We start from the raw sequence: 72,089 nt of genomic DNA, 5'->3' as shown, positions 1-72,089 counted from the left end.
TGCTAAGTTGGGCAAAGAAGCCATCATATCAAGAGAGAAAGAGAACTGCCTGCAGGCATTGTTTGAGAAGAGACAGAGACATTGGCCTGTCATCTGATCTGTTGATTTGGTTTTGTTAGCCCCTACAGTCTCGGAGTTCAGAACGAACCAATGGATTAGAGATTTGCCAGCTTCCAGAAATTCATGAGCCATTTCCTTGAATGGCAACAACAAGCTGCCTATGTGACCTGACTTGAGAGCTCCCCCCCACTCTATGAGCCAACAGCCTGCTGCCTGACATTCCTATTTGTATTCCTCAGCCGCTACAACTTATTATCTGACCAGATTCAACTTCACTTTGTGAGGCAGTGGACTGTGGTCTGCGCTGATGATATGGTTCATCAGTCTTTGCAAACACATTAATGAGGAGACCCCTACAGATTGATACCTGACCACTATATAGATTTGGGACTCACCAGCTTCCACATCCTGAAGAGTTATTTACTTGATGGCTATTTAGTTTTGTGAGAGACTGCAGGGAAAATCATAGAACAGCTTAAACCTCTACCTCCTAGGGACTGGTCTACTGCTGCTCCTGCAAAATGAACTGTACTATTCATGGGTCAAGAGCTGTGCCAATGCAGATACTGATCAGGGCAGAAAAGACACAGCAACGGAGCCATTGGTGACAGGTCCAGAACAGATTTTCAGCCAACATAGTGGGGCAGGCAGGCAAGATGAAGAGGATATCCTCAAGGAGCTGAGAGGAGCCTATACAGATGGAAGTAAGAAATGAGCTTAACTTTAGGGGTTAAAATGTCTGAGAGGGACAGAGAGAACAGGCCTGCCCTGAAGAAGATCAAATTTGCCTACATGGTTCTGTAATATGAATCCCAATGTGTAGCCTATTGATTCTGATGCCAAATTATATTCTGGTACTGAATAAAACTTATATCTGTGACTCTGGGCTGCAATTAGTCCATGACCAATGCAAAAAATGAATAAGCTGAGTAGAAGAGGGCTGTGGCAAAGATACTGGTGTCAGAACTGGAAAACCATTGGAGGGTACAGGTATGTTTAAGTTCTCCCGTATAGGAATCAGAGCTGGTGCTGATGGTTGATCCTCTCTCCTGCAGGTACAGTTAGAGGAGGTGAGAAGGTGTCAACCAATTTTAAACCACTATCACTACAAGGCCCATTTTAGATGAATTAATGAGAATGCTGCTGTTTAGGAAAATATGTAAATATCACCTTCAGAGAGAAGCGTTAAAGACACTTAATCAGACAAAAATCTGACGGAATAGTGAATTCTCCTAAAGATGTGGTTTTATTTCTCCTTAAAAACTACGTATAGCATATCATTTGAAAGATTCTCATGAGCTGGCCATAGAATGATGCATTATGAGTTGGAAGATGATGTCATCCAAAGAATCCTCATTGATGTATTAATCCTATGATCAATATATTCCCAATCTTCTCCAGCCAAATGTTGAAGTCAGAGTCAAAGTTTATCTCTAATTTCAAATTTCGACTTTTCCACTGAACTGAATCAGTATTATACAGGCTTCTACAATCCCAGTAGGAAATACAGAAAAGGATAAAACACATCAGAATCACCTGGGCCTTGGTCATTTTCTTTGGTCCTTAGGACACTGCCGGCAACTGGGATGCTCTATGTTTGTCCCATCTGGATCAGCTTCAATTATGTTCACAAATTACAATCTCTCATGAGGATCTCCTGAAAATAATAATATCCAAATCAGGCACTTCTTCCTCCTTTCTCTATGCTCCTGGTGATGCACAATCTGCAGGCTGATGAGAGAATACAATGTGAGTAACACATAACCTATAGGTCCAGATGCTGTTACTTTTTTGTCCCTCTTCTTACACCAAGTCCCCAATAATGTTAATGATGCCCTTATTGAGTGATGGAAAGCATGCTTATAACATGAGCCACGGGTCCTCAAACTTTGAAAATAGTTCACTGTCCCTCAGACCGCTGGAAGGCCGGACTATAGTTTTAAAAAAAACTATGAACAAATTCCTATGCACACTGGGCGAGTCAGCTGCTAAGCAGGATAGGCAGCGGCAGCAAAAACACCTGGCGGGCCGAATGAGCAATAAATGTAAAACTCATAATTTTCAGATATGTTAATATAAGATGACTTTATAATAAATAGCGATTGGGCAATCAAATATAAATATCAAAAAAGGAGAAACCAAAAAGTTGGATCCCTACGTCACAGCATACAGAACTACCAGTTCCTTACTGTGTGACTCTCCAGGAGAATAACAAATCAATGAACTTTGAAGATAACTATTTTAAGTAAAGCATCTGGAAAAATTTTAAATTGCTATTATAAATTAAAGATTATTTTATAAAAGAACTATAAATTGTATAACCACTTTAGAAACACTTTAAAATTCACCATCAAGTAGAGTTAGATGTATAATCTTCAGATAGGACCCAGGAGAACTGCTGTACAGAGCTTCCGAGACTCTAAAGCCAGGACAGGAAGCTAATGGGTGTGTATCTCTGACCTTGAGGATAGCAGTCCAACTGTTAACACATGTCAAATCCAAGGCTCCAAAATAAAACACATGACATGTTAGACTGAAATTTATGTATTTATTTTGAAATAAAGAAGTATACTTCCCCCAATAGTAAGTACACTTTGAATCCCAATATAGATCAACATTTTTAATGTAGCATTATTTGTAGTTCCTAATGCAGTGAGATCAGCGGTTCTGAACCTGTGGGTACAGACCACTTTGGGGGTCGAAAGACCATTTCACAGGGGTCTCCTGATTCATAACAGTGGCAAAATTATTGTTATGAAGTTGCAACAAAAGTAGTTTTATGGCTGGAGGGTCGCCACAACATGAAGAACTCTATTAAAGGGTTGGGGCATTTGGAAGGTTGAGAATTGCTGAGTTAGACAGTTGGCCTATACAAGTATACAGTCTGTCTAGCTATGTCCCCTTAACTTCTTCCAAATCATTTATGTGGGTTTGTCTCCTGCCAAGGCTAACGAGGCAAAGAAGCCCTGGTGGCAAAGTGGTGACTGTCGGGCTGCCAACTGCAAGGTCAGTAGTTGGAAAACACCAATTTCTCCTCGAAAGCAGGATGGGCTTCCTTCTCCTATGAGGGGCTATTCGACCCTGTCCTATAGGCTTACTATGAGTCAGTGTTAACTGGATGGCAGTGAGTTTGTTGGGGTTTTTTGCTTCAAGAGGACTGGGCAACATACCCAACTATACATTGGTACCTTTGTACCTTGTGTTTATGTAAATAAACTGTCTGAAACCTAACCTGAGGATTAGTCACATTGGAAATCATGTTAGGACTAATTGAGTCATTTCAGAGACAGAAACTGGGATCTCACTACCATCAGAAAAGAAGAGGCAGGAATAGGGGCCTTTGGATCTTAGAATCTTGCATAGAAATTCTTCAATCCACAAGACAGGGAGCTGGGGCACAAGACAGGAAGTGATGGGGAGAAGCAGCAACAGAGACATGGTGGCAGCAGAACCAAGCGACTGAGATAGAGCAGTGGGATTCCCAGGCCACAGAACAAGAGACCTGAGTGCCTTTGGGCAGGAGGCTAGGAGGTGAAATGGGGGTATATCTGAGTACTTATCTGGGTCACTAGATTTGCCAACCCACATAGAGTTGAGTGTGTTTGGTGTGAGGCTAAGGTGCAGAGTGAGCATTTATCCGCAGAACTAAAAGAACTTTGTAACATTTGCCCATTCAGGACAGAAGCCAGGGGGTTGCAGGGCCTGACCTCATCTGCACGGTGGCTGTCAAAATGCTGTCCCAAAGAACTGTACCTTGAGTCACTGATGATCCTAAATTGCGTGTTAGGGTAGAAAAGTAACCCCTTTGTCAAAGGTAATGTAAAAAGAACATTTATTAAACTTTAAGAGACAACAAAAGACACACACACACACACACACACACACATCAAATGGATAAGGGAGGCCATTAGCAGTTCAAATGCAACTGAGGATTCAGTCGGGACCCTGGATAAACAGGGCACAGAACAAAAGGCAATGTCACAGATCATGACTGGTGGCAGATCAATACATCACATATACAGGTGGGACTGCAGCAGCAGGGATGAGACCACAATTGGGGCATGCACATTATTAGATAGAAAGACTTAAAAGATTGGTCCAGGGCCTTCAAACTGAGGCAATCAAGGCCAGACTCATGACGATGGCCCCTGTGCTGTCCTCAGTAAGGTGAGCTCCATCAAGGGTACATCTAGGCAGGCCCTTGGAGGGGGCTGGCTGGAGAGGAGTGCAGGTAATCTACTTCTAAGGCATTCTCCCCAAGGGGAAGATGATCTGCATTCTTGGTTAATGATCAGAAAGAATTCAATGGAAGCTGAATCAAAGTGGGGATCCAGCAAATGGACAGAGTTGTCACTGTCATCAGCAACGAAAACCTTAAACCCAACTCAGTGCCACCGAGTGGATTCTGATTACAGCGACCCTTTAAAAAATGTGGAATGGATTTCTGAGACTGTGACTCTTTACAAGATTGGAAACTCTGCCTTTCTCCACAGGGTGACTTGTAATTCTGAACCTCTGATCTTGCAGTTAGCAGTCCAATCTGTAACCACTATGCCACCATCCTTTATCAAATTGGAGTGTTCAAAATTTAAATTCTAATACAATTATAAACGATTACATAAACAGTGAATTCTATCATTCAGGGAGATGCCCAAATTGCTCGGACCCTGACCAATTTTGGGCAGCCTGGGTCCTTGTCCTTGTACAGTGGTGTTTTCCTGGGTTCAGACCCCAGGAAGGACGGATCCCTCCAGCTTCCCCTGAAGATCTTCTGCCTAGCACTGCCCTCAGGAACCCCAGGGATGCTCACCCTGGTTGGAGTCAGGTGAATGGATTTGGTTCACAACCCAGTCAGAAGTTGAAATCGCTCCTTGTGATGCTTTAATGTGCAAGGCAGTAGTACCAGATTTCAAGCTCCCTAGACTGGACCGTATTTCTCTGTGGCGAATCTTTGTTCTGAAACTGAAGAGGAGGCAATGCTGAAAAGGGCCTGTACTTCTTGCGCTAAATAGTGACCACCCCCATCACCTGGGATCAAAATCACGCTCGAATCTGAGGGTGTTTGCATTAAACACAGGGCCCACTCTAACTTTACAGAGCAATTTAACTAATTTCTCAAATATCATTATCAACTTTGGATCCACATCCTATATATACAATATTCATTTTCAGAATGAAGTGGAAGTATTTAAGGCCTAAAAATTCTCAAGCTCCATTGAAGGTAAACATCTTCTTTTCACCAGCAATCTAACTGAAGAAAGGAATATTTTATGAAGAACATTCTTTCCCAGTCAATACTGCACCTCAGCCCATAACCCTTGACCTATCTGGCTAAAGTGATCAAGCTGAATCATGCTCATACATGCCACTCCAACCAAGGCTGAGCTTGTCATCAAGGATAACCTGCCCCAATCCCCTTGCATCCTGGGTATTCTTTACAATATCTATTGTGTGTGAAGAAATGCCTATGGTTGGGTAGTGCATTTATTCACAATAGTGTGGTAACTAGAGAAAGGTGTTGTACAGGTGGACAAGAAGAGACAGAGGGATATGAAGAGGACATTCTAGAGGTGCCTTGCCAACACAGACATCTCCTAAACAAGAAAACAAGCCAGGGCCATCCTTATTTGCTACTCACTTAAGCTCTTGTGTTTACGCATGTCCAATTTTAAAGCCTTTGGGAAAACCTGCAGCCTACAGTCAAGGAATGACAAGGGGTAGGTAGAGGGCAGAAGCTTAAAAGTGCAAGATGGATCCAGAAAAGAGATGACTTATCAACAATTTTGTCAGCTTGGCCTAGATTCTGGATTCCGAACTTTCTAGGTAATGCTGACTGAAGGCAAACAACACACACTGTAGGAATGGGCTTATTGGCTTGGGTTCAAGGATGTCCCATCTATAGTCTCAGGTGTGAGTGACTACTTGTCTGTCAAGAGTAGTCATTAAAACATTTATCACTCTACACTGAAGGGTCAGCTAACAGGACCAGAGGATCCAGCCAGAGCAAGTGATCTATACAAGTTCAGTGGGTTCCAGAATGCTCAAAAGGTCTATAATCAAATGAATCAAAATTAAATTCCATAAGAAACTTCAAGGCTAAGTATAAGGCAGATCAAAGTTTAAGATTCTGGCAGCTAGATACCGGAGTATTCACATAGTATGAATAAACACTTTATGTTTTTTGTCTAAGTTCACATTATTGGGTGAAACATAATAATGATTGTGAGATTACACTTACTAACATTTTCTATGAGACCAGTAATAAACTGTTAACAAGGTCAGATAATGATACTTCAAGAAAACTGTAGACCAATATTGATAATGGATCTACATGAAAAAGTTCTTGAAAATATTGGGAATTTAGTCAGAAAACACATTAAAATAATTATATAAAATGATTAATTGGGCTCTATCCTAGAGTTGTTTTAATATAAGAAAATAAGCACTGTAATACATGAATTAATATAAAAAATAATCTAAATAGACACAAAATATACTAAACAAAGTCAAAGGCTTTTAATGCTAAAAAACCTCTACAAATCTAATATAAAACAGATATAGCTTAATATGTTAATATATTAATATACATTCCTAAAAAGAAACAGTCAAAATATCATACTTGAAAAAACATCACCCCACGTCAGAAAAAGGACAAACATAAATATCCATTTTTACCAGTGATATTAAAAATTGACTGATATTCTAACTAGATAATCGGTTTAACATTTTTTAAGGAAGAGGCTTTTTAAAAAATTAAAATTCCTCTAATCATAATTTAATTATCATAGCCATAAAATATGCATGACATGCCATAAATAGCAAATAAATATTAAAATGTTGTAGGTTACATTTCAATACGCTGAAATAACTCTTGGTACTTATTCACTATTAATTGCTAATCAGGAGGGTAAGTGGAAAGTTGGGGGAGAAAGAGGGAACCTATCACAATGATCTATATATAACCCCCTCCCAGGGGAATAGACAACAGAAAAGTGGATGAAGGAAGACCTCGGTCAGTGTAAGATATGAAAAAATATTAATTTATATATTATCAAGGGTTCATGAGGGAGGGAATAAAAATGAGAAGCTGATACAAAGGGCGCAGGTAGAAAGAAATGTTTTGAGAATGATGATGCTAACAAATGTACAAATGAGCTTGAAACAATGGATGGATGGATGTGTGGATTATGATGAGTTGTACAAGCCCCCAATAAAATGAAGTAATAAGGAAAAAGAAAATATAGCATGATCAAAATTACAGCATATATCTTACAGAAAAGTAAGTGTATAATTATTTAGATTAGAACTCTGAAACAGGGAATTTGTTTCCACCCATTCTGTGATGAAAGTCATGGATTTAGAGTCTTGTAGTTTTCTATAGTGCTGAAGGTCCTCCTACACCGATGAATTAATGAACTAAAACAAGGAATTTCTGGGCACATATTATATTAGAGTGACTATATAGTTACATATATAGACACATATATAGGTATATGATACACACACATATATTAAGCTTGACAGCAGAAAGGATTGATGTTCACCCAAAAACTGAAGTTTGGGGACTTGAACACACTGAGCCATGGATGCTCCAGCTAGCATTGGACCCATGAGCTTCAGTTGGACTGGGCTGTTATATTCTCCTGATAATAAGCTCTTTCTTATGCATGTGTAAGTGTCTATAGTTTTATTTTTCTAGACAACCCAGCCTAAGGCAGGTTCCCATCACATTAGTGTCATATGAGGGCAAAAAAGGTGTATCTGACATGCTACTCTTGGAGAAAGGCACAGCACAAGGAGTGTGAAAAGATAATCACCAATTCCCTGATACCAAACCAATCCTATGTTCCTCTAAGTCTGTGGATTTTAGGTGGGTGAAAATCTATTTATAAGAAAAGTATCTGAGGGGCCACCCCTAATCCTAACTACAAGGTCAGCTACCCCTCCCTGCATAAAAATTTACTTCAGAGGACAACAATGAGGCTACAGATCAGGGAGAGGGACATGACTGATCAGAGCATGCGGGAGAAAATGAAGAGGGAGGAAGAGAGAGTGAAACACATCCTGGCCAACCAAGCCTTAAGGACAATATCCCCACTCAGAGCAGCCAATGCAAAGAGAGGACCTATGGCTAGCCCCACTATGAGACATGACATCCCTCACTTACCCATAGTCCTACAGCAGACAACACTGGAAACACTGTGTGAGAATTGCATCCAATCTGACCCCATCACACCGAGGCAAAACACTAAGGGCGTGCAACAGAACAGCAAGGGGAGCAGAGCAAGGAAGTCCCAAGGGAGTACCAAAAATAGATTATGGGGCCAGAGCGTGGCACCCCATCAGACTCCACAGGAAAACACTCCTAAAGGTCAACAAATACACCTTGAACTTTTTACAGGCTTTTCTTTTTAGGTCTTTTTTTTTGTTTTCTTTTGTTGCTTTGTTTTGCTGTCTTTTTGTGTGCCTGTTCATATCATCTCTGCAGGTCTATCTAGATAAGATAGGCTGGTAAATGATCTGGAGAAGGAAACAATGGGACCCATGGTTGCAGGCACAGAGGAGAGGGGGAAAGAGGTGGAGTGAAAGAAGTGGTGTTAACCAATCCAGGGACAAGGGAACAATAAGTGATTCAAAATTGTGGGAAACAGATTTCTCCCAAGTCATCGCTGCAAATATGTTAGACTTAGGACTCTGCTATCGATTAATGGTAAAAGATTGTCAAGTTACCTCCCTGAAGGCAATCAGTTGCCAGACTATTGTCTGGTCCCACAACAAATAGGGCGCACTCACTGCTGTTAAGGACAATGGGTTACTTCTCCCTAAAGGATTCATTGTTTGGTCCCTGCAGGGTGGGTTTATACCCTACTGATAATGGTTTCTATAGTGAGCCAGAGAACAGGTCAAACCTGCTCAGTGACATCCAAAGTTAGGCCACTATCATGAACTTCGGGTACGCACATCTTGTCACATGTATACCCATATTCCCTCCTTTTCCATAGCATATGAACGCCTAGATCACCCCCTGCCATTACTGTATTCCCATAGCACAACCCTTTCCTGTGATGTATGTCTTCACCTGCAATTAGGGAGCTTGCACATCCCCAGAGAATATAAAAGACTTGGTTAGCAATAAATCTCTCTCTCTGCATGTGGACCACCAAGTGAGGCTGAGATAAGCATGCTACCATGAAATGTGTCTCACTCCATTATTTCAATCTCTCTTCTTTCTCTCATGCTATGATTTTACTATAATCTTTACTTATTATCACTGTAAATTGCACCTACCGGACCTGTGATGATGTGTTAGGGGCTGGCCTTTCCCCTCACACAAAATCAGTGGCAAGGAGGGTGTAGGATGCCTGGTAGGGATTGATGAAGGGCAATTTAACCGCGAGGAATTACTGAAACCCAAATGAAGACTGAGCATGATAGTAGGACAAGTGGAAAGTGACAGGAAATAGAGGAAAGAGCTAGGAGGCAATGGCATTTATAGAGGTCTAAATACAGGCATGCACGTATGTAAATATATTTATATGTGATGATGGGGAAATAGATCTATGTGCATATGTTTATACATTAAGTATTAAGGTAGCAGATGGACATTGGGCCTCCACTCAAGTGCTTCCTGAATGCAAGAACACTTTATTCTATTAAACTGTCATTCCGTGATGCTCACCTTCCCAACACGATCGCTGAAAACAAATGGGTGCATAAGCAAATGTGAAGAAAGCTGATGGTGCCCAGCTACCAAAAGATATAGCGTCTGGGGTCTTAAAGGTGTGAAGGTAAACAAGCAGCCATCTAGCTGAGAAGCAACAAAGCCCACATGGAAGAAGCACACCAACATGTGTGATGACGAGGTGTCAAAGGGATCAGGTATCAGGTATCAAAGAACAAAAATCCTATTATTGTGAATGAAGGGGAGTGCAGATTGGGGACCCAAAGCCCATCTGTCAGCAACTGGGCATCCCCTTACAGAAAACGAGCCAGTCAGGGCGCAATGTAGCAACGATGAAAAATAAAACTTTCCTCTAGTTCCTAAATGCTTCCTCCCCCCTACTATCATGATCCTAATTCTACCTTACTAATCCAGCTAGACCAGAGGATGGACACTGGTACAGATAGGAACCTGAAACATAGGGAATCCAGGACAGAAGATCCCTTCACGACCATAGGTGAGAGTGGTGACAGTGGGAGGGTGGAGGGAAGGTAGGGCAGAAAGGGGAAACCGATTACAAGGATCTACATATAATGCCCTCCCTGGAGGATGGACAAAAGAAAGTGGGTGAAGGGAGACACTGGACAGTGTAAGACATGACAAAATAATAATAATTTATAAATTATCAAGGTTTCATGAGGGAGAGGGGAATGGGGAGGGGGGAAATGAGGAATTGATATCAAGGGCTCAAGTAGAAAGTAAATATTTTGAGAATGATGAGGTAACAAATGTGCTTGACACACAATGGATGTATGTATGGATTGTGATAAGAGTTATACAAGCCCCCAATACAATGATTTTAGATAAATAAAACTATCATATTAACCTTGTAAAAAACACAGAGCTCTTACAAGGCACAATGCACACATACTCTGCACCAAAGGTCAACACTCACATAACATGTAAGGAAATTTAGTAGACTCATAGTCACACTTGATATAAGAAGTTAGTATAACACTAAGAGCTTTAGATTCATGGGGAAGCATGACATGCATGCTCCTGAGAGGAAATTCCTACACTTGTTGTTATAACAAAGTATTCCCATTACTCCGCCCACATACTGCAGTAGCATCAGTGAGTATCACACACACACACACACATTTTTCTTTTTTAATGAAAATATTCATACCTACTGAGATCAGGTTTCTAAAAGTTTCCATCCTCACATGTCTCTATAGTTTCCTCTCAGAAAGGTCCAGCAATGTCCATTCTTCCTAAGAGAAATCCACAGCCACAGTGTCCTAAAATATCCCATATACTCGGGTTCAGCAAGGTGCCATGTATTCCACTATGTGAAAGGATGAAGATGATAGTCCTGGGAAATAGCGACTTCATTTCACATGGATTAGACACAGGGGTCTTGTTCTACTAAAGATTTCCAACAGGGTTTAGCTAACCCAACTCACCCACTAGATCAGTGGTTCGCAACCTGTGGGTTGCAACCCCTTTGGAGGTCGAAGGACCCTTTCACAGGGGTTGCCAGATTCACAACAGTAGCAAAATTACATTAATGAAAATAATTTTAGGGTTGGGGGGTGACCGCACATGAGGAACTGCATTAAAGTATAGTTTTACTCTGAAACCAAATACAGTCACCATATGAAATCCAATTGTAGGCAAATAGTATTTATCAAGTATAATCTAATTGAGATACAAGGAGCTCATTGGTAGCCATCCTTTATGCCATGAATGCACAAGGGGCTTTCAAAAAGGTCATGGAAAAATGGAATAAAGATAATGGACTTAAAAAAATGATAATGGACTTTATCCATGAACCTTTTGAAGCCACTGCATATCTGTTCCAAATAGAATATGCTACATAGTACATAGTACAGGATTATGTTAAATAGAATAATGTAATACATCTTTTTTAATTCCTCCAATATTGTACATCTTTTTTTTAACAATTTATTAGGGGCTCATACAACTCGTATCACAGTCCATACATATACGTACATCAAATGTATAAAGCACATCTGTACATTCTTTGCCCTAATCATTTTCTTTTTTTTCTCCTCTTTTCTTTTTTTACATTTTATTAGGGACTCATACAACTCTTATCACAATCCATACATATACATACATCAATTGTATAAAGCACATCCATACATTCCCTGCCTCAATCATTCTCAAAGCATTTGCTCTTCATTTAAGCCCTTTGCATCAGGTCCTCCTTTTTCCCCCTCCCTGCTCCCCCCTCCCTCATGTGCCCTTGGTAATTTATACATCGTTATTTTGTCATATCTTGCCCTATCCAGAGTCTCCCTTCCCCCCCTTCTCTCCTGTCCCTCTCCCAGGGAGGAGGTCACATGTGGACCCCTGTAATCAGTTCCCCCTTTCCAACCCACTCGCCCTCCACTCTCCCAGCATCGCCCCTCACACCCCTGGCCCTGAAGGTATCATCCACCCTGGATACCCTGTGCCTCCAGCCCTCATATGTACCAGTGTACAACCTCCGCCCTATCTAGCCCTGCAAAGTAGAATTCAGCTCATGGTAGTTGGGGGGAGGAAGCATCCAGGATCTGGGGGAAAGCTGTGTTCTTCATCGGTACTACCTCGCACCCTAATTAACCCATCTCCTCTCCTAAACCCCTCTGTGAGGGGATCTCCATTGGCTGACACTTGGGCCTTGGGTCTCCACTCTGCACTTCCCCCTTCATTCAATATGGTATATATATATATATATACACATACATACACACACACACACACACATATATATATATATATATACACATATACACACATATATCTTTTTTTTTTGCATGATGCCTTATTCCTGGTCCCTTTGGCACCTCGTGATCGCACTGGCCTGTGTGCTTCTTCCATGTGGGCTTTTTTGCTTCTGAGCTAGATGGCTGCTTGTTCACCTTCAAGCCTTTAAGACCCCAGACACTATCTCTTTTGATAGCCGGGTACCATCAGCATTCTTCACCACATTTGCTTATGCACCCATTTGTCTCCAGCGATCCTATCATGGAGGTGTGCAGTCAATGATATGATTATTTTGTTCTTTGATGCCTGATAACTGATCCCTTCGGGACCCCTCGATCAGACAGGCTGGTATGTTCTTCCATGTGGACTTTGTTGCTTCTGAGCTAGATGGCCGCTTGTTTATCTTCAAGCCTTTAAGACCCCAGTCACTATCTCTTTTGATAGCCGGGCACCATCAGCTTTCTTCACCACATTTACTTGTTCACCCTATTGTACATCTTTAAAATCTTTAGGATACCTATTCATCTTCCATGAAAACTCATGAAGAATATTAAGTTATTTATATATACCATCTCTCTTAAAGATCTATTAAAGTTGATATTAATTCTATTCTCTAGCTATGATAAAGAGGCCAGTTAGGTTACAGTATATTTGTACAATTCACATAAAAACTTAATAGCTGAAAATTAACACAAAGACTTTATTTTTCTGGGTCCTGCAAATTTTACAAATTCAACTGTGTGTGTTCTCATGTTATAGTTAGAAATTCAACCTCATTTTATAGTTTGAGTTTTCCTTCTCTGAAAGATTTCCAACTTATATAAGTTCTGGCTTTTCTAAATGTGTGTATTTACACACATGTCCCTTGCTTTTTTTTTGATGTCCCTGAGCATTACAGATGGTTAACATGGATAGGTGCTCATGGAGAGATTGGGAGTTTGTGTCTACTCTGGGTCTCCAGGGAAGAAAGCCTGGTGATGCACTTTGAGAAACCAGTCACAGAAACCCCTCTGCAACATCCCTGTGCAATGACACACATGGACTCTCCAGGAGCTGGTGTGGGTTTCAGGGCATCTGCTTGATTTGGTTCATTTCTAGGGGGAAAAATGAATTCTGGCTTCATTTACTACCATCAAAACTGGCAGTTCAACCACACCAGCACATCTGCAAGAGGAAAATGAGGCTGGTTGCTCCTGTACAGATTTTGATCTCAGACACCTATAAAGGAACACTATGAGAGAGAATTGACTTTGGGGCAGTGAGTTTGTTTTGGCGGGTTAGGGACAATGAAAGTTTCTAGGTGGCACAAATAGCTTGCACTAGACTGTTCCACTGAGGCTTGATGGGGTAAAAAGCCCGCATTACTATGGAAGCACAGGAGATCTCCTTCCACAAATATGATGCTCCAGAAACACTATGGAACTGTTCTGCACTCTAACACATGATATAGCCATGAGATGGAACTAAGTCCATGACACCTAACCAAAGGGGAAATTAAACATGATGATCGCATATTCATGTCTATGTATGCACATGGATAGTGTGTTGGAAATATGACTAAATCAGAGTAACAAACATAATTCCCAGTAAGAATCACCATGTCTATAAAGAAAAACATGTCAGCATGGCCTATCTAAAATAGTCCGTGAAGAAGCCCTCTTGCTCCAATGGTTAAAGGACTGGCAGCTCCATGAAATGAAAGCAGTTGTGTTCCATGAGGTGGCCATTGGTAACACATGGACTACAGCCTAGAAACCCTAAGGAGGAGTGTAAGGTGCTATGGCATCACTCACACAAAACCCACTGTAGTGCAGTAAACAAAACAAGCCTCTTATCAGGAACACGTGGATAAAAGGCTAGAACATTCAAGTACTACCATGCAGTGGGGCAGAGAAAATAATGGTAGCTTATTTTAAATAAGATCCTATCTTACTATATACAAGAGTTATATATCTGGATGTTGCCTTGAATTAGAAATAATTGACACAATTTTTAAAATGAGGAGCTATTAGTAGGACACAGTTCTTGCACAGTAAATTCAAACAAAATGAAGAAACAGTTAACATATGAGAAAAAAACACAACATGATAAAAATAATTTACATACATAGAATTTGGTTCCAAGAAACTGTTATATGAAGGTCTGAAGGTTAATCAGGGCCACACTGAAAAGGATCAAATGAAAAGTTTACCGGAGCTGGCCGCACTCCAAAGCCACTCTCCAAAGCCCTCTGCCTGAGGACCATGTCACCTACAACCCTGCTTCCTGGAAAGAAAGCACTCAATGGAGGTTTACTCTATGTGGGACTCTGCAATCCAAGTGAGGACTTAATCTATGAGGGGACATGGAGCTGTCGCTGCTATTGTACCCTTCTGCAAATCAAGAAGAGCTTAACCAAGCTCTAATACATACCTCAGTCATCAGTGGTGTGGCCTGATGACTTCAAGGCTCGCTTCGCCTTTCAGTAAAGGCCACTCTGGGGTCCCCATGTTCTCATGCCCGCTAACTGACAAGGAAGGAAGGGGCCCAGGCAAAAAGCACCCCCAATCGCGCCTTTCTGGAACGAGGGGTGAGGGTGCAGGAGGAGCTCTGAGCAAGAAAAGCGGCCAGAGTATTCCCAGGCCCAAAGCCTGAGGCCTGCAACCAGTTCAGAAAGGATTTAACTGGAAATGTCCCAGGAGGTCTCAGCGACCACGAAACACTGGCGGACAGGGCGTGGCAAGTGTAATGTCCACAGGAAACCGGACACAGCTAGGGACGCCAAGCCTGCGGGGAATTCCATACCCGGGATCAGCACGGAAACACAGAAACGCACTCACCCGCAGAAACTACTGGGATGATCACTGGGATCCTCCTCAGGCAGAAGAAGTGGGTTAAGCAGGAAATTGCATCACCTGGGGAGGGGGTGGTGTCTGTGAGAAGGGGTGGGATCTAGAGATAATAAGGGCGACCTGTAAGGAGGGGCCTGAAGGTGAGGCTCAGGGCCTGGATGGAAATGGATTCATTCTTGGTAGTTTCTTCTTAGTCTGGAAACCCTGCTGAAACCTGTTCACTTTGGGTGGCCCTGCTTGCATTTGAAACACATTTGCATTTGAATCACAACAACTCAGAAGCCCAGACAGAAAGACAAACTGAAAGAAAAGTGGTGGGTGGAAGGCATGCTTCCCAGGGCAAGACTGATAAGGGTTGGCTAGGAGACCCCCTGTACTGTCTTCAGTTTGGTGACCTCCATCAAGGACACACAGGCCTGCAAGCCTCTAAGAAAGACTGCCCCTTCCAGGGCTGCCTGGAAAAAAGTGTAGGTAATGCACACTCCAAAGTCCTCTGCCTGAAGGCCAGGTTACCTACAACTTTGCTTCCTTGGGGAGAGCACTCAATGGAGGTTTACTCTATGTGGGACTCTGCAATCCAAGTGAGGACTTAATTTATGAGGGGATTTGGGGGCTGTCACTGCTATGGTACTCTTTTGCAAAGCAAGGTGCTTACAAGTTAAGCGCTAATACAGACCTCGGTCATCAGTGGAGTGGCCTGATGACTGCAAGGCTGGCCTCTCCTTTCAGTAAAGGACATTCTGGGGTCCCCTGCTCTCGTGCCCGATAACTGACAAGGTGGGCAAGAACCCACCCTCAATCGGGTATTTCTGGCATAAAGGGTGAGGGTGAATGAGGGGTTCTGAGCAGGTAAAGGGGACCGGCATATTCCCAAGCCGAAGGCAGAGAGGCTTGTAACCAGCTCAGAAAGGATTTACCTGGTAATATCCCATGGGGTCGCGATGACCTGGAACGCGGGCAGACAAGATGCAGGGACTGTAATATTCGTGGGGATCGGGCCACAGCTGGGGATGCCGGGCCTGTCGGAGCCACCGAGCCTAGGAACAGCATAGAAACATAGAGACTTACTTACCCTACTAGGACCCTCGAACTGCACATTCTCAGTCAGAGGAAGTGGGTTCGGCAGGAAATGACATCACTTGGGTAGGGGTAGGGTCTTTCCCAAGGGGCAGGGCATGGAGGTAATGAGGGACTCCTGGAAGTTCTGCTAAAAACTCTTCACTTTGGGTGACCCTGCTTGCATTTGAAACACCTTTGCATTTGAATCACAGCAACACAAAAGCCATGAGACAAAGACAAAGTGACAGAAAAGTGGTGGGTGGAGGGCATGCTGTCCAACTACTTAGACTTTTGTTAATTAGCAATTCAGGAAGAAAGTACATATTAAAAACAACAAAATTGAATGGTCTAAGTCTTTCCTTTAAGAACAATTCTAAGTAGACAGAGCTAATAAAGGGAGCATAAACCTGATAAAAATGGGCCTTGTCTTAGTGACAATTGAACACATCATTCAGTGATTGAAAATTAGCAATTCAGAGAGAAAGAACACCTCAGTAACTTAGCTGAGGAAGTTTCTGATCTATTTCTTTGTTTCACCTAAAATAACATGGGCTGCAAGTGGTTTTTCTTAATCTAAATTCATCTAATGTCCCATTAAATACCTTATATACATTGTTCTGTCCTTGATGGTCAATGACCCACAAGAGTTTTACCTTCCCAAACTCTACTGTGGCCAGGCTTGTTTATTATCATTATTGAAACAGTCAGTTAAAAAGCAGAAGTTGGGCTCACAATGAAAAGTGGTCAGGGATCATCAGGCGATCATGGAAAAAATGCCTTAAAAGACTTTTGGCTGAGGAAATTTCTATCAGACACTGAGGTAGAATGAATTTCTCTGCCATGGAAATGTGTTCCTTATCAACTCTGGAAGAAAGCATATTGCAATCTAAAGACCAGCAACACCAGTTTCTTCTCTCTTTCTCTTGTCCCGAGTCTTAGTCTGCTTCTTTACTTACGTCTATTTGTCTAAGCGTTTTACTATGCTGCTCTCAGTTTCCAGCACAATGGATTAATAAAGTCAGTGATTCTTAATAGGTTGGGTACCCATAAAAAAAGCCTTTACTGATTTCTTTTGTCTTTTTTGTTTGAAGTGAACTTTTTTCTATAGTTAAAATCCAGTTCAGTTTGCTTTTTGGTTTTTTATTCTTTTGTTAGCCATTTAAACCAATATTTAGATTGCAAGAATAAGAAATCTTGAGGGATTTAAAAAGATATGTACACTGCATATATTTACACCACCCATCTCTCAAGAAATGGAAATCAACAGCAGTACCATTTTAAACACTCCATGCAAGTGGTTCTCTTTGTTTTCTCTGCCCCATCCTCCTCAATAACCTATGGCTCTCCTGTCCCTGGTCCCACCCTGTCCTTTGCCTCCTCACAGTCATCAAAATCTTATCTTTTCAAGTATAATCCGAGTTCTTTGCATAATAATGCTAGTATTATTAAACATTTATGTTTGTAAGATTGAGGGAGTTTGCTAAGCATAATGTTCTCTAGTTTTTTTCCATGTCTCCTCCTGTTTAACAGTCATTTTGTTTTTAATGATGCATGATATTCTATTATATGGAAGTACCAGGGTTTGTTTGTCTATTCCTTTATAATAAGCGTTTTTGGTTATTTCCTTGTTTTTTATATTTTGGAAAATGCAGCAATAAACAAGTATGCATATGTCTGTTCATATTGTATTCTTTACTTCTTTAGGGTATATAAAAAATGAAGAGACTACTAGATTTTAAAGTATTTGGATTTGCATTTGTTTAAGGAAGTGTCGCACTGATTTCCACCAGAAAGGTATGAGCATTCCAATTTCTACTCTTTGTCTTTAGTATTTATTATTTTGCCGTCTTGAATTTTGATAAATGTGTGAGTGTCAGGTGGTATTTCCTCATTGTTTTAATCTATTTTTCTCTTCTTGCTAGTGAATGTTAACATTTCTTAATATGATTGTTTGACATCTAGATGCCATCTTTAATGAATTGTCTGTTTTTTGTCTTGTACCTATTTTTTCGATTGGGTTATTTGTATTTTTCTTGTTAAATGTTTTAGTTGCGTACAGATTTTGGAGATTTGCCCTTAATTTGATGTATTATTACTGAATGGTTTTCTCAATCTGTGCGTTTTCTCTTAATTCTTTTGATGAATTATTTCAATGTGTATAAATGTTTATTGTTTTTAGTATGTCTCAGTTCTTTACTTTTCTTTTATACTGCTGATATTTCATTATGTTCACAGTGTGTTTATGCCTTGATAGTGACCTTTAGTTTGTCCCTAAACTTTCATTGCTAGCCTTTATGGTTCTGGGGTTTCTATTTAGGTTTCTGATGTATGGTGAGTTCATTTTTATACATGGTGTGTAGTATGGGTCCTCTTATTTTTCTTTTTTGTTGTTGTAGGTAAAGAGCCAACGTAAATTAGATTTCTTAGAGAAAAGACTATCTCTGCCCCCACGTACTCTGCCTTAAAGATTAGGTGTCTATAGGTATTTGATTGTAGGTGTCTTTATTAAAGATTAGGTGTCTATAGGTATTTGATTGTATTTCCGGTGTTCAATTATAATCCACCAGTCTTCATATCAATTGTTTTACCAGTACCAGTCTGTTTTGTTTGCTATGGCTATAAAATACGTTTTAATGTCTGGGTGTAAAGACTTTCTACTTTGTTTCAATTTATTAATAGTGTTTTATCTATATCAAGTTTCTTTCTTTTTTGAATCACTTTTACTGATTTAGAGGTTTATACCTATTCTCTTAGGAGAGTGTGGCAAAAACAATTACATTGCACATTTTTGGGGCCTGCTAAGTAGGATGGTATCTGAAGGGCTGTGTAATAAATGCAGTTGGAGGTCACAATGGACAGTATATTGGCTTATTGGTTAATCTAAGAGTTCAATAGGGGTTGCTTTCATAGCTATGTGTTAATCCAGGTAAGCTAGAGAAAAAAACTCATAGACAGCTGGATGACTCATTTGGAGTGCAAAAGAGATAAATAACCCACTGGAGGCCAGATACACTCACTCCCTGTAAGACATTCCTGTTAAAAAGGCACTTGTATCTATACCGATGCACCCAGAGCTCTGGAACTGGAGGAACCACATGGAGACCCACGCCAGCACTTAGATGCTTCCACCGCCCCTGGGTCCACAAGAATTTCCACCCACTGGCCAGTGGTCTTTCTGCATTTGGCATTATTGCATAGCTCCACAAGTCTAAAGAGGAACTTATTAACCAGTATTGGATGTATGGGCTAATATTGGACTTATAGACTTGACCTAGACTGGGCTTGGATGTTTCTCAATACACAATTGCCCTTTAATATAAAGCTCTTTCTTATACATATTTGAGTGGCCATGAATTTTGTTTCTCTAGTCAACCTGGACTAGCACAGGTGGTTTGGGTTTTTGTGTGTGTGTGTGTGCTAAATCTAGCTCCACAAACATTGTTATCTTTGATGAATCTGAACCCACCTGATGTCTCATTCAGTATCATGTATCCATTGGCTGTCTTCTGTGATCTACATCCCACATTGCGATTTTACCTCCCCGAACTGAACCAGACTCCTTGAATAAAGCCTTGTTATCTTGAAAGTTTGGAACATGACTCTTTGTCATCACCATCGAATAGCCACTGACATTGCAGAAGTGGAGCTCTTAAGGGAACCTGGGAACCTGTCAATCACGAAAAAAAATATTTAAAAGGATATTTTCTGTAGGCAATTCTCATTGTGCCATGAGATTGAAGAACTTTTTATGAGAACTGTGATAATTAGCAAGTTGGAAAGAAAACATACAACGAAAACAACTCTAATATTGTGGCAACGTGTGATACTCAATTGCTGATGACAAAATGGGTACATATGCAAATGTGGTGAAGAAAACTGATGGTGCTCGGCTCTTAAAACATGTTGTGCCTGGGATCATAAAGCCCTGAGGTTAAACACAGGACTGTTTAGGAGGGAAACAACAAAGACCACATGAAATCATAACAGCCTGTGTGATCATGAGGTGTCAACAGGAATCAGAAGTTCAAAAACAACCAATCAAATTGATGTGAAAAAGCATGGATAAAGTTGAGACACCTGTAAGACAATTAGACAGTCCATTACACAAGGGCTATATATAAAGGATGATATGTGCAGGGTGCAGTATAACTCTGATTAAACACATAACTGTCCTCTATTAAAAAATATTTCCTTGCCTCACTATTACACCCTTAGATTTACCTCACTAATCTTACTAGACCTGCATGTGTACATTTGTACAATTGAGACCTTTTGATGCACGAAATCCAAGATAGATAAACCGCTCATAAAACAGTAATGAGAGTAATGATTCCCTGAGCGTATGGAAAGGAGAAGGGGAACTGATAGCAATGATGACTGTACAACCCCAGGCGCAGGGAACTAACAACAGAATTGTAGGTAAATGGGTACACTGGATGGTGTAAAATAGGGGAATAATTATAATATATATTAAGGATTGATGGGGGGTAAGGAGGATAAAGGGGAATTGATGACAAAGAGTTAAGAAAAAAATGCTTTGAAAATGATGATGGTAGCTACAGAGAACAGCACAGGAGGCACAGTGTGCAAATTGCACCTGACCTGATTCCACCATACCGAGGCAAAACACTGGGGGAGTGCACCGGAACAGCAAGGAAGTGGAGTCGCAAGATCCCCAAGGAATGCTGAATGTGGATATTGGGCCAGGGCGTGGTGCCCCAACAGAGTGGACTGGAAAACACTCCTAAAGGCCAACAAACGATCCTTGAACTAACAAGAAAGAAAGAAAGAAAGAAAGAAAGAAAGAAAGAAAGAAAGAAAGAAAGAAAGAAAGAAAGAAAGAAAGAAAGAAAGAAAGAAAGAAAGAAAGAAAGGAAGAAAGAAAGAAAGAAAGAAAGAAAGAAAGAAAGAAAATAATGATGGTAGCAATTGTACAACTAGATTTGATCTAATAGAACGATGAATTGCTATAATATCTGTAAGAGCTCCTAATAAAATAATAAAATCAATTGCAATAATAATAATGATAGTAAAAGTTTCTTCTGTTTCCTTCTTGGTACATGAAGACTACAATGGAAAACATAATTGGGCATAATGGGGAAGGGGGTCCCCATGACTGCCATTCTGACTCATCACATACCCCTCATCCAGTAACTCCACTTGATCTCTGGTACCCTGCCTTGCAGTGTCCTCAATGGAAGTGGTCTCAAATGCTTGGCCAGGGAGTGTGACTCTGAGGAAGGAATGGATCTACAAGCAATGCTGCAGAGGACTGGTAGCTGCCAGCAGAGAACCCTAACCCTTTCTCTCAGCCCCGAAAGCATACTCAGTGGAGGCATAGAGTATCTGGGATAAGGTCTTGGGGAACAACATTGGCATGGGCATGTTTCAAACTGTGGATGTTCAATGCAAAAAAGGCCAGTAATCATTGTCCCGTCCCGTGGGACATTCAACGTGGATCCTGGAGGAGAGAGTGGGAATTGGGGGTACAAGAGGCACGGAGAATGGAGACAATATCCTGATCAAGTCTTGTTCATTGAGTGGAAAGTTATAGCTTATATAGGCCAGGGAAAGGGAAACAAGCCGCATGTGTTTACCAGAGAACAATAAATGGGGGAAGCAAGCCACAGGTGTTTCCCTGAGAACAATAGTGGGGGAAGCAAGATGCAGATGTTTCCTTGAGAACAATAGTGGGGGGAACAAGATGCAGGTGCTTACATATACTCATTAAACACGTTTACCCAAGGTTGCGAGCAGAGTTCATTCCGGGAATAATGACCTCAGAACAGAATCATGCAGACAGATAGAGACTTCTTTATCTGTTTCTGGCAAGATAAGTATGTCAAACACAGCTGCAGTGCTCTGTCACGTAGGCTGGGGTGGAAGAATATCCAGAGCTCAGGCTAATAAATTCCAAGTAATGGCCGGGCCTCATGGCTCCAGACATATCATAGAGTATTTCATTTATTTTTTAGCCAATTTGTGATTCAGCTGAAAGGAGACGTCCAGGAGTAATTTCAGTTCAATGATTAGAAAGTATCTCTGGGCAGTAGCTCCGCCTGTTTATTGCACCTGGTGTTTTGTTGTACACTTTTTTCCATTCCCCCATGAAACATCTACTCTGGAAAATGGGACAGAATATTCTGTGTAGTCTTCAGGTTGTATCTACTTCTTATCCTCTCTGGATAGATGATGAGTCAGTTTGTTTTTAATATATCTCATACACAAAAGTCATTTCCAAATATGTTGTTTTTAAAAATGTTTTAAACAGTTTTATTGGCATATAATTCACAAAATATACAAATCAATAGTTCAGTCATATTTTTAACAGTTTTGTTTCATATTATTCACAGATCATACCATTCAATAGTTTGATCACATCATGAAGAGTTGGAGAAAAAAAGAAGAGTTGTACAATCATCACCACAATTTAAAAAAAATCATTTTATTGGGCCTCATGCAACTCTTATCAAATCCATACATACATCAATTGTGTAAAGCACATTTATATGCGCTTTGCATATGCTACCGCCTGAATCTGTATTCCTGTCTGGTCCTGCTGTGCCCAGCCATGGTCAACCCTACTGTGTTTTTTGACATAGCCGCTGATGGCGAGCCCCTCGGCCATGTCTCTTTCCAGCTGTTTGCAGACAACGTTCCAAAGACAGCAGAAAACTTCCGTGATCGGAGCACTAGGGAGAAAGGTTTTGGTTACAATGGTTCCTGCTTCCACAGAATCATTCCAGGGTTTATGTGTCAGGGTGGTGACCTCACATGCCATTATGGCACTGGTGGCAAGTCCATCTATGGAGAAATATTTGAAGATGAGAACTTCATCCTGACGCACACAGGCCCTGGCATCCTGTCTATGGTGAATGCTGGACCCAATACAAGTGATTCCCAGTTTTTTATCTGCACTGCTAAGACTGAATGGTTGGATGGCAAGCACGTGGTCTTCGGTAAAGTGAAAGAAGGCATGAACATTGTGGAAGCCATGGAGCGTTGTGGTTCCAAGAATGGCAAGACCAGCAAGAAGATCACCATTGCTGACTGTGGACAACTCTAATTAAATGTGATCAGAATTTTCTGTTTTATCTTAAGCACCAGACCATTCCTTGTGTAGCTTGGGAAATCACCCTTCTACTCCCCATGTGCTGGCAGTATCGATTAATCTTGTGCTCTCACTCCAGTTCTTCGAGTTTTCTCTTTCCTTATTCCCCAAGTCCAGCTGGAAAGCAGAGTTACGTTTATGATTATGAAATAAAAGATAAACAATTAAAAAGCACATTTGTACATTGGTTGCCATCATCATTCTCAAAACATTTGGTTTCCACTTAAGCCCTTGGCATCAGCTCCTCATTTTCTCCCTTCCTCCCTGCACACCTTCCCTCATGAACCTTGATAATTTATAAATGATTATTTTGTCCTATCTTGCATTATCCGATGTCTCCCTTCACCATTTATTTCCTTTTTTGATACACACTGAAAACAACAAATTTAATGAACACAAATTAGATATCCTTGAACCCCAAATAATAACAGACTCCAAGGGACAAAGGTGCAGTTTCTACATGAGTAGTTGTTTGGTTTAATTAATGGAGTGTGTTAAAGGTGTGGGGTTCATTAGAAGAAGTAGCTATGTTCACTGGTAGAAGACTGGATCAATTTTTCAGAGTGCAAATGAGTTAAGAGTCTCATTTAGATTCTCAACATCATCCAATGTTGGTCCAAATTTTTTGTGGGGGCTAAAGTGTGACCATTTGAATCAACATCCTGCATTATCAGAGAAAAACCTGGCAGTTTGCCTCCTTAAATATCACAGAGTCACCTTTGAAACAGTTGATCTTGATACTTGATGCTGCCAGGTATCAAGACACACTGGAAAACAGTGGGCTCAAGATATCCAGACAAGGGATTTCTTTTTCAAGGACAGCACCCAATTCTTGTTCAGAAAAGACACATAAGTGTTTCCAAGTGCTCTGAGAGTTCAAACAACATAGTAGTCATTGAGATGGGAAGATTCAAAGTAAGAGAAAATATTGGGACACCTAGAATTTGCACTTCTGAGGGTGAAGTAAATGGGTCACGATAGGGCACCACTTTCCAAGTTGAATATTGGCTGGTGAGACTGTTGTTCCTGGGGCTGAGAGCATGAGAGTCACACTCACATTTGACAAGAACTTCAATTGAGCTGAGCTCAAAGAGAAAGAAGAACCTTGGTATTGGCCCTCTTTCAGGATTTAGGAGAAGCAGCTCCATTATTCTGTGCCCAGTGATCGGTCAAGTTGATTGTTGACATCATTGAAGGTAGGAATTTACAGGCGTCTGAGTGGTACATAGCAAAAACTGAGTAGGTTACAAGGGACATGGAGTGCACAGCAACTTGGCTTGAGAATGTTTTCGAAGGCAAACACTCACTGGTAGGACTCTGCATAACCATGACCATGTCCACGAGATTCCCTGAGATGTCCAGTGACAGCAGGCAGGGGCGAGCATGGTCAGGGAATCAGGATCAAGCGGGGGTTCCAAGGTCGGAAGATGGGGTCACAGCAGCACCCAGAGCTTTGACAGGATGCTGCATCTCAAAACTCCGAGGGACAGGGTCATCTGTTGACGATCCATCAGCAGGCAGGGGCTCAGAGGGAAGGTGCACAAGTGATCGTGCTGTGTGCCTCATGTCCCTGGACTCCCTGGACTGCTGGTGGGATTCAGTCCCAAGGGCTCCTAGTGCGACTCCCAATTGTGGAGGCTGGAGACACTGGACAGATGGAACTGAGGTGGGAAGTGGGGAGACACTGGATCCCGCAGGACTACTGACATTGAAGGTAGGGCCCTCAGGCTGCACAGCAGAGCTGCCTGCCCAGGAGGGATGTGTGAGACCAGGACACACCAGTGCACAGCCCCCAAGCCCACTGTGTTGCAGCCAGAGTCAGAGAGCAAGTCCTGGCCCTGCGTGGATTAAAGGACTGCAGATGCCCCTGAAGAGCTTGGGCTTCCTTCCAGGCCGTCCACTCCGGGCTGGTCAGTGCTGTGGGCTCCACGTGGTCCACGGAGGTGCGGTTCCTGCCCTGTTTCCACAGCTCATGGCGCCCAGGTTGCAGAATGCGCACGAAGGCATCCATGGGAAATGTGACCCCAGCTTCCCCGCAGCTGCACTGAGAAGCAGCTTTACCGTAATTAACCCAGCGCAGGACGGCGAAATGGATGGATTCCGCACAGTTGAAACCGCGATGGAAGCCAGCGTGGGAGCCCTAGGGGAATGTGACCATGAACGCGCCTGCTTCCTGGGTGATCCGACCAAAGGGAATGCATTTTCCCTGAGGAGGCTGGGTGAGATGAGGGCCACCTTGTGCCGCAGGAAGTTCTCTCGCAGACACTAGAACTGCCAGGGAGCTTTTCCAGGCGGGCTCCTTGCTCAGGGGGCACAGCATACCAAGTGTTGTGCTCCTTGAAGTGCAGGTGGGTGATGCTGTACAGGTCCTTGTCTTACGTGTGCCAAGCGGAGGTGGTCTTCCACCGGCCAAAGTACAGGGAGTAGGGATTGACGCCTTTGACAACAACTCCACACTCCTGCTCCAGGAGACCCTGGATCGTCCCCAGGTGTGTGAGGTTCCAATGCCCTGTCTTTTCACCAAACAAGGAGCCGCATACCTTAGCCCCATAAATGGGAGAATGGTACAGGCAGCTCTTCCAATATGTTCGCTCCAAATCCTCAACATCCCAGTGTGTTGGAGTGTGATGTCTGTCAGTGTTGGCCAAGTGGCGATGCTCCTTTACGGTCATTGATTTCTTCATTTTATGGTCTTGCAAAAAGACACCTGCCTGCCCCATAGCTACCTGCTGAACAGGACTGGCTATGAGGTGGCATCCACATTGTCAGTTCTGTCTGGCTGTCCACCCTTCGGTGTGATTATCTTTGCCAGGCCTGCATGGTGGGCACCTTGGTATTCCATATAAACAATATATTTGTTGAAATCCTTTCAATTCTTCCATGAGGGGCCAGAAAATCATGATTTTAAGACTTGTGTTCTGGCTTTGATAATCAGGGGACTTCAGGCTGCAAAATAAAGTCATAAAACCCTGTTCTCATGGCCGTTCTGTGTATCTTGGAATTCTGGGCTTTTGTTTCTTTATCTCTCTGAAAATTTATTCCAGTGTATTGATTTCTCCGTGAGAGCAAATGTACTTCCTCCCGGCATGTTGATTCACTAAGGGAATTCTACTATGGTGGACAGCTATTGTTTCCCCCCAAAGAGACAGGACTTGTCCACATGGAGTGGTTTTTCCCAGACTGCCCCTGCCTCAGTATGCTGCTCTGGAAGGTTACTCAGTTGGAAGGGTATCTGTATTAGTTGATACTTAATTTCAGTTGCAATCATGTGAAATCTCCAATTCCACTAACAAGAAGTGCCTCCAGGGGTTTTTTAAAAAGTAAATCTAAAGAAAATAATTCAGAAACATTCAACATAAGTGAAGGTTTCCAGAAATGCAAGTAAAGAAACAATCTGGTAAAGAAAAATAGCATGAAGATGATAATATCAAAAATAACACTTAATGTAAAATATGAACCAAGAGAACTAGCCAAACAGACTCAATGACATCAGTTCGACCCTATAGGACATGGTGGAGATGTCTTTGTGCTTTTCTCTGGCTGTAACTCTTTTTTAAAATTTTATTTTAGCCCATTATGGTTTGTTCTATACAATATTTTGTTGGAGTTCAACGATTTGCACTCGTAAGCTATATAGCCAAGAGGCAACAGAGTGTAACACAGAGACTTATTCTGAAGTCTTTGTACTGAATGCCATACAAATCTGCTTCGGAGAAACAGATGTAACGAAACAAAACAAACACATAACTTCCAAGGTTCCAGAAACCCAGCAGAAAATAACAATTTAGTGTATTTGTGGGTGTTAACATATGGAAAACAGATATTGTGCAAATCTTAAATTGACACCCAGGGCTTCTTTTGTATAGATATTATAACAATATGCAGTACTTCACCTACAAAACTTTCTTGTTGAAAGGTTCTCTAACACGAGTGGCTTTATTATGCAGAGACAACGTTTTAAGAAACTCACAGTGGAAACAATCCAGTATCGACAAACCCTAGTGATCAAACACAATCCCTTTAATGTAAAGTGAGGACAATTTATAGAGTATGTCCTAGCTGTGGGTATTATGAAACAACCCAATTTTTCAGACCAAAAGGCACTCACAGCAAAGGATGATATAAACTATGAACCAAGCCAGCAGTCAGATTGGTTCTGTGAAATCTGATTACCTACTGTTCAGTTTATGCAGCTCAAGGACAAAGGTAACACTAAGCAGAAAACTCACTTCCTTCCATCTACAAATCATATATGTATATGGACACCCTCATGACTGATCTGGTCAAGCACGTGGAAGGCAGTTCAGAGCTGTCATCTCCCTAGCAGAGCTGCCACATGGATAATCCAGGCTTCTGTTTTTCCTGAGAGCAACCTGCCATACGTGTTTCTGAGGTGTCCATCACTGTACACTTCCAGACCAGGCACTGTTCAGGACTGACACAGAAAGCACCATTCCTTACAAGTATTTTCCTTGGCCAGCTCTCAAATCCCCTTGGGCAAGCAAAGGGGGAAAGAGCTTTTCCATTGCTGTCTTTTTGTGTGGGAGCAAGAGGAAAAGCGGATGGAGTAAGGCTTCTTCACTCCAAAAGCAGGAGGCCACTTCAGTGTGGTGCTGGGCTCAAACCAGCCTATTTCTTGTGCACTGATTTTAACATTTCATTTTCTTAAATGGCAGGTATCCTACCACACCCTCACCAAAATAAAAAATGAATTGTACACTGGTGAAGACAAATAGGTAAACATTTATACAAGAAAATATAGGCTTAAAGAGCATGGTACTATAAATGCTCGCATGGCCAGTCTCACTGAGCGTGCTCAGGGGTGAAAGTTGAGCACTGCGTTTTTTGCTTTTAAAAAAAGCTTTAGAACCTAAACACAACTCTAACACAGAACATTTGAACATTTATGAGTCTACCCCTATGTACTAATACTGTTGTACAAACCAAAGGTGGATGGTTTAATTCAGAGCCAACCATCCGTACATCAAACCATGGTGTAAGACTGACTTAATATTTTCAGCATCAGGAAATCTTGATACAATCCCTTCATCTTCAAAAGGGTTTTGATCAACCTTACAAGGGGAAGGTGGCAGGATGTGAAAGCCCAGCAGTTAAGACAGGTGACATGACACAGGTTTCTCGTTTATCAGCCCAACCTTCCCCTTAACCTTTCTGCATCCTTGTCAGAACAGCAGAGCACAGTGTCAAGAAGATCCACTTACATTCTCATTGTTACCAAAAACCAAAGACACTAATGCCTGGAACAGAATGCTCCTCAAATTGTACCCATTTTCTACATTCCTGGCAGGAGGAATCTCAAAGGAGCTCCTTTGGCCCATTTCAGAAAGTCACACCTTGTCCATATAAACTTTAATATACCAATCATTGTGTTCATTGGGTTGATGTCGGATCCATTTTACGAATTCTCTAAACATGTTGCTGAAAACCAGTAATAATATCCTTGGGATCCTTTCTTCAAACTGGCTACATCTTCCCATCAATCATTTTAGCAGTGTCTCTGTTAAGATAGATCCAAAGCATCTCTCAAGTCCCTTCGTTCTACGAACTCTGCCACCAAATTAGTGAAGAATAAGCCAGACAGGAGATACTTGCTGACAGACGTGGAAATTAGCAACAACGGCAACAGGCAATATGTCACAAGAAGGTTGAATTATCTTGAATGAGTTTAGGAATTTTCTCTGGTGCAGTGGAGATTTCCAATACTTTAGACAAGCTGAAGAGTCACCTTGTTAATTAACAGCTTTGTTTTAAAGTCTTGTAAGAACCCCGCTGTTTAAAGGTCTTTCAGAATGCTTGCCTGAAAAGAAAAACGCTTGGAGGTCCTGAATTCTTCCCTAGAACAATGTGTCCTTAGGAAGGTCAATCCAGCTGCTTGTTTGATCTCTGCTTTCGGAGAACTGAGATCCAGCTATAGGCACTGCTCCCAGAAGAGGATTTGAGGTGTCCGGGTGGTAAGGAACAGACATCTCCTTCACACGTGTGCAGCAATGACATCAGGTCCTCCTTTGGGCATCTCCATTCCATTCCATTCCTCAGCAGGCTGCACAACACTCTAAATAAAGAATGCTACAAAATTGCAACTGACACATGAGGTTGTGTCCTCAATCGCAATTCATTCATTTGCATGGGGAAGACATCTTTGAAATCATTTCTTGAGGTAGTTCATCTGCCTGGATTAGTGAAACATTCTGTTGTGTGACCGTGGCTTTATATACGGATCAATCTGTTCTAATATCTTCTCTAGAAACAAGATAATTCACATCCAGAAAACCTGAAACACAAGTGAGTGTTGGTTTTCTTTCTGGTGGACATTTCCAGAGAAGAGTGTCTTAGGGATTCAGAGACAAGTCTAGTGATACTCCACTTGAACTGCAACTGTCCTTTTTCCTTTAGGTCAATCGCTGGTGCAGTTATAGGGATGGCCCCATCCCCATCCCAACACCCAACTTACTGCTGTTGAATCAATTCAGACTCATAGAAACTGTACAGGATAAAACATCATTGCTCCTTTGGATTTCTGAGACTGTAAAACCTTCCATGAACAGAAAGCTACATCTTTCTCCTGAGGATTAGATGGTGTTCTTGAACTTCAAAACTTGCAATTAATAGTCTATTGTGTAATTCACACCATTGGATCTCCTAGGTATGGGGTGGTGGTGTAGTTTTGGCCTTTTTAAAGACGGTTCTATTTCATTTTTTAAAGTCGATAAGTAATTTCTTTTAAACTTTGTTCAGTAATTTCCTTGTCCTTGAAGAGAGATGCTGGGACCTTGTTCAGAAGTTACTTATAATGATAACTGCATTATAATTATAGATTGCTTAGAGTGTGTTATTTTCACAAAGTTGAGTCTTCCTCTTCATGAACATGGTCCAGTATTCTAATTATTTGCTTTTCTTTTGGTACCTTGGAGTACTGTTTTTCTTAAAGGCTTCTCTCTACAAGACTTGTTTTTCTGCTTAGGTTTATTCTATTTTTTCTTATCTTTTAGGGGGCTATTGTAAGTGGCATTATTTTCTGATTTCCTTTTTAGAACTTTCAATAATTTTATTCTAGTGCTTTTGGATTTTCTGTGATTAGAGTTATCATCAGCAATTACAGAGTTTAACTTCTTTGTTGCCATTTTGGATGCAGTTGGTTTACATTTGTTGATTGATAGCTATTGTTAACAGTTTGTGTTAGTCAGGGTTGGCTATAGAAACAAATTCATAGACACTCAAAGCTGTTTAAGAAAAACCTTTATATAAAAGAGCAATTGTATGGGGGTATAGCTCAGTGGTAGAGCATTTGACTGCAAAAGAGCAATTGTATATTGAGAAAACATCCCAGCCAAGTACAGATCAAATCCATAAGTCCTATATTAACCCATATGTCCAATGCCAATCTATAAATTCCTCTTCAGACTCATGCAGCACATGCAATGGCCCTGATTACAGGAAGATCAATAGGCCAGTAGGTGGAAAGACTTGTCGATCCAGTGGCAATGGAAGCATCTGAATGCTGGCAGTGGTCTCTACAGGCTCTTCCAGCTGCAGCACTCTAGTGTATCTTCATGTGTCTTATAAGCAGGAATGCCTCATAGGAAGTGTGGGTGAAAGGTCAGCCCCCCCCCCAACTAATCATGGGTTTTATAGGTACAATTGTACAGGTGAGGTATATAAAGATTATAATAAAGTCATAGAGAATAAGGAGAGATTGAAATAATGGAGTCAGACACATTTCATGGTAGTATGCTCATCTCAGCCGCAATTGGTGGCCCAAGTGGAGATGGGAGACAGGAGGGCAGGAAGTAGGGGGAGGGGGAGGAGGAAAAGGGGAAAGGAAATATTGGAGTGGCGAGACAGGGAGAGTGAGGGGAGAGAGCTTTTTACTGCTAACCCAGGTTTATATATCTTTTTTTTTGAGGGGGGCATGCAAGGCCCCTAATTATAGGTAAAGGCATGCATTACAGGACAGGGTTGTGCTTTAGGTAATACAGTATTGGGAGGGGGTGGCCTAGGGGTACATACCTAAAGGAAAAGGAGAGATTAAGGGTATACATATGACAGGATGGGCTGATTGTAGATTCAGGATGGCAGCCTAACTTTGGATGTCACAAAGCAGATTTGACCTGTTCTCTGGCTCTCCGTGGAAACCATTATCATTAGGGTGCGAATCCCACCCACAGTGTATCAGAGACCTTCAGGGAGTATATCTCTAGAAGCATCTGACCTCCCACCATGTGCTGGAAAATAGCCTCAGTATGTAGCACATCTTTGGGGGAGACAAAGCTCGGGAAGTTTTTTGTATCCAGAAGGGAGTACGTGTGTATCCCACCTCCAGCAAGCTATTTATTTCCATACTGTTACCAAATGAGGTTATCAAGCTGCGACCTGATTGACAGGCTAAATTCTACCCCTTCACTTTTAACATACTCAAGTGGACAGCAGATTATGCAACCACCACAGAGTTTCAGCACAATATGAAATAAGATTGGTATTTAATGATATCCTTATTTGATTCCAATTTGAAAGGTGAATGCGTGCACTTCCTCTCCATTGAGTGCAATGTCTGTCATTGGCCTCGTAGTTTGCTATTTTAAGTCCTATCAAATCAGTTTGGACCCACACCAACACTAGAGAAAACAGAATGAAGCATAGGTCTTGCTTCATCCTCACAGTTGTGATGCATGAGGCCTTTGGAGCAGTTACTGTGCCAATCGATCATATTAAAGGTCAGCTTTTTAAAATGACCTTATGCTTTATAAAGCATTATGTTCTTATCCAATTCTCATTTTCCTAACAAATATCCAAAGCACTTGGGATGAAGAAATCACCGCCTCACTTCTTTCTATTAAGCATCAGAAGTATACATCACCCAATGTATAATTATTTGTTCTTCTGGTGGTCCATCCTACCATCAAATTATTCCCCAGTACAATAATTCAAGTACATCATTTGATCTCTGATCTTTTTCATTCATTGTCCTTGTTTCACATGCACATGAGACAATGGAAAACCTCAGAGTTTGGCCAGGTACATCTGAAACCTCAAAGAGACATCCTTGCTCTTCACCTTTAAAGAGGTCTGTGCAGCAGGTTTGCTCAATGAAATGCACCACTTGATTGACTCAAGCTTTCATGAATATTGATTGCAGATCCAAGCAAGATATTTTCAATATTATCTCCATTCATCCTGATTTTTTCCATTGGTCCCATAGTGGAGAGTTTAATTTTCTTAACATTGAATTTTAACCTTGCAGGACTGGATAGGGCAGAGGTGTACACTGGTGCATATGGAAGCTGGAGGCACAGGGAATCCAGGGTGGATGATACCTTCAGGACCAGGGGTGTGAAGGGTGATGCTGGGAGAGTAGAGGGTAGAACTGATTACAAGGATCCACATGTGACCTCCTCCCTGGGAGATGGACGGCAGAGAAGGGGGGGAAGGGAGACTCCAGATAGGGCAAGATATGACAAAATAACAATCTATAAATTATCAAGGGCTCATGAGGGAGGGGGGAGAAGAAAGGGAGGGGGAAAAAAGAGGACCTGATGTAAAGGGCTTAAGTGGAGAGCAAATGCTTTGAAAATGATTAGGGCAAAGAATGTACAGATGTGCTTTATACAATTGATGTATGTATATGTATGGATTGTGGTAAGAGTTGTATGAGCCCCTAATAAATTGTACCCCAAAAAAAGAAAGAAAATGATTGGGGCAAAGAATGTACAGATGTGCTTTATACAATTGATGTATGTATATGTATGGATTGTGATAAGAGTTGTATGAGCCCCTAATAAAATATTTTTTTTAAAAAACCCAGTGGGGAGAAAGCTGATGGTGTCTGACTATCAAAGGACATACCATGTGGGGCCTTAAAGGCTTGAAAGTAATCAAGCGACCATCCCACATGAAAGAAACACACATGAAAGAAACACACCAGCCTGTGTGATCAATAGGTGCCAAAGGGATCAGGTATAAGGCATCAAGGCACAAAATATATCATTGTGAATGAGGGGGAGTACAGATTGGGGACCCAAAACCCTTCTTTGGGGACTTGGACATCCCCTTGCAGAAGGGATGCAAGGAGGATAAAAGCCAGTCAGGGTGCAGTGCAACAACAATGAAACATAAAACTCTCCTCTAGTTCTTAAATGCTTCCCCACCCACCCCCACTATCATGATCCCAATTCTACCTTACAAATCTGGCTAGACCAGAGGATGTACACTGGTACAGATAGGAACTGTAACACAGGGAATCCAAGACAGATTGTCTCTTTAGGACCAGTGCTGAGAGTGGGGATACCGGGAGGGTGGATGGAAGGTGGGGTAGAAAGGGGGTACTGATTACAAGGATCTTCATATAACCTTCTCTTTGGGGGATGGATAAGAGAAAAGTGGGTGAAGGCAGATGTTGGACAGTGTAAGATATGACAAAACAATAATTTATAAATTATCAAGGGTTCATGAGGGAGGGAAGTAGAAAGGGTGGTGAAAATGAGCTGATATCAAGGGCTAAAGTAGAAAGCAAATGTTTTGAGAATGATTATGGCAACAAGTGTACAAATGGCCTTGACACGATGGATGTATGGAGTGTGATAAGAGTTGTATGAGATTCCAATAAAGTGATTAAAACACACACACACCAAAAAACAGATCCAGTAAAATAAGATATGTCTACAAAGAAAATTATGAAACAATGCGCCAGAATGTTATTACAGTGAAGGATGACAAGACTATGTCAGCAGAGAACAGTTGCTGGAGTAGAACATTATGCTTGGTAAATAAGAGGGTCAGCGAAAAAGTGGAATACTCTCAATGCAATGGATTGACACAGTAGCTGCAACAATGGGCTCAAACCATAGAAAAATTATGAGGGTAGTGCAGGACTACACAGTGTTTCTTTGTTGTTGTTGCTTTTAAATCATTTTATTAGGGACTCATACAACTCAACACAATCCATACATACATCAATTGTGCAAAGCACATTCGTGCATTCATTGTCCTCATCATTCTCAAAACATTTGCTCTCCAGTTAAGCCCCTGGCATCAGGTCCTCATTTTTACCCCTTCCTCCCTGCTCCCCCTCCCTCATGAACCCTTGATAAATTATAAATTATTATTATTTTTCATATCTTTCCCTGTCCAACGTCTCCCTTCACCCACTTTTCTGTTGTCGGTCCCTGAGGGAAGAGGTCACATGTAGATCCTTGTAATCGGTTTCCCTTTTCCAACCCACCCTCCCGGTATCGCAACTCACATCACTGGTCCTGAAGGGATCATCCACCCTGGATTCCCTGTTATTCTGGTTCCTATCTGTACCAGTGTACATCCTCTGGTCTAGCTAGACTTGCAAGGCAGAATTGGGATCATGATAGTGCTTGGGGGTGGGGGGGGGGGAAGTAAGCATTTAGGAACTAGAGGAAAGTTGTATTTTTCATCGTTGTTGTGCTGCACCCTGTCTCTAGTGGCCTACAAATGGACTTTGGGTCTCCACTGCACACTCCCCACCTCATTCACTCTGGTAAGAGTTTTTGTTCTGATGATGCCTGATACCCAATCCCCTCAACACCTCATGATGGCACATGCTAAAGTGCTTCTTCTATGTGGGTTTTGTTGCTCCTGAGCTAGATGGCCGTTTCTTTATCTTCAAGTCTTTAAGACTCCAGACGCTATATCTTTTGACAGTCGGGCACCATCGACTTTCTTCACCACAGTTGGTTATGCACCCATTTGTCTTCAGTGATCGTATCATGCAGTTGAACACACAATGATAAAATTTTTTGTTTTTTGATGCCTGATAACTGATCCCTTCGGCACCTCGTGATCACACAAGCTGGTGTACTTCTTCTATGTGGGCTTTGTTGCTTTTGAGCTAGGTGGCCGCTTGTTTACCTTCAAGCTTTTAAAACGCCAGATGCTATCTCTTTTGATAGTCAGGCACCATCAGCTTTCTTCACCACATTTGCTTATTCACCCGCTTAGGCTTCATCGCTTGTGTTGGGAAGGTGAGCATCATAGAATGCAAATTTAATAGAAGAAAGTATTCTTGCATTGAGGGAGTGCTTAAGTAGAGGCCCAATGTCCTTCTGCTACCTAATACTAAACCTATAAATATATGCACATAGATCTATTTCCCCATCCTCATATATAAATATATTTGCATATATACATGTCTTTATCTAGACCTCTATAAATGCCCTTTGCTTCCAAGCTCTTTCCTCTATTTCCCTTGACTTTCCTCCTGTGTCACCACCATGCTCAGTCCCCACAAGGGTTTCAGCAATTCCTCTTTGTTACATTACCCTTGATCATGCCCTACCAGGACTCCCACACCCTCTTCACCACCAATTTGTATCACTTTTTTCCTTGTGCCTGGGTTTGTTAACACCACTTCCTTAACCCCCCGCCACTTTCCCCTCTCCCATGTCCCCCCTGGAACTGTCAGTCCCATTGTTTTCTCCTCCAAATTGTTCATACAGCCTATCTTATTTAGACAGACCTGTGGAGATAATAACATGCACAAAAACAAGACAGAACAAAACCAAGCAACAATGTACAACAAAACAACAACAACAAACCAATGACAAAAACAAAACATGACAAGAAAGAAAAGCTTGTAGTTAGTTCAAGAATCATTTGTTGACCTTTCAGAGTGTTTTCCAGTCCAGTCTGTTGGGACACCATGCTCTGACCCCAAAGTCCACCTTCAGCTTTACCTGGGGACCTCGCTGCTCCATTCCCTTGCTGTTCTGTTGCACCACCTTAGTGTTTTGCCTCGGTGTGGCAGGAATAGATCAGGTACAATTCCCACACTGTGCCTCTGGGGTTGTCCCCTGTAGGGCTATGGGTCAGTGAGGGTCGTCATGTCTAATGGTGGGGTTGGCTATTTGAGCCTCTCTGGACTCGCTGCTCTAATTGGGATCATCATCCTCAAGGCCTTGTGGGCCAGGATATGCTCCACTCTCTCCTCCTCCCCCTTCTTCAGCACTTGTGTGCTCTGATCAGATATTTCCCTCTCCCAAAGCTGCAGATTCAATGCCATCTTTTGAAATAAATTCTTCTGGGGTGAGGGGCAGGTGTCCACTTACTATATGAGATTGGAGCCGGCACCCCCAGACCTCTCCACTGGTTCCCTACTCCTCGCCAGCATGTTGCATTCACATCTTGGAGCATTGGGTTGAAGTCTGATCCTTCTTTCCCGACAGTGTTTCCTTGTGTTGTGCATGGGGTTGCTTTAAGTCAGAAACTTATTCAATGGTACCTAAGAACAACAAGAAACCCAAAGAGACCTACACAAGTGGAATAATAGCCCTCATGGATAAGAAAAGTCAATATCATATAAATATAAATGTCACTGAAAACAATTTTAATCACACCAAAAATAATTGCGAAGTAGCAACTTTATGCTATATAGAAATGTTAAAAGTAAATATCAACTTCATACGAACAGGGAAGATATACACGATAAGCAATGAACTGCAAAAACAAGAAGAATGAAGTAAGAGACTTTCCACTACCAACCTCAAAAAACATTAAACAGCCACAGTAGTTAAAACTGCCTGGCACTTTGGAAAAGTTTAGAAAACCCTTCAACACAGGACTTAAAAGATATTGAATGGGAAAGAATCTTATGCTTCAACCAATGGTGATTGCAAATTGGATCTCCATCTGTAGAAGAGTAAAACAAGATCCATGCCTCATCCCATGACAAAAGCTAGCGGAAGATTGATGGGGAAAAAACCACAAAACTAAACATAGTGGGTGGAAGGAAGAATTAAAGAACTAAAGGAATGGTGTATGTTTCATAGGTGCTGCACTGCACGCTGCCTGGTCCGTCCCTCCCTTGTGGCCTTTCTGTGAGATGTCTAAGTGTCTACAGATAGGCTTTGGGTCTACACTCTGACCCCCCTCACTTGCATCGATATGCTTGTTTGTTTTAGGTTTTAAAATGCCTGATACCTGATCCTGTCAACACTTCATGATCACACAGGCTGGTGTATTTCTTTCATGTGGACTTTTTTGCTTCCTAGCTAGATAGCTGCTAGTTTATCTGCAAGCCTCTAAGATCCCAGATGTTTTATCTTTAATAGCTGGGCACCCACTGCTTCATTCATTTGCTTATGCACTCATTTTGTCTTCACCGATTGTGTCCGGAAGGTGAGCATCACTGAATGCCATATTATTAGAACAAAGTGTTCTTTCGTTGAGGGGGGTGATTGAGTAGAGGCCCAATGTTTGTCTGCTACCTCAATACTTAACATATAAGTATATGTATACATAAGTATATGTACATATGTCTATGTCCCTATCATTATATAAAAATATATTTACATCTATATAACTCTATAAATTTATAACTGTATTTATAAATCTATAAAAGTACTTTCCCTCCCAGTTCATTCCTCTAGCTTTTTTATTGTAATTTTCTTGCAAGTTTCTATTCTTAGATGATAAGAAAAAATATTTTTAAATAGATGGATATAATGGCATGCTAATGTTTTTATGCTCTTAATAAATTAACAATGAATACTTGATGGAAAGGTGAATATAACTTTGTTACTCCCATGCATATCAATCACCTTGATAGAGACATCTGGAGAATACTAAAAACTGGTAACATATAAGCAAGTAGTTTTTAGTATTAATAAGGATGGCCAGTATTAACACATGGATATTAATAAACTGGCTTTCCCAAAATACAGGTCTGTACATGGCATTATGAATAAGTTTTGATCAATAAGACTGGGGAAGAGCTCAAGTAATCTGTACCTTTGAAAATCTTTGTAATTAATAAGGTTTCATGGCTAGTAAGGAATTATTGCTTTAGAGCAGTGGTTCTCAACTTCCTAATGCTGTGACCTTTTAATACAGCCCCTCATGCTGTGGTGACACCCAACCATAAAATTATTATCATTTTAAGCATGTTATTGGGGACCTGTACAACCCTTATCAGAATACATACATACACCCACTGTGTCAAGCACATTTGCACATTTGTTGCGATGATCATTCTCAAATATTAGCTTTCTACTTGAGCCCTTGATATCAGCTTCTCATTTTTCCCTCTCCTTCCCCACTTCCCCTCGCTCATGAACCCTTATTTATAAATTATTATTCTTTTGTTATATCTTACACTGTCTGATGTCTCCCTTCACCCACTTTTCTGTTGTCCATCCCCCAGGGAGGAAGTAATATGTAACTCCTCATAATCGGTACCCCCTTTCTACCCCACCTGCCGTCCACCCTCCTGGTATCACCACTTTCAGCACTGGTCCTGAAGAGATCATCTGTCGTGGGTTCCCTGTGTTTCCAGTTCCTATCTGTATCAGTGTATATCCTCTGGTCTAACCATATTTGTAAGGTAGAACTGGGATCATGATAGTGGGGGTGGGAGGGGAGGGAGCACTTAAGAACTAGAGGAAAGTTGTATGTTTCATCGTTGCTGCACTGCACCCTGACTGGCTGCTCTCCTCCCTGAGACCCTTCTATAAGGAGGTGTCCAGTTGCCTAGATGGGCATTGGGTTTCCACTCTGCACTCACCCTCATTTAAAATGATATGATTTTTGTTCTTTTTGCCTGATACCTGATCACGTTCACACCTCGTGGTCACAAAGGCTGGTATGCTTTCTCCATGTGGGCTTTGTTTTTTTCTGAGTTAGATGGACACTTGTTTATCTTCAAGTCTTTAAGACCCCAGATGCTATATCTTTTGCCAGGCGGGCATCCTCAGCTTTCTTCATCACATTTGCCTATGGACACATTTGTCTTCAGTGATTGTGGTGGGTAGGTATGCATCATGGAATGCCAATTTAATAGAACAAAGTGTTCTTCCATTGAGTAAGTACTTGAGTGGAGGTCCAATGTCCATTTGCTGCTTTAATACTAAACCTATAAATATTCCCCTCCCCCCACTATCATGACCCCAGTTCTGCATTACAAATCTGGCTGTATCAGAGCATGTACACTGGTACAGATGTCTGTACCAGTTTTCCCTAAGAGGTCTGGACACATGGAATCCAGGACAGATAAGCTCCCCAGGAAGAATAATGGGAGTAGCGATACCATGAGGGTAGGGGGAAGGCAGGGGGAGAAAGGGGAAACCGATCACAATGATCGACATATAACACCTCCCACCCAGGGTGAAAAGCAACAGAAACATGGGTTAAGGGAGGCAGCATAAAATAATAATAATCTATAATGTATCAATAGTTCTGAGGGTGGGAAGGTGGGGGGAGGGAGGGCAAAAATGAGGAGCTGATGCCAAGGGTCAGAGTAGAAAGAAAATGTTTTGAAAAGGATGATGGTGACACATATACAGATGTTCTTGACACAATGTTTGGATGGATTGTTATAAGAGCTGTAAGAGCCCCCGATAGCATGATTTTAAAAAAAACCGAACATCAATCCAGAGCTACAAAGATCATCAGTGGGAACATAGGTACAAACTTAAGGGCCCAGTTGCAAGGCATGCACATATTATCAAATATTTTAGAGGAAACACACACAATGGAAGACAAAATAAATGGTTAGTCTTACTTACAATAAGACCCATATGTGCATCAAAACATTCAATAAGAGAACAAAATGTTTTCCACAGACTAGAAAACAATCCTAAGCAAGGACACAATGGCCAACTTAAATCTAAAATCTAGAGAATGCTGTAATACCACAATAAAAAACAAATAACTCAATTATAAAGGCAGCAAAACCCATAGTTAATTAAAAGAGACATTCAAATAGCAAAAGACATGAAAACAATATTCACAAACATTAGTCATAAAAGAGATGCAGATTTTTTTAAAAAGTGATATCATGTCACACTGACAATGATAGCCCAATTAAAAAGAAAACCCAAAAAACCCTACTGGAGACGAAGCAGGGAGATTGGGACTTTCACCCACTGGACTGATGGTTCTGTCCAATGGCTCTGCAAACCTATCTGGTAATGCTACAAGCAAATATTACACACTACAAATAAATGGGATAAGAAATTGCATACCATCCATCAACAAGTTTTGTGGGTTTATATCCTAAAAAAGTAAAATCGCATATCGCAGACAGACCTATGCACTTCCATGCTCATCAGAGCACTGTTCACAGTATCAAGAAATTGGAATAATCCCAAAGACTCTCTTTAGAAGATTGGATAAAGAAACTTTGGTACATACACACAATGGAATACTACACATGTCTAAAACTGCTGGAGAAAACACAAAGCACATTATGACTTAGACCTGTAGAAAATTTTAATGAGTGAAACTGGACAATCACAAAAGAACAAATGTTGTATCAGACCACTGTCAGCATAAACAGCAACAGAGCCTGACAACTCTGCTAAGATCATGTAAACATTTAATACGACATCCCAGGCAATGTTGTAACATGATTCTCTAACTATGTACTAGGTATCGCTCTCTCATTTGTTCATCTAAAATTTTAAAAGACTAAGCAAAACAAAATAAGAAAACAACAACAAACATTTCTGTAGTAGAGGATCCACCTCAGTTGGGATATGTTGTCATCTAGCAGGAAATGGAAAGGGGCAAATAGCTTCTGACAGCATCCCAGGGTTACTTCAATGTACTAGAATCTCCGAACTACTCTGTTGAACTTAAAGCTGAAACTTGCTGTTGTGGGAGGCACAGATGACTGATATCCCGAAGTCTTGGGCTTCAGGGTATGATCCAAGATTTTCAAATGGAAAAGCCAAGATCAGAGGAGGGAATGGTATTAGAGGTTCAATTCAGTGGCTATCAGTGTTGAAGTTCTCTTGTTTGTGGACAGCAGAGACTCCAAGCTTCTAGTGAAGTTCTGTTGTTTTTCTTCCTCTCTTGGCTTTGAGGTCACCAGGAAAAAACAGATGCTTACAGATGTTTGTTCCGCACTTGTTTTTTTCCGCACTCCCAGGTACATTCCAGGTTTATTATATTTGATGACTGTAAGTTTTGTGTGGAGCTTTGCTAAAGGGAGGGGTGATTAATCTGACCCTCTGACTTCATCATTCTTAAGGAAACATTGTGAACGAGGTCTGAGGTGTTGCCTTACAAACATCCATGTTTATACCCCAGTGACAATATAGGCCCAGAAGAAATTCCTGACCCTCTGCCAGGATAGAACTTCTTTTTTACCTCATCCATTTCCCCCTCAGTTACTGTAGTTTACCACATGTGACCATAACTTATTGTTTGGAACCTTTAGCTTGTACATCTAGGCATTGATATCTTTTTTTTTTTTTTTGCATTGATATCTTATGGACAAGAGGGTCTATTTTCCGGGGAAAAAGGTATATGGTATCCTCTGCTCCCCTTGGTGTCTATGTGGTTTAACCAATATAGAATACTGGCATGATAAGAAATTATATTTTCCCAACTATTATTTGACAGCTAGTTCCCCTGGGACATTCATATCTGCCGCTCAGGTATATTTACAATAAAAGACACGCACAATGGCATGTTACTCTGCTAATGACATCCAGCCTAGCCCAGTCCTTCAGCTACAGGAGAGAATACAGCCTCAACAGCCGTAGGATGCCCAGCTCCCCCAATTCACCGGAACGGCGTGATTCTGCATAAGTCCCACTGGAACTGCTGATCTGAGTGAGCTTCGCTTGTTGCAGTATTAAAAAGGAAAAGAAAATGTGGTGAACAAGAGAGAGAAACAATGTGTGATGCTTTCCTCATCAGGATGTCTTTGCGTTTGCATGTTTCCAGTGCAGCTGGTGGGCTCTGGGAGACTTGAGGCAGACTAGGGCACCCCTGGATTCTCCTGCCCAACTTGTGGATTGGCCACCAGCGGTTAGGACACGGATTTCACTGCCAGGTCCCTGTAGGGGCTGAAGTGAGTAACAATTGCTGGTCCTTATGGTGATTCCCTAGCCTACATATACACTGGGAGTAGCTGATTGACAGTCAGAAGTAATGCCAAGAACATACTGCATCTTCAAATGGACAGCCTCAATGTTGGTAACACAACCTTCTATTCCAATAATGGAGACAGGGTAAAGTAAATCTGTAAGCGTCTGGACAGAAACCTCCCTACAGGAAGGTTTGGACTTCAGGGATTGCTGAGGGCTCTCAGCCAGGACTCAGTTCTGGCAGACAGGCTGGAGGGGGGTTAAGAGCTGGCTGCCTGTCAGTGTCTCCATCTTACAGTTTCCCTTGGAGCTTCTCTCGATGTGAGGGTTTGTATCAACCACTGAATTAGAAACTTTGCATTGTAAGGGGAGGAAACAGTCTCCTATTTCCAAAGAGCAGAAGGACACATATGGAGTCAGATACACACAGAGGGCACAAGGAAAACATGGGGGATCTTTCAACCATGATGCAAATCTGTCCCCAGTAAGGGTATTGGGAGGCAAGGGCAGCTGGAATTTCCTAGAAGTTAGCTCAGTCCAGGATGAACCAGCAAGCACATCTCAGTGTCCTCAAGCTATAGTTGGGCATCGGAGCTGTCTTGTGTATTTCAAAAACTCTTGTATCTTAATCCCCTTAACAAGTACAGACACTGACAGGGAATCAGGACCAAAGAGGCGATGGGTTTCGGAGGACACATTTGAGGGCCTGGAGCATTGTGCTACCTTGTGTAGAGTGAGGAGAGGTGCTTTCACTGAGCAAACCTCATCTACTGTTTGCCTTGTGCCGTGGATTGCATTGGCCCCACCCCCTCACAAATGTTTACAAATGACACGTGTCAGATTTCATAGGAGCATATTAATTTAAGTAGGTGTATTTAATTATAATTTAAACATAAATGTAATTCAATAATTAATATAATTTAAATGTCACTTTATTTCCATTTCAACATTCACCTACGCACAATGCTGTGAGCTGAGTCCAAAGGAGAGATCCAGGTGTTGGAACAAATGCTTCCCTCTCGGCCCGGATGCATTCCAGGCCTCCAGCCAGGGCAGCTTGCCAGACCGATGGAAGTGCCTTCCTGAAACAGGGGTCACCATCCATGCATTAAGATTTTCAAACAGGCACGCCATGGGTTCTGGGATGAAACCTTCTCCTCCATGTTATTTCCTAGCTATAAAATCAGACAACAAAACAAAAATAAAAAGTTGTAATTTTAATCTGCAAAGTTTTATACCTGTTTACTGTACAATCATGGCATCCACATTCAGAGATGGAGGTGACCTGGACTAGTGTGCAGCTCCATTACAGTGTGAACCTTAAATTGTCCCGCCAACCACCAGCAACAGATGTCATGAGCTGCGTGTGCTAGAATGACCTAGTTCAAGTAAAGCCATGCCAGTCTGTGTGTGCAAGCTGAATGAATCTAATGCACTCCCAATGAAAAATATTATCATGTCATTTGCTTGAAATCTTAGATTTTGGTGAACCTCATGAGTATTTTTTTGCAAAACTTTTGTTTATTCTCCTTAGCAAAATCTGGTTCAAAAAATCCAAGTGACCACCACCTTGTACTTGGATTTCTGCGTTGTTAAAATACATATTAGTTCAGATATACAAACAATCATTCTGTAACTTAGTGGTGTCAACTGTGAGAATGGAGAAAAATCCTTCTGATGGTGTATATAAATGAGAAAACAATCTAGATGGGAGTTAAAATTAAAAATATATATATATTTAGGGATAGTGCTACTGAGTTCCTGGTCAATAACATTATATATATGATGTTATACATATATATTCCAAATGAGATGATCTATGAATTTTGGTGATAAATTCAAGGTTGAGATCCCTGAGCAGTTATCAAGGGGTCACACGTAAAGGACAAATAGAGAGGCACACTTTGGTTGGAAATGCTCCCATTTCAGGTGAGCCAGAGTCCCCTGGGCAAGGGACATTTAGAACAGTCTGCACTCATTCCTACATTTTGAGAATCTGAATGGACCTCATTTAACCCAGGGTGCTTTTTGGGTCTGAGGCTGGTGTATTTTGGTTCAAGATCTGAAATATCGTTTATGGATCTTATTCTTACTTTGCCCTATCTACTAAACAAGTGTTTCCCACTTCCTGCTCTGAATAATCTCTTTACTCAGATTCATGACCCTTGAAATAGTGCCCACCTTTTCTAGGTGGCAACTTCTTCCCTGAGACATTATGACACATGAATCACTGTACTGACACCGAGACACTCTGCCACATGAATCACTGTACTGACACCGAGACACTCTGCCACATGAATCACTGTACTGACACCGAGACACTATGACACATGAATCACTGTACTGACACCGAGACACTATGACACATGAATCACTGTACTGACACCGAGACACTATGACACATGAATCACTGTACTGACACCGAGACACTATGACACATCAATCACTGTACTGACACTGAGACACTCTGACACATGAATCACTGTACTGACACTGAGACACTCTGACACATGAATCACTGTACTGACACCGAGACACTATGAGACATGAATCACTGTACTGACACTGAGCTTTTCCTTAGGCATCTTGCACTGGGATATAGTGTGTGCGTTGCTTGTAAGATCCGTGGGTTTCTGATGATCGTGGCCCAAGGTGGGGAAATCCCTGGCTGATTAACAGTAGTAGGTGGCCAAAATCTACTAGAGACATCCTGCCAGACTCGGCAGGTCATAAAATACAGAGACAGAAGTGGAGGGCAACCTCTGGTGCCAGCATCTGGCATGCCGCTTCCTGACCTTAAGAATTTGGACTGAAGGGCACCCACCAGCACGTAAACCATTTCAACCACGGTCATGGGTTTCTGTTGGACGTTGCGATAATTTTCAGAGCCCAGAAACATGAGAGGATATAATCAAGGGAGAAGAGGGTGGAAAATAGCCCTGAATGGCTTCCTGGAAGAGTTGAATATTTGAGGCATCATTAATCCCCAACTCCTTGGAATATGTCTGGCATTAATTCTTCTAAAACATATATTCCCACATAGAAAAACTACCAAGGACTTTGAGGAGGTTGATTAAGAGGCATTTTTAGATCCCTTGAGTTAGAAATACCTCAGTCCTTGGGTTTGCACCAGAAAGAATTCACACCGAAGCCTGGTTTGTGATCAAAGTGAATTTTATTTTTATAAAGGATAGAAACCGTTTTCAGGTGTTAGAGTAAATTGAACTAAAGAGAGAGCGAGAGCAGGAGCAAGATAACACGGCACAGCTGCTGCACCGGACCACAACCAGGCTGCTCTGAACCGTGTAGTAGCCGCTGGGAGAGAGCCATGATCTCAACGTTTTTGGCTTTTTCAAGGGAGGCGTGGTCGATGATACTGGTTAACCCCATTGGCTGAATTAAGCCCACCTGGCCTAGATGGCGTCCCACCCAGGTGTACCGGCTTCCTCTCCCAAAGTCCTGAATGTGAGCATGCCCTCTAGCCTTAAGCAGCTTCCAACTTCCTGTAAGGGCAGCGGGAGGCTTTGGCATGTAGAGGGCCAGCCCTCAGTTCTGCCTCTAGCTACCTCACAGCATCAGGGTCTAAATAAGGAATGGGTTTTGGAGAGTGTGGGCCAATGATGATACTCTGGGGTGGACCTGATGGTTTCAAGGAACTCTGTACTGTCCAGTCCTCGACACACAGGACATACGGGAGCCTCAGTCAGGGCAGGAGCAATGAAGGCTGGAGGGAGAGAATACTGGGCTCAGAAATGCTGGGTTTCCCTTTGACCATTCACACACACCTCTTAGGAAAAATGATCTCTTATTACAGACTAACACACAAATGAGTTCAAAAGAATTACCCTACAATGGACTTAGAAGAAACAAAAAAGCCTCTATTGATAAACACAGGGTTCCTTCCTATGCAAATCCTTCTTCAGACACTAGGTTGAAATCCCAGCCTTGGGCACTGAAGGCTATCAGTTCTCTTTGGACAGGCCTGTGGGTCCCTTGGGAAAGCACAGCTGTGGTCTAAAGATGCCATTGCTGTGTGTTCTCCTGTGCCTGATGACAGTTCCCCAAGGTGAGGGTCTCAGAGATCAGTGTGGAGTCTATGGGGATGGTTGTGACTGCAAGTGACGGACGGATTCCAATTATCTTTATTTATAGGCATCCTGCCCCTGGTGCAGCTTCAGGAGTCGGGTCCAGGATTGGTGGAACCCTCCGAGAAACTGTCCCTCACCTGTACTGTCTCTGGTTTCTCCATCACCAGCATTGGTTATGATTGGAACTGGATCTGCCAGACCTCAGTGGATGGGATACAGAGATTACGATGGTGATACAGATTATAACCCGTCCTTCCAAAGCCAACTCTCTATCACCAGAGACACATCGAAGAATCAGTTTTCTCTGCAGCTGAGCTCCGTGTCTGCTGAGGACACAGCTGTGTATTACTGTGCAAGGATCACAGTGAGGGGAAGTCAGTGTGAGCCCAGACACAAACCTCCCCTGCAGGGGAGACATTGGGCAGCGGGGGGCTCACAGGTCCCACAGGACACACACACCCAGCCCTAGACAGGCACATGTGAATGACAGGGAAGATTTCCTGTTGAAATTAGGGCTTCCTCTCTTACATCTTAGCATCTCCAGGGACAGTTTTCCTCCTCCCACCCCACCCCCAGAGTTTCTCCTCACTGCAGGCTTGAATGGAGGAAAAAATATTAAAGTGACTCTGAAACTTCATACTCTTCCTGGATGACCCATTTTTCTTCTCGGCAAACAGATTACCATGGTCGTTCTCATCCTCTCTGTTACTCAAAATCTGTAGACAATGAAATACAGGCATGTACACATTCATGAGTGCAGAGCACGATTTCAATTGCTCTGAGCTCACTGATCTATTACAGCCCCTGGTTAGGACTCTGGAGGTCTCTCTGACATGCTCCCTGTGCACTGTGGGTATTAACTGACTAAAAATCTCTAAGTCTGAGAAAATAATTGAGGTGACTTTGGGGGTTAAACATGTGACATATCCTTCGTGATGCTTTCTCCCCACTGTGTCCCTTGATGCAGAAACAAGTGTTCCAGGCCCAGAGGGGAACAGCTGAACAGGAATGAGCTGTCTGGTTCGAGGACTCCTTTGTAAGATTACTCATTGAAGTCCCAAGGAAGGGAACACATGTTGGAAAGAAAACTTTAATTTCCAAAAGATAGAAAATGTATCACAAGAGGAGGACATTGCAGGCTCATATCGCAGAATGTTTTTAGAACTGAGAATAACGTGACTTCTCACGTATTTTGAACCTGTGATAAGGGGAACTGGTTTCTAGAGAAAGTACATCCTGTTTGGTAGAGTGTCCGCAAAACAGAGGAAAACGCTCAGTTAGAAGCACAGACACAATGGCTGCAAACATGGTCTCAAACTTAAGAGCAAGTGAGGATGGTTCAGGACTTGGAAGTTTACGTATTTCCTGTGAGACATTATGAGTAAAAGTGACTCAGAAACACCCAACAACATCTTTGATGGCGTGAGGTACAGAATATTGAGATTAATTTTGGTCAGCTAAGTGTAATTACCTAATATAATCACATATTATACCATTTTTAAATTTTAAAAATGTTAAAATTATTTAACATTTAAAATTCAATACATATAACATTCCTAATTAAGTTACAGCTACATGCTTTTCAATTAGAAAAACAATGTGTAATAAATAAGTAGTAAATACATATGCAAATAAAGGTTATTTACAACACCACTATCCCTGATGGCATAGTGGATTTCACATTGGGATGCTAAGTGCTAGGTCAGCAGTTCAGAATCACCAGCCACTCCATGGGAGACAGATGAGGCTCAAAAAAAGATTCACAAGATTGTAAATTATAGTCCAAATAATAATTGTAATCCAAATCCAGAGGAGGAAATAATATCAGAGCTTAATTGTGAGATTCTGGCATGCAGAAGGCCACGGAGGACAGTGGAAGTTCAAAATCCATGTGCAGGATCTCCACAGGGAATACACCTCCTGTGATTCCCTCTCACCGTAACTGAGGGATGGAAGAAGGTGGTGATCAGAGAGTATTGGAGAGATGACTGTAGGAAATCAAAATGACACATCTGACTTGGATGATTAGCAACTTGTCATTCACTCGATCTCCCCTTTGATATACTTTGTGCTGAATCTGGGTTTTAACATTTTATGGGTTTATTTTTAAACATTTAGGGGTTTATTTCTGCTATGTTTGTCATTGTTGGTAGCGTTTTTGATTCTCATATATTTTATATGTTTCTTAGTTTATGAAGCACAGGGTGGGTGACTCTACAGAGTCAATAACTAGAATAAGGGTAATGGGAGCTTCAGCAAGAGAGGTGGGGGAGGTAACAGAAAGGAGTTCAAGAAGGAAGAACATGTTTTCTGATTGTACAACACTGCTTCATATGATTTAACTATAGATGGGAAGATGTCTGGATTAGGTCCTAATAAAAGGGTTTTTGTTTGAAAGAAATAACATTTTAAAACATAGTAGCTGTGGAACAAATGTTTTAAAGCATTTTCATTTTGAATAATCTCAAAATTCATTTTAATAAAATAATATTGCAAATTAAATAAGAAATCTAACATTGATATAATGTTATCTACTTAATAAAAAAAATTGCCAATTTCTCAATTAAAAAAAAGTTTTACGGTGCGTAAAACTCTAAGGAGCAGATCTACTCTGCTCTAGACAGTCACTATGATTCAGAATTCACTTGGTGCCAGTGAGTTATGTTGTGTTTCCAATTTGAATCTTATTTTGGTTGCTTATGTCCATTAGTTTGTTTTCTGTATTTGGTTGAATCATATTTAATACGATTGTCAGGAATTGATCTTTTTTCCCCATTACCTTGGTCTCCATAGAATCGCCTACATTGTGTTTTAGATTAATGATGCCATCTTTTTCTGTCGCATCACTGATGGTATTATTTATAATATCTTTATTAACATGTTAATGGTTTTCCTTTTAAATATATTTTTGTCTGTGCTTCAATTTACAAGGTAGCTTAGTGAAAATAACCTTATTCTTCCTTCCATCTGTATTTTTCCCTTCTTTTGTAGTGTAAGGACGACTTAACAGTGTATTTCTGTTAAACCAATGCCTGAGGTCACCAGCAAAAGCACAGCTTACACACAGGCATTGGATACAACAGTTGTTTGCTCACACAGAGAAGAGACCGAAGCAGCTCATCATCAGGAGTGGGCTCCAGTCCCCACAGCCAGTGGTTTCACTCAGCAGCCAGTGCTGCAGTTGAACAACAGTGTTCCCTCCTCACCAGCAAAGATAGAGAAGTAGGGTTGTGCTAGGAGGTGGAATCTCCTGGAAGGCAGTGAGATGGTTTTGTTGTTGTTGTTTTGTATATTCCGTGTAATGTGAATAACAGTCAGGTTGGGGAATGCTAGCATGTGTTCAGAAGAAGGTAGAGGAGGTATGCTGTAGGACGCCAGCTCATAAAGAGTGTATTTGGATCCAGAAGCCTTGGGAAAGGCAGTCAGAGAGCAAGGTCATCACATTCCAGGAGCCAGACTGACACATTTGGTCCTAAGACCTAAGCACACCTGGGTCTGTTATGGACTCTGGGGAAGGACAGCAGACTGCACTTGAACTGCCTGCTTCCTCAATTTCCGATTCTTACTGGGGTTTATCTCAGATGTATATTGGCATTGGGGTTAACATTATTGAATTTTTGCTTTGTTTTTCTGTTTTACATTAGATGAAACATGGAATTTATGAACATATAGACATAGCTAAGACAATAAGGGATTCTGGGGCCTGTAGTAGGGGGTGGCGTGGATAAAAGGGAACTGATGCCAAGGAGTTCAAGAAGGAAGAGAGTGTTTTGAAACTGATTTTGGTAACAATTATACAATACTGTTTGATGCACTTGAACTACGACTTGATAAGATTATTAGCACCAAATAAAATGGTTTTAGAGGAAAACTAAGAAAATAACTAAAATATTAAATACTATTCCATTACTAACAAGTTTTAATTTCATATTTCTGGCTTATATAACAATCTTCTATAGTTCAATATTTTCACTAGTTTTTTGAAGTGTTGTTCCCGTAAGACTTTCCATCAGTTTCTGATTATGAAGGAAAAAGTTATCTTTCATTTTTAACTTATTTTTTCTCATGGTACATGTACAGGCAATCAAATAATATTTTCAACATTCTTCTCATGCATAACTAAGTGGCATTAGATTGTCATTATGCTCAACAATTGCCAAAACTGTAAAATTTCCTATCACACACATCACAGAAACCCATAAAAAAGAATTCTGACTTGACAATTTCCTCCTTAACATGGAATAAATAACTTTATTACTTTCTTGCTTCAATTATTTCAATAGAAGCCTGCTTTAAGGGCCTTTCTCTTCCTGTGGAAAGACTGAAAGCTAAACTCTGCTCCGTACCTCCCTTGTCTTTCAGGCAAATCTCTCTCTTAATCAGTATTTTATTGTGGAATGCATCTCAATATCGTATCTGTATAAATATCTATGTCTATAGATCATACTTCCTTCCGCTGTACCGAATTCAGATTGTCTGCAAGTTGTAGCACTCTCTACCTCCAAAGCTGTTCACAGTGAGGGAGGCTCAGTGTGAGTCCACACATAAAACTAACCTCAGGGAGAAAGCGGACCTGCAGGGATGTTAAGAGCCACCAGCTTTGGGCCAAGAGAAGAAAGAAGTGAGGGCAGGAGCATGGATGAGGGACTGCAGTGCCGGGTCGGCTAGAACTGCTGTGCTGACCACTATGGTAACTCTACGGCCCAGGGCAGGAAACCTGCGGAGACAGTGCCAGGTAACACTCCTGACCAATAGCGTGAAAGCTTAGGGCCAGAAAAAATGTTGCTGTGGGACCCACAGAAGTTGGAGGACAGTGTGAGGCCAGGGAACACCTCTCCTGTAAGTGATGGGATGCTGTCAGCAGGGCGCTCTCTGAATACACTGAGCCCAACACCCACCCGGTACTAATTCATGGAAGAAAATGGAATTTCTTTTTATTTTTGTGGTTTCTTTTAGCCTCACAAATGACCCTGATGTTAGGAAACCTTTTCATTCCAACTCTAAATAGAGAATATAACATTGAAGTACCTTTTACTTCTTTCCAAATACTGTGAAATAAAACAGGGGAAAGAAGAATTTGGGATGACATACACTTGTTTCCCTGTGTGTTCAGATGGATGAAAGATTCAGGTGACCCCAGTCTTGATTCCAAACATGAGGATAGAGATGGTCTTTAATTTCAATAGATCATTTGGGTACTTTCGACGGGAATGCACATAAAGTTACACTGAACTTGAAATCTGCACAGATGTGCATATGGTTGGTAGAGTGAAGACCTCATAGGACTGTGTTCTCCCAAGGACTCCACCAGCATCGCGTTTCTCATCTGAGTGCCAGAGCTCTGGGCTCCATTCGGCCCTGTCCACCTTTACATACAAGTGCACCTCCCACATGCAAATACCAGCCCCGTGAAACAGCAGCGCGCATGTACTGAAAGTCCTATTCCTTTTCACCCGGAGAGCATTTTCTGGGTGTGACGAGTCTTATCCACAAGAACACGAATTGTGTGTGGGCTTCCTTTTCTGGTGGTGACTCCGGGAGGTAAGTGCTTCAGGCACTCCTACATGAAGTCTAGGGTGGCAGCATCGCAGCCCAGGACTCTGTTTCTCTTCATCCCCAGGTGTCCTGGCCCAGGTGCAGCTACAAGAGTCAGGCTCTGGACTGGTGAAGCCCTCACAGACCCTGTCTCTCACCTGTGCTGTCTCTGGATTCTCTTTAACCAGCTATGCTGTGCACTGGATCTGCCAGGCTCCAGGAATGGGACTGGAGAGGTTTGGTGTAATAGATACTGATGGGGGCACAAAGTATAATCCAGCTCTCCAATCCCTAGTCAGCATCACCAGGGACACCTCCAAGGGCAAAACTTATTTAAAACTGAGCTCCGTGCATCCTGAGGACACAGCCCTGTATTACTGTGCCAGACACACAGAGATGGGAATTCGGTGTGAACCCAAACACAAAACTTAGTACATCAAGTCATGGTTTTAGGAGACGTGAAAGAGATAAGTCAGCGATGTTTTCCTCTCAAAAGCTGTAGTTTCCCCACCTTGTCAGCACCTCTCTATGGACCACCAAGCACAGACTCTAGGGAACCATCATGTATCTGAACTTGCCTTCTTCTCATTGGAATGGGCTTTGTCGATTTGACCATTTATTGAAAGGCAGACTTCAAAGTAATAGTTATCGGTTCAATCTGTTGACAATTCAGGGAAATAACTAGTCCTGTTTTTTTGTCAGTTAGAAATATTATTTTAAAAAAACCCAAACTGACTGCCATTGAGTTGTTGATAATTTATAGTGATGCCCATGTGGGTTTCTGAGATTCTAACTGCTTATCGGAGAAGAAAGCCCTGTCTATCTTGTTTGGAGTGGGCACTGGTATGCAGATCTCAGCCCAACACATAACCACTATGTCACTAATGTGAGTATAAAAATATTAATGCAGGAAAAATTTCTCAAGTGAGCTCCAAATTTTCTCCAAGCGATCAGATGGATGTTCAGTGTTTTCATTCCAGTGAACACTCACAAGTGTAGGTTTATGTAATAAATTTAACTTAGAATGATCTAAATAATACTGAATATGTTGAATTGTTATTGAGTTGGCTTCAACTCGCAGAGATCCCAGGTACAACAGGAATAAATACTGCCCGGAAGTGCACTGTGCTCACAGTGATTCCTCCGTTTGGACTCACCATAGCAGACTTTGTGACAATCCAGCTCCTGGAAAGACTGTCTTTTTCACCGACTCTAATTTACCAAGCATAAGACCATTCTCCGGGTTGTGGTGCTCCTACCGACATGTTCAAATGAAGGAGATAACGTCTGACCTGAATGCTTCCAAGAAGCCAGATGTGCTTATTCCAAGACAGACCTGTTTGTCCTTCAGGCAGCCCACAATACAGTTAATATTATTCTCTAACACCATAACCCAAGTGCATCAATTCTTTTGATATTTCTGGTAGGGTATTTGACCTTTCTTAGAGTCACTCTTAGTTATCCCAATTGTGGCAGCTGTTTCTGACACTACAGATACTGTCCAGGGTTGCTACAGAAAACACACAATATATAGGACAGCATACTCTACGTATGCGACAATGAATACTCAAGGAGCAAAAAATAGCAGTAGCACTGATGTTGAAGAAATCTATATGGTGTCTTAACACTGGACAATATGAACAGGAATGTTCATCTTCAGAATATTAAGTTGATGCATGTAAGTTATGCTCAGGAGAACCTGGACCAAAAAAGTATGTGGCACAATGATTAAATGCTCAACTTTGAGCCAAAAGGTTGGCAGTTCAGAACCATCCAGTGACTCCCCTGGTTAAAGACCTGCTAACTTTCTGCCATCAGTATTTCAGAAAAGAAAATCCTATTCAGACAGTTCTTCTCTTTCACGTTAAACTTCTTTACGAGTCTCTAACAACCATCCTGCGCCCATGTAACTTTGGATGCTTAAAGCTCTATAAATATGTAGACATGTGCTACCAAAAATTACCCAAGACACAGTGAACTTCAACGTAAGAGCAATGATAAAGACAGTGAATTCTGTTACATATTTCCCTTTGTTAGGTGTGTTTTCCTGCATAAAACACATACGATTTCCCAAGCACTGTTATTTAACCTGGGAAGAATGTTGTGTATTTTGATTTCTTTTTTATTATGTTAAGTGCCACAGAGTCAGTTCCTATTCTCAATGCCTCTCTCAGCATCATAATTGCAATGGATATTTTGAGCTCATTGAAACAGCCATTGTGTCAATCTATCTCATCAAGGGCCTTGGTCTTCATTGATGTCCTACTTTATCATGGTTGATATCTTTTTGAAGTGACAGGAATGATAACTTTCCATGAAACAAGGTCTCACCATCCTTGATTCTAAAGCACTAACTGGCTGTACTCCCTTCAAAACAGACCTATTTATCTTATTACCAGTCTGCCCCACAGTACTTTCATCATTCTTTTACAACACCATAAGTCAAAGGCCATCTCATTTTTTCTATGGCCTTCCTTATTCATAGTCGAGTTCATATCTATATAATAATATTGAAAATATCATGACTTGGCTTCTAAAAGTGACAGTTAAGAAACCTTGTACTATGGGCCTGTTGGTGGAGAGACAGGGCTATGGTGGTGCTGTGGGATCAGATGTGGTTGCTCACCACAAGGCCAGGGATTCAAACCAGACAAGGGGTCCTCCTGAGTAAGATGAACTTGTCTATTCCTGTAAATAATTATAGGCAGAGAAAGCCTAGCGAGCAGTCCTAACCAGTCTGATAGGATTACTATGAGTCAGAAAAGATGCACTCACAGTGGGTGTGGTTTTGGTGGAAGAGATTGTTCATTTCCGTGCATAAGCAAATGTGGCGAAGAAAGCTGATGGTTCCCGGCTATCAAAAGAGATAGTGTCTGGGGTCCTAAAGGCTTGAAGGTGAACAAGCAGCCATCTAGCTCAGAGCAAAAAAGCCCACATGGAAGAAGCACACCAGCCAGTGCGATCACGAGGTGCCCAAGGGACCAGGTATAAGGCATCATGCAAAAAAAAAAAAAGAATATATGTATGTGTGTGTATATATATATGTATATGCATATATATATATATATATATATATACCATATTGAATGAAGGGGGAAGTGCAGAGTGGAGACCCAAGGCCCAAGTGTCGGCCACTGGAGATCACCTCATAGAGGAGTTTAGGAGAGGAGATGGGTCAGTCAGGGTGCGAGGTAGTACCGATGAAGAACACAGCTTTCCCCCAGATACTGGATGCTTCCTCCCCACAACTACCATGATCTGAATTCTACCTTGCAGGGCTGGATAGGGCAGAGGTTGTACACTGGTACATATGAGGGCTAGAGGCACAGGGAATCCAGGGTGGATGATACCTTCAGGACCAAGGGTGTGAGGGGCGATGCTGGGAGAGTGTAGGGTGAGTGGGTTGGAAAGGGGGAACTGATGACAAGGATCCACATGTGACCTCCTCCCTGGGAGAGGGACGGCAGAGAAGGGGGGTAAGGGAGACTCCGGATAGAGCAAGATATGATAAAACAACGATGTATAAATTACCAAGGGCACATGAGTGGGGGGGAGCGGGGAGGGAGGGGGAAAAAAAGAGGACCTAATGCAAAGGGCTTAAGTGGAGAGCAAATGCTTTGAGAATGATTGGGGCAGGGAATGTATGGATGTGCTTTATACAATTGATGTATGTATATGTATGGACTGTGTTAAGAGTTGTATGAGCCCCTAATAAAACGTTAAAAAAAAAAAAGAACTGTGTATTTCTGGTTTCAAAGAAGCCATGTGAAGTCCAAAGTGATGGAAGAGTCAACTTTTCATGTTGTCGATACCCAGTTTCACAAATATCCCATGAGATCTTGAAGCCAAGGTGATGTGACACTTGGATACACCACAGGGGATCAATGTAGTCTCCAGAATGCTTCTTGTAGTCTTATCCTCTTGTAACTTTGGTTCTGCTTCCTTATTTCTGCCTATCTGGATCAGCCTATTAATATGTTGGTCTCAAGTTCCCAGTTGTCAGACTTGAGATGAAAGTATTTAATGAACTAAGTGACCAACAAAACTCCCTTCACTGATCCCTCTGAGTACAACTGTGCTGGTAGGACACATTCAACGTGTACTTAACCAGCCTTTGTGAAGGCAGGCTGTCTAGGACGTTGCTTCATAGTCTCAGCCTAGAATTGTGTACTATCACTTTGTAGACAACAACCGGAAATATAGTAGGGACAGAAAATGGATTGAGAATAGTGGCAAGTGAATCCATCATTGAACTAATGAAAATTAGGAAATAAGATTTTCCACATTTAATTCATGCAAAGGGATTCTCTCCTTTGTGAAATCTCTGATGTGCTTAAGACACCACTTCTGGCTGAAAGCTTTACTGCATTCATCACATGAAAGGTTTTCCTCCGGTATGAATTCATAGATGAGTTTTGAGATGTGCTTTCTGAATGAAGCCTTTGCAACATTCACTACATATATGGGATTTCTCTCTCTCCAGGAGAGTTTGTGATGAACAATGAGCTCATTCTTCCTGAAAAAGGCTTTTCCACGTTCACCACATACATGGGGTTTCTCTGGAGTATGAGTTTGCTGATGCTCAGTTAGCTCACTGTACCAGATAAAGGCGTTTTTCCACATTCACCACATACATAGGGATTAGCTCCTGTGTAAACTCATAGATGAATTTTGAGACCTCCTTTCCGAATGAAGCTTTTGCCAGATTCACTAACGTACATGAGGTTTCTCTCCAGGAAGAATTCCCTGATGAACACTGAGGTCCTTCTTCCTGATAAAAACTTTGCCACATTCACCACATACATGGGGTTTCTCTCTGGTGAGTTTCCTGATGAACAGGGAGCATGTACTTCCTGAGAAAACCTTTTCCACATTCATCACATACATGGGTTTCTCTCCAGTATGAGTTCGTAGATGATAAGCGAGAGCAGTCTTTCCAATAAAGGCTTTTCCACATTCACCACATACATGGGGTTTCTCTCCAGTATGAGTTTGTTGATGAACAGTGAGTGAAGTCTTCCTGGTAAAGCCTTTGCCACATTTATCACATATATGGGGTTTCTCTCCAGTATGAGTTTGCTGAAGATAAGTGAGATCAGTTTTCCGAATAAAGGCTTTTCCACATTCACCACATACATCGGGTTTCTCCCCACTATGACTTTGCTGATGAACAGTGAGAGCAGTTTTCCAAAAAAAGGCTTTGCCACATTCATCACATGCACGGGGTTTCTCTCCAGTATGATTTCGTGGATGAGTTTTCAGATTTACTTTATGAGTGAAGCCTTTGCCACATTCACCACATATATGGGGTTTCTCTCTAGTATGAGCTCTCTGATGAACGGTGAGAAAAGACTTCCTGGTAGAGGCTTTTCCATATTCACGACATACATGGGGTTTCTCTCCAGTATGAGTTTGCTGATGAACAGTGAGAGCATTCTTCCTGATAAAGGTTTTGCCACATTCATTATATATATTGGGTTTATCTCCAGTATGAGTTAGTAGATGAGTTTTGAGTTGTATTTTCTGAATGAAGCCTTTGCCACATTCACCACATACATGGGGTTTTTCTTCAGTATGAGTTTGCTGATGAACAGTGAGATCACTCTTCATGGTGAAGTCCTTCCCACATTCACTGCATACGTAGGGCATCCCTGCCACATGAGTTTCACAACATCCCTTGAGGTATGACTTACTGTGATAAGTTTTGCCACAATCCAAGCATTTATAAAGCTTTTGTCCTTCGTGAGATTTTTGATAATGTTCATTGAGTTGGAACACATTATTGTATTTTTGCCCACACTGACAGGTCTTATCTAGTATATGAATGAGCTGGCATTCATAGAGCAAAGACTCCTCAATGAAGGTCGTCCCACATTTATCACCAGTGTGCGGTTTCTCAATTTGATCAGATTCCTGATGCTGTGACTTCGAGATCCTGGATTGTTCACACTCAGAGAATTTCATTTCAGTACAAAATTGCTCTTGCTCAGTGTGGAGGAAATTGTCCTCATCTTCCTTGAGCACAACTGACTTCTGTGTTTTGTTGCTTCTGTTCTGATTTAATTTCAGAATGATTAAATCTGATTTTACTATTTTTCCATGTAATCCAAACAACTCATACGTTTCCTTTGGAAGAAAATAATTTCTGTGCTGATAAACAGTACTTTCCAATGTATTAAATGTATACTATTGTTCCATTCTGTCCATGTATCTTTCACATTGCATGTGTTCAAGCAAATGGTCGGCATCTTTCTGGATTTCTATAAAAGAACAGAACATTGATTCTTTTCAAAATCTTGACTTACAATGGACTCCTTAAAATATGCATCGATACGAAGTAGATCTTTAGTGACAACCCTCTTATATGAATATAAATAAAACACTATGCTTGATGTTTATTGCTCATTGGAAGAAATACAAGCGTGTAAATAATCCAAATGGTAAAAATAGTTATTGTAGAACTCTGGTTGGATATGAAAGGATGAGTGAACACAGATTTGGCATTTGCTTAAAGAGGTATATGAAAATGAACAACAAATGTAATAGAAGGAAGACATTGAGAACAATAGACCACAGGTCGGATAAGGCTTGCTAATTCCAGCCGGTAGGGGTTACATGTATTCTATTCATCAAGCTTTACTGAAAGACAACTGAGTACTACATAAAGTTGGAAATGTGAAAATTGCAGAATGTTCTACTTGGGGGAAAAGCATTTTTAGAAGTATATATGAAAGGTATTGTGGTACAGAAACATATGCTTTATGTTTATAGAGCCTATATTCTAGTTTACACCACTCATCTTTCAGTGTTGTCCTGCGGTGGCTTGCATGTTACTGTGATGCCAAAAGCAATGCCACCCAGTATTTCAAATAATAGAAGCAGGATCAGCCATGGTAGACAGGTCTTAGTGGAATCTGCAGAAACAAGGACTGGGAGGAAGACCTGGGGATCTACTTCTGGAACATGAACCCCTTAGGTTTAATGACAAGGAAATAACACTGACGAAGTACTAAATCCTCAAAGTAAAGTCAACAGTAATGACGTGAATGGAGGAAAACTTGACTGAAAATGAGAAAAAATAGCTGCACACATATTCTAAGAATGTGGAGATGGAATATATGAAGTATTATCAACAAAAATCTGCAAGTTTTCAAAACAAAATGGAATGTTTAAAAATCGATTGTGTATGATTATTAAACTTAAATAGACTGGTATTGTCTACTTATAATTACATAATCACGTGGTTTATAAGGCTAAGAATGACAAATGAAAGAAGCCTGGCATCGTATCCATCATCAAACAGTACATGGTAATATCTTCGCTAAAGAATAACTGTGTCAGTGGAAGATTAATATTCATATGCCTGCAAGTAAGACCAGTTATAAGTGCTATTTAGATTGGTACACCAACTGTTTAAGCAAACGTAAACCGTGGGGAATCCAGCCCCACACTCAAATGGGCCCTTAGGAATAGTGTGTGCAATTAAGGAAGATAAAGCAGACAGCAAAACAGGGAAGAGTGGCCTCATCTCCAATCCCGGAATGAGACAGCGAGGTCATTTAACAGTGAGTTTATATAGTAGCGAGCCATGCAAGCCTTCAGAAGGCACGGACACAACAGAACGGAATAGTGTGAACGTGGGAATATCCTGCATTCTTTTAGAACACTTCATGGTAAGTATTAGGCTGTGGGAAACTGAGGACCTAGAAGAGAGGACACAGCCTAATTGCTTATTCTCAGAATTAAAGAAGATTGCAAGGCCAGGCATTTGGGTGGAGGGAGGAATTCACATTTGTAAATTGGAGAAGAATCCAAGTCACATTCTCCTAATTAAAAATTATCCTCACAATATCCTCTCATTATAGTATTACCTTAATGATACCTCATACAAGCACATGGCTTATTACTATCTGCCAGCAATTTTAACTACAAGAGCAGACATGTTGTTCTTGTTCTCCCCACTGAGGAGAGAGTACTTCAATTCACCTGCCCTCACAACTGGTTTTCAGTTGCTCACCCAATTATTTCAGGGACCCCCCAGGGTAAAAGTCCTACCTACCTTGTTAGGTAGGTAGGTGTCTGTGTGTGTGTGTGTGTGTGTGCTGGGGAAGGAGCGGAGGGGTGGGGGAGGGAGATTGCAAGCCCTGAGACTGTATAAATTGGTGAAAGAATATAAAGCCTTTTTATTTCTGCCCTTCAATTATACAACCCTCCCATAGGACCCATCCAGAGGGCATTTAAGAGACAAAGGGATACTTGACTCCTTGAGTGATAGCATCAAAGGGAACCTGATTGCTTTTTAAGCTAGGCATCTTTTAGCTGAGTAGCAAGAAGTGAGGCACCTGTAGAAGCTGTATACTAACATCTTACTGGAGGGCAGTTGTGGAGAAAATTCTATCTGGAAATTGTGCATTTCAGCTCTAGCTTTATCCTTGGGACTTGTGGAGGTTTTCTTCTAACACTAGTACTGGTCTTCCAAGCCCTGAAGTCAGGAGTAAAGAGATAAGGCTGCTTTCATCCAGGTTCTCTTTTCCACAATAAAGAAATTGAGGGTGGGGAAGGGAAGGGATAAAGGAGAGCAGATAGAAAGGAAGTCAAGAGGAAAATGTTTTGAAACTGTGGTAGCAATTGTACAGTGATTGAACTATGAAATGTTATATCTGTAAGAGCTCCCCCAAAAAAGATTAAACATATATATTGAAAATTTTACATGACTTTTATAGCCTGATATTGATCAATCATACAATCATGTACACTGATGAACGTAACATTTGGGGAAGTTGCCAGTAGGTGGAAAATGTGACCTCCATGACAGAAAGGATATGCAAGTTTAGCAATAAAAATGTGAGATGAATGATGAATTCATACCAAATTTCTTATTAAACAACAGAAATGGAAACTATACATATGGATATTTCTGAATGGAACACATGAAAATCAAATCAACCACATCCCTAGAAAGAAATGGTGGAGAACCTCATTAGTCAAAACATGTCCAGGGGTTAACTGTGGAACAGACCATCAATTGCTCAAATCAAAGTAGAAGCTAACCAAAATACCTAGATCACAGAGCTGAGAGACTATGTAAAGAATAAACTGGAGTAATAAAAGACTGATGACTGAAGACTAATGACTGAGACCAGATGAGTTCTGGGATGACACAAAAGAAATCATACATTTAGAAATCAAAAGGATACTTCAAAGACAAAAAAGAAAAGAGAATGATATTGATTATTCTATGCATTGTTTGAATTACAGTAAAATATTCTGTTGGAATGTCCTGCAAAAATGTTCTTTAGAAGCAGCAAAGGTCATCTTTTGGGTTGAGGACCTGTTAAGAAGGGGTGGGCCTAAAGAAGGCACACTGCATAGTAAAGAATATAAAGCAGACATACGCTTAAGGAAAAATCCAAGAATACAGGATGTTAAAAATGCCCTTTCCACTTACAAAGTTATTGGAGGAACAGGCAACTTAAAAAAAAATCTTACATGACGCAGGCGGCCATGGTGCGATTCAAGCACAGGTGAGCCAATCCGGCCCGGCCCCTGGACCCCCAACCCTCAGTCCTGCGCTCATCTCCCTCCTGCCACAGGAACAATTAGAACGTGCCAGAAGTTCCTGATTCAGTACAACGAAGACAGCTGTTGGGACTGCTGCAGAACTGCACTGACAGAGGAGCACGGAAGCCATCCTGAAATCCTCTCCAGGAAGCTGTTGGAAGAGCCAGACAGGAGCTTTCTGACAGTGGCGGTGAGGAACCTGCAGTGGCCCCCAGTGAGCCTGTGCTTCCCAGTCCCAGGCAGACTCCGGGTCTGCCTCAGCAGCGCACTCAGCTTTCCAGAGGCAGCATCTTCGGCCACAGCTCCAAACTGACTGAAGGGAAACAAATCCAAGTCATCTTCGTCAGGTTGTATGCAGCCCGTCTGGGAAAAGTAGCCCTGCTATTTTAGGCAGTTTTGTACTTAGCTGTCTGACAGGTCTGGTTTCTGAAGCGTTTTGCATCCTGTGGTCAAAGTCCATTGTGCCTGCACTCCCAACCCGTCCCCTCCTTCCTCCCATGTGTATGCGCGTGTGCACACATTGGAAAGCGGCCTGTGTGATACTAGATGAAGTGTGAACAATTGGATTTCACTTTGAAAGTCTCTTGGGTGGGTCCTAAGCAGAGCAGGTCACTTAGAATTAAAGTGTTTGTACTTTTCTAAGAAAAACAAAACAAAATCTTACAGGTAGAAAAAAATTGAAGGTGCAGTGCAAAATTATATGCTAAGCTGATAACAATTTTCTTGCTAGGAAGGTGACTTTAGATACCTGAAAATAACCGAAGTCATAAATGTGTTTCACCAAAAGGAGCAAACTATGGAGAAACATGTCTGTTAAAGAATTCCAACAGACAAGGCAATTTGACCGTCTCTAAAAGAAAATAGAAAGAACTTATTTCACCAGAATGAAGAAAACTTTAAAGAACCAGGAGAACAAATGAGAAAATGGACACCAAAATCTTTAGAGAAACTCCAAGGTGGGGAGCTAAGAAAGCACAAAGGAGGCCCATTTATGGTTCGAGTTGAACATCCAAGATGGTGCTCCATCTGTTTGGAGAGAGGCTTGCAAGATGGATATTCAAAATAAGAGAGACGCATATAAGAGAGGGAAAGTTTTGAGAATCTTAAAGAAAGAAAATTATGGAAGCAAACATACAATAGTATAAATCAAATAAATGGAAATTTAATCTCATTTAGAGCTACAGGGGTACTTTTCTCAACTGCTAGGAAAAGTGAGTGCTCACATTCAAAGAAGCACAGACTTTTATGCATTTTCCAACATCTATCATGGATGTGAGGCCTTCTGCCCGTTGAATCAATACCCCCAGCCTATTACCCTTAAGGTATTTTGACTATACACCTGATAAAATTCCACTATAGCTTGTTTCTAATACCGACCACAGTTCTCCTTGTTACAATTGAGAGAAAGATTCTGGGGTGACAACTAGATAACCTGTTCATGAGAAATTACACAATCTTAGACACACCAAAATTAACCTAAAGTTTGTAAAGCCTGCAGAATGTTGTATTTCTAGGAAAATAATGTTCAAAGGAACAAAGTGTTCTCTCAAGGGCAGAAGACCCAACCCACTAACTTAAGACCAGAGGATGCAATGAGAATCTACCTCTTTGAGAACACCACAGACACTGCAAAAATTTTAACACATAAGACAGGAAACGCCAATGACGAGGCCAATGACTTGAGAATTCTCCTCACCGATGGAAACCAGGTTGTGATAGTTCTCCAACATCACATCCTGATATAGGGTCTTCTGAGCAGGGTTCAGGAGCTGCCATTCCTCCCAGGTGAACTTTACAGCCACATCGTTGAATGTCAGTGATTCCTGTAGAAAGAGGAGTCGATTTAATGGCGTATTTTATACTTGAAGATTTTTAAAATATATCTTACAGTAAAGAAAGCAAAACAGTAAGAAAAACTATTGTGACAGTGCATTCCATAATGTGTGGAAAACTGAGGACTTGGTAAAAAGTATTTGACCTTATTTCTACATTCGCAATTATGAGGACAGAACACGAGCCCTATTTCCAGAAAGGTCCCCACTGTTCTAAGAAATGTTTTCAAATACACATTCATATAGCTCTCCATTAAGGAGCAGTGTTAAAGGAATTACCATAGTAGATGAACAGTTTCCGTGCCTGGCTACTTCACTGTGCCTGAAGGTTATTTGTAGATCAGAGAAATCAGGTTCCATAGCTAAGCCACCATAAATGTCACAAATACCTGGGGAGGGCTCAGGGTGGGATTGAAATCAACTAGCACTAGGTCAACAGGGTGACTCACCATCCTGCTTATTATGTTACCCGCTGATGATAGTACCCACTGACTATGTATACGCTAACTGCATGACGTGCACGCCTATGGAAAGATCTGTAAACTCCAGTACATATACCCATTGGAAAATACATTCACTTTCTCAGTCCTGACATAGGTTGAGGAGCCCCGTGCCACACTGGTCTGTCTTTAATATTTGCCACAATTGCAATGTCGTTCCTGAGAATCACTGTTCGAGTATAGCGGACTCCCGTGCTCTATAATAATGCACCCACTCATAACATTAGAACTTTGAGGTCCAGTGAAACTATCTGAATGAGCTAGAAATAGCCAAGATTTATACTTGCACAAAGTAGATAAACACCTGTTTATTATCAAATGGAATTAGGACTTCTAGCAGTATCAGTGTCAACAATTATCAGGAAGAGTTCAGATGGGGGAGGTCAAACATACCTCAACTCTCCACATTTTTGTTAACTCTTAATCAAGTCATTCCTCCCACAGCACTCTATGTCTCATTGATAATCTGTTGCTACGGTCACACAAAACTCAACAGATTAAAGTGGTCTATTAATGAACAAGGTAAAACTCGGGTTCAGGAACAAAAAGATATAACTGAGAACCAAGATCAAAATGTTCATAGGCAATATCTCCCTTCCTGGATGCAGTACAACTTTCTAAGCTCTTAAATGTCACCTTAGGACAAGCTCCTCATGACAACCTTAGGACAAATTCTTCGCAGCCACTTTCAGACCAGATTGCCTTAACTTTAATTGCAAGGTCCTCTTGCAACTGCCATCTTCCACCACATGCTCTCCAAGGGGTCTTCGTAGTTTTGTTGGGTGGACCTCTGGAGCCCTCCTAACCTTGCCTAGGCAGGGAAGGTGCTAGGTTGACCCAAGAAGCCATCATATCAAGAGGGAGAGAGAGAGAACTGCCTGCACGCATGGTATGAGAAGAGACAGTGAGACATTGGTTTGTTGATTTGGCTTTGTTAGACCCTGAAGCCACATAGTTCACATTGATCCCATGGATTAGGGATTTGCCAATTTCAAGAAATGCATGAGCCATTTCCTTGAACACCTGTGAACCCACTGTGTGACCTGACTTGAGAACTTCCCCTACTCCATGAGTCAACAGCTTGCGGTATGACTTTCCCATTTGGGTTCCTCATCCCCTGCAACTTATTATCTGACCAGATTCAACAACTTCACTTTGTGAGGCAGTGGACTGTGGTCTGCCCTGATGATCTGGTTCATCAGCCTTTGCAAACACATGAATGAGGAGAACCGTACAGATTGATCCCTGACCTCTATACAGATTAGGAACTCACCAGAATCCACATCTTGATGAGGTATTTGTTTACTTGATGAATATTTAGCTTTGTGAGATGCTACAAAGTAAATCATGGAACACCGTGAACCTCTATCTCATAGGCACTCACTCATCTACTGCTGGTTCTGCAAAATGAACGTTAATATTCATGGTTCAAGAGCTAGACTGATGGAGATAATGACCACGGCAGAAGGGACACAGTGACAGAGTCAATGGTTACAGGTCCAGAAAGGACTTTTCAGCCAAGATAGTGGGGCAGGCAGGCAAGATCAAGAGGAGGATATCCCCCAAGGAGATGAGAGAAGGCTAGACAGATGGAACTATGAAATGAGCCTGCCTCCGTGGGTAAAATGTCTGAGGGACCGAAAGAACAAGCCTGCCCTGAAGAAGAGCAAAATTTTCTATATGGCTCTTTAATATGAATCCCAATGTGCAGCCTATTCATTCTGATACCAAATTATATGCTGTTACTTAATAAAACTTGTACCTGTGGCTCTGGACTGTACATTTGCACAGGGCCACTCCAAAAAGTTAATGAGCACAGTAGGAGAGGACTGTGGGAACAATGGAACAATGGTGCCATCACTGGAAAAGTATGGAGAGTACAGGTATGCTTAAGCTCTGCCTCATATGAATCCGACCTGACGTTGATGGTTGATTCTCTCTCCTGCATCTATAGTTAGAGGAGGGGAGAAGATGTCAATCATTTTTGAACAACTATTGGCTGAGGTTAAAAATTTGGGTTTTCAATTTTAGATTCATTAATGAAAATGCGGCTCTTTGGGAGATTATGTAACACATCACCTTCAGAAAGAAGCATTAAAGAAACTTAGTCAAACAAAAATCCCATGGAATACAGACACTTCTAAAGAAATGATCTTATTTCCCCTTAAAAACTAGGCATAGCCTATAATTTGAATGACTGCCATAGTTTGGCCATAGAATAATGATTTAGATGATAACGTGATCTCTTCAGAGACGCATTATGTTCAATGTCAATAGTTTAGTTTTAATCCTATGATCTATCTATTCCTAATCTCAAGCCCAATGCTGAAATCAAAGTTCAAGTTTATCTCTAACGTCTACAATTTCAAATTTCCACTTTTCCAATGAACTGGATCTGTATTATGCAGGTTTCCAAAACCCCAGTATGAAATATAGAAAAGGATAAAACACATCAGAATCACCTGGGCCTTGGTCATTTTCTTCGGTCCTTAGAACACTGCCAGCAACTGGGATACTCTATGTTTGTCTTATCTGGATCAGCAATAAAGATGTTCACAAATTTCAATCTCATATGAGGACATCCCAGAAATAATAATACCAAAATCAGGAACTTCTTCCTCCTTCCTGTACGCCGCTGCTGGTGATACACAATCTGCAAGCTGATGGGAGAATACAATGTGAATAACACATAATCTGTAGGTCCAAAAGCTATAACAATTCCCTTCCTCTTATTGCACAAAGTCCTCAATACTGTTAACTGTGCCCTTATTGAGTGATGGAAAAATGATTTTATCATGAGCAATAAAATCTAAAACTCATAATCTTCAGACATGTGAGTAAAGATGGCTTTATAATAAATAGAGATTGGACAATCAAACATACATTGGACAAAGTCAAATAAGCTGTCAAAAAGAAACAAAAAGCAGGATCCCTACCTCACAGCACACGTAACTATCAATTCCTTACTGTGTGATTCTCAAGGAGAATGATAAATCAATGAACCTTGAAGATGGTTATGTTAATTAAAGCAGCTGGAAACATTTTGAAAGGGCTATATAAAAAAGCTAGTATAAAGTGAACACTATTTTCTAGAGGAACTATACATTGTAAAATCACTTTAGAAACACTGTAAAACTCCCCATCAAGTAGAGTTAGATGTATAAGCTGTTGATGGGACACAGGAGAACTGCTCGACAGAGTTTCAAAGACTATAAAGACATGACAAGCAGTTAATAGGTATGTACCTCTAACCTGGAGATTAGCAGTCCAACCCTTAACACATGTCAAAACAAGGGTTCCATATAAACACTTATATATCATCTATTACATTGAATTTTTTTTATATACAGCTTTCCTCAAGTTCCTAAATGCTTCTTTCCCCCCTCAACCCCAACCCCAAGTATCATGATCTGAATTCTACTTTGCAAGTAGGGATAGAGCAGAGGATGTACACTGGTGCAGACAGGAGTTGGAAGCACAGGGAATCCAGGGCGGATGAAACCTTCAGGGTCAGGGGAGTGAGTGGTGATACTGGGAGGGTAGAGGGAGAGGGGTTGGAAATAGGGAACCGATTACAAGGATCAATATGTGACCTCCTTCCTGGGGGACGGACAACAGAAAAAGGGGTGAAGGGAGATGTCGGGCAGGGCAAGATATGACAAAACAATAATTTATAAATTATCAAGGGCTCATGTGAGAGGGGGGAGCGGGAGGGAGGGGAAAAATAGGGGACCTGATGCAAAGGGCTTAAGTGGAGAGAAAATGTTGTGAAAACGATGAGGGCAAAGATTGTACAGCTGTGCTTTACACCACTGATGTATGCATGGACTGTGATAAGAGTTGTATGAGCCCCTAATAAAACGTTTTAAAAAAATAGATTGAAATTTATGTGCAGATTTTGGAATGAAGTAAGAAGTATATATCCCCATAGTGAGTGCACTTTTGAATCCAAAGATAAATGATGTTTTAATGTAGCATTATTTGTGGTAACCTAATGCAGTTTGACAGTTGACCTAGGCAGGCCCATAGAGAGGAGCTGGCTGGAAAGGAGTGCAGGCAATCTACTTCAAAGGCATTCTCCCCTGGGGGAAGATGATCTACATCTTTGGATAATTATCAGAAAGGATTCAATGGAGACCTAATCAAAGCGGGGACACAGCAAACAGACACTCTGTTGTCACTGTCATCAGCAACCCAAACCTAAAACCCAACTCACTGCCATCAAGCGGGTTCCTGCTACAGCAACCCTTTAGGAGGTGGACCTGCCCCTGGTGAGTTTCTGAAACTGTAGCCCTTTACAAGAGTAGAAACCCTGTCTTTCCCCCAGGTGTTACTTGTAATTCTGAACTGCTGACCCTGCAGGTAGAAGCCCAATCTGTAACCACTAGGCCTTTTGCAAATTGATTACTTACCCAGTGAATTCTATCATTCAGGGAGATGAGATGAGACATTGGACCATGATGGACAGGACAGCATGGGCCCCTGTACACTGGCGCTCTCCTGGGGTCAGACCCCAGGAAGCATGGATCCCTACTTCCCCTCAAGCTCCTCCACCCTGGTCCCACCCCCAGGAGCCCCAGGGTTGCTCACCCTGCTTGGAGTCAGGTGAATGGATCTGGTTCACAACCCAGTCAGAAGTTGAAATCTTTCTTGTGAGGCTTCAATGTGCAAGACAGTAGTAACAGACTTCTAACTCCATAGACTGGACTGCATTTCTCAGTGCCAAATCTTTGTTGATGAGCAGACAATTTTGAGAAACATGTCAAGTTCTTGGCCTATACTTCTTGAGCTAAATAGTGACCACCCCAAACCCTTGGAATCAAAACCATGCCCTTATCTGAGGGTGCTTGCATTAAAAACAGAGCCCACTCTACATTTACAGAGCAATTTTACCAATTTCTCAAATATAATTATCAACTTTGGATCCACATCCTATATGTATACAATATTCATTTTCAGAATAAAGTGCAAGTATTTTTTTAATAAATCATTTTATCGGGGCTCATAAGACTCTTATCATAATCCATACATACATCAATTGAGGAAAGCACCCTTATACATTCGTTGCCCTCATCATTCTAAAAATTTGCCTTCCACTTGGGTTCCAGGAATCAGCTCATTTTCATTTTAACCCCTCTCCCTCCCTCACCACTCCCCCTCCCTCATGAACCCTTAATAATTTATAAATTATTATTTTATCTTATCTTACACTGCCCGGAGTCTCCCCTCACCCACCTTCCTGTTGCTCATCCCCCAGATAGGAGGTTACATGTAGATCCCCCAGATCGGTTCTCCCTTTCTACACTCCCTTCCCTCCAAGGTACAAGTATTTAAGGCCTCATAATTCTCAAGCTTCATTGAAGGTAAACATCTTCCTTCACCAGAAATCTAACTGTAAAAGGAATATTTTGTGAAGAATGTTCTCTACCAGCCAGTACTACCCCAAAGACTATAACCCTTGACATATTTGGCGAATGTGATCAAGTTGAATAATGCTCTTACATGCCACTCCAACTGATGCTTAGCTTTTCATCATGTTTAACCTTCTCCAATCTGCTTGCATCCTTTGTATTCTTTACAATATCTATTATGTGTGAAGAAATGCCTATGGTTGGGTAGCACATTTAAGTGCAACACTATGGTAATTACAGAAACTTCTTGTGGAGGTGGACAACAAGTGACAGAGAGACACCAATAGGACATTGAGATGCACGTTGGCCAAGACAGAGATATCCTAAACAAGAAAACAAGCCAGGCGAATCCTTACGTGCTACTCTTTTAAGCTCTTCTGCTTACTGATGTCCAATTTAAAAGCCTTTGGGAAAGACTGCAGCCTACAGTCAAGGAATGGCAAGGGGTAGGGAGATGGGTGATCCCAAGAGCCAAGGTGAGGCCAGAAGCTTAAAAGTACAATGTGGATCCAGGGAAGAAATGACTGATCAACGATTTTGTAATCTTGGCCTACATTCTGGATTCCAAGCTTTCTAGGTAACGCTGACAGATGGCAAACAGCAAAAACTGTAGGAGTGGGCTTATTGGCTTGGGTTCTAGGATGTCCCATCCATAGTCTTGGTCTGCTAGGGAGAAGAGGAAAAGCTAGTGCCTAGACTTGAGCTGGTGAAACATGTTCCACCAGGACCCAGTTCGTCAGGACAACAAAATGAATGTGGTGGGAAGAGGCAATGGTGTGATAAAGTAGTGAGGCATTAGCCTGAGTGGTTAGTTGGATATCATTGTCACTTCCCTTTTGTAACCCCCAGGGTGTCTCTGAACGCAGGGCTGTGAGGTTGCAGTTATAGGATAAGGGGTGTAGACTAGTGCTCCTCTAAAACAAATCAGCAAGTCAGACAACTAGAGAAAAGCGCAATTTGTTTTAGACTCTGTCATGTATACCAGTCATGAAGCTTACTTTGAATATAATGCTCACCATTGCACCGGGTGTTAACCACAGGTTTCAACTCTAGCGCCTTACATTGGTTGGTAGCAGAGTAAAGTTGGCTTCCAGGCCCCTCCTGAGCAACATTCTTAATTTAAGCTTGATTAAGTTTTAATGCCTTCCAGACATACTGATAACTTATGCGAAAAATACAAAAAAACAGAATGGTGATAGTAACCATTGAGATCAATAGCTACATTGTATACATGCCTTATTATGCTTATTTAGAGTATTTCAGAGGAAGGATCTTACTTTGAGGACTAGGTGCACATCACCCAAATCATGGTATTGTCAATTGCCTCTTATATATTGGCAGCTGAACACTGCATAAGGAAAACTGGAGAATTCATTTATTTGAGTTATACTGCTGGCTAAGAACACTGAAATAACATTGGTGTCCAAAAGCACAAACCAATCTGTCTTTGAAGAAGTAAGCTCAGAGTGCTAGTTAGAGTCAAAGATAGTAAGCGTTCCTATTACATACTTTGGACAATGTTGTCAGAAAGGAGCAGTCCCTGGAGAAGGATATTGTATGTGGTAAAGTAGAAGGTCAGGGACAAATAGGAATCCCCAACTAAATGAACAGACACAGTGACGACAACAACGGTTCATCCTAAACAGTGAGTCTGGCATAGAAGACTGTGTTTCCTTCTGTTGTGTACTGGGTCCCTATGATATGGAGTCAACTCAGTGACACCTAACAACAACCACCTCAGAAACCACTAATCAGTACCCAAGACAAGCACAAAATACCAGTGTGTAAGTTATATTTACAAAAGTTATTTCCATGGTAACTGATGCCAAACCTTTCCTGTGACATTTGCTGGAACATAAGCTCTCTTATTAAAAAGAAGGAATGGGTTTGGTGTGTGTGTGTATGTGTGTGTGTGTGTGTAACAAAGTAATGACAAAATCACTGAGGTCTATCATCACTGAATCAAAATTAAATTCCATGAGAAACATCAAGGTTAACTATAAGATAGGTTAAAGTTGAAGATTCTGGTAGCTAGAGACCAGAGTATTCACACAGTATGAATAATCACTTTGTGTTGTGTTATTTAAGCTCAAGTTATTGGGTACAAACATAACCATGATTGTGAGAGTACATTACTAACATTTTCTATGAGACCAGTAATAAGCTGATTCCAAGGTCAGATGATACTTCAAGAAAACTGTAGACTGATATTGGTAATGGATCTACATGAAAAAGTTCTTAAAATTATTGGAAATTGAGTCAGACAACACATCCAAATAATTATATACCACAATTAATTGAAATCTGTCCTAGAGTTGATTTAACATCAAATAAGCACTGTTATATACCAAAAAAATATAAACAAATTATCTTTTTTATACTACAAAAGAATTGATAATTATCAATTATCTAAATAGACACATAAAACATACCAAACAAAATCAAAGGCTTTTAATGTTAAGGGAAAAAACCCTCCACAAATCTAACATAAAATGGGTATACTTCAATAGGTTAATATGCTAATAAACATTGCTTTTTTTAAAAAAAGGTCAAAATGTCAGACTTAGAAAAACTACAAAAATATCCACTTTCACCAGATATTAAAAACTGACTGTATATTAAAACTACAGTAATCAAAATAAGATTTCTTTAAGGACAAGGCTGCCAAAGAGAAATAAAAATTCCTCTAAACATAAATTAATGATTGTATCCATGAAATCTTTAAGATATGCCATAAATAGGTAATAAATATAAAAACGTAGGCTACATTTCAATACGTAAAAATAACTTTGGGAACTTAATTCACAAACC

The 72,089-nt window shown here is 41.3% G+C and overlaps 1 long non-coding RNA gene across 1 annotated transcript; it reads right to left on the bottom strand.

Moving 5' to 3' along the window:
* Nucleotides 1-43,265: 43,265 nt before the first annotated feature.
* Nucleotides 43,266-66,512, bottom strand: LOC142427883 (uncharacterized). Its single transcript, XR_012780107.1, has 3 exons — nucleotides 66,330-66,512; nucleotides 63,232-63,358; nucleotides 43,266-43,526 (listed from the first exon to the last, which is right to left on the bottom strand). It is a non-coding gene; the product is annotated as an uncharacterized LOC142427883 (long non-coding RNA).
* Nucleotides 66,513-72,089: the final 5,577 nt, after the last annotated feature.

This window comes from Tenrec ecaudatus, chromosome 15 (genome assembly GCF_050624435.1).
Source record: "Tenrec ecaudatus isolate mTenEca1 chromosome 15, mTenEca1.hap1, whole genome shotgun sequence".
Classification (NCBI taxonomy): Eukaryota; Metazoa; Chordata; class Mammalia; order Afrosoricida; family Tenrecidae; genus Tenrec; species Tenrec ecaudatus.
The sequence above is the reverse complement of the archived record's forward strand: the minus strand, read 5'-3'. Positions and strand labels throughout refer to the sequence as shown.